Source organism: Quercus lobata, chromosome 11 (genome assembly GCF_001633185.2).
Source record: "Quercus lobata isolate SW786 chromosome 11, ValleyOak3.0 Primary Assembly, whole genome shotgun sequence".
Classification (NCBI taxonomy): Eukaryota; Viridiplantae; Streptophyta; class Magnoliopsida; order Fagales; family Fagaceae; genus Quercus; species Quercus lobata.
Genome location: NC_044914.1, coordinates 28335959 through 28408047, shown reverse-complemented (window position 1 = coordinate 28408047; position 72089 = coordinate 28335959). Strand labels below are relative to the sequence as shown.

Below are 72089 nucleotides of genomic sequence, written 5' to 3'. Positions count from 1 at the left end.
AAGGGTAAGAGTATCAAGTAGACATCTCATCGGTAGAGCTAGCATCTCCATCATCATCATCCGAAGCATCATCGTCATCACCATCATCATCATCATCCTTAGACTTAGAAGCCACTGGAGGAGGTGGTGGAGGACAAGCCTGTCGCCATGGTCGCCTGTCGCCATGCAATACGACCGACACGAACGTTCACATGAACAACTTCGTAGAGAGTGTATCAAGGCGAGCATCCATGTGCTGCAGTTATGCCATGATGTCTCCTAGAGTCACATCGTCCAAAAAAGAAGAGGGAGCAGATGTGGATGGAGCAGAATGAGACGGAGCAAAACGGGAGGGAGGAGCTGCTGAATCTGACTACTGAGATCGAAACTATGCCTCGCTATGTTTAACGGTAGCATAGTTTATGGCACACATGACAAGAAAATGGTCGGAAGAGGGAAAAGGAACAAAAAAATGGCATAGAATCCATGTGATAGCTGAAGGGAAAATGAGCTTATCACAGGTAGCCGTATCCCTATACACATCTAAGATAGAAAGAATGAAATGTGAAGGAAAATCTATAGTGAGGTGCTCTAATAAAGAAAGAAAAAAATCCAGCACGAGGTTCTGTGATAGAGTTATAGTGAGATAGTGGGTGCAAAACAAAAGTCATCACCATGTTCATGAATCTAGGACCTCTAGTAAAAGGCCAACATGGTGTGAACTGACGATCATCCCAATCTGCGGGACATTCACAGAAAGCGGAAATCATCTCGTCTTTAGACACAGTCCGCAGACGCTCACAACCGAGGTAGTTAGGATGCTCTACCCTCGGAACATGAAGTACATTCGCAACAAGCTGCGGTGTGACTACAATGTGCGTACCTCGAACGCGAGTAGAAAAGAGAGGTATTGAAAAATTGAAACCATGCATGTTAGAGTAAAACTCCTGGATCAACACGGTCGAACAAGTGACCGGGATGTCACACAGTGACTCCCATCCCCGTCTGTGAACTACAGCGGGAAGGTCAGTGTCGGCAAAGTTCGCCAAAATGACTTGACGTTCTGAATGAACACCTCGTCGAGAAAAATTCTTCGAGAAGTCCTTTCGAGCCTCTTTATCACGGAACTGAATATGAGAAGGAGTAGGATCAGAAGAAGACGATGTCCTAGAACGCAAAGGGTTCTAGGATGAAGCTGACTTACGCTTTGGTGCCATAGATACGACTAACGTAAACAGAAAGAGAGGGAGAGAAAAAGAGACAATAAAAAAAGTCTCAAAGCAATTCAAATATAACAAGTATATTGAAAAAAGAGTATGTATGCATGGGGAATGTATGAACATGTGATATGCAAAAGAAATTGCATCATGGGCTCAGCCCAATCCAATCTTACTAGCACACAATCAATTACACACATCTAAGATGCATGATAATACTGTTATTATGCTAATGTGATGCAATGCATGAGATTTTAAACTCATTTAAACAAAAACCCATCCCAAAATTTTAACAATAACTAATCAATTTTGAAAAACCCTAAAAAATTTCAAAAACCCCAAAACCTAGGTTTAAATGCATGAAATGCATGAAGAATGAGAGAAAAAGAACACATACCAAGTGATTTAAAGCAAAGAAAGGCCGAAAATCACGTGGGCTGAAGGTTTAGAGGGAGAAGAAAGTGTTTGGAAGGAGAATATGAGCGGATAGATCGAGAGAGATTGAGAAAATGAGAACCAAATCGCGACAACCCAATATATAAAGCTTCAGTAATTCTCGACAAATAGAGGTGTTGAGAGGTGTCGAACCAAGTGTCGAGGATTTTGCCATCGACAGATACAGGTGTCGAGCAAGTGTCGAGGTACAAAACATTAGACACAGGAGATGAGGCTCGATCGATCCACTAGGTGTCGAGAAGCTATTGAGGATCCAGGAACTTTCTCGTTCAATCCACCAGCTATCAAGGATCTGTCAAGATTACGATAAGAAAAGACCTTAAGAGCTTGATAGCTAGCCAGGTATCAAGGAGGTGTCGAGATTGCTTAAAAATCATTTTTCAAGAAGGGAAAAACACAGATATGAATGCAATTAAGCATGCAACTCAACCAAAGATCCAAGCAACATTTTAAGCTCTCAAAATCATCTCTCAACAAAAATTTTAAGCACAATGATCCCAAAAACATACACACTCACTAAACAAGTTTAACCAATTTTATATTTCAAAAACAAGTTAATACAGTTCAGAGAGCATACATTAACACATGTAAAACCTTGTGATGGCCAAATCACATTGTACTTGCACATGTATCAAAAGTAGCAAAGAATGTTGCGTGTTGTGTGTGAAAACCATCGCAAGATTGCATAAGTGTATACATGTGATGACGATTCGAGATATGAGAAAATCACTTTAACTCACACACAATCATAACTGTTTGATGGGGACTTCACCTTCGAGGTACATCCTATAACTCTCACATCTCCTAGAATACACCCTTGCAACCATATTTAAAGCATTTTGATCTTTTTACTTTTCATTTTCTTTGCATATTTTATTTAAGCAAATCATGCACGGGCATATAAGAGAGAGAAAAGAAAATACCCAATGATGGTAAGCATTTGACATTCCAATTTTGCTATGCCAAAGCATACAAATGTCATTTACACTGCACTTTTGCTATGCCGAAGCATACAGGTGTCATATTATGATTGGCGGGTAACAGTGGTGAAATGGTTATTTACGCCTTTCTCTTAGGATTTTCTAGTCATTCCCGTCAAAAAGAGTGATACAAGTATTAAGTACAAGAGATAACTTAATCTTAGTCATCACAAACAAGAGCCATAAAACTCACTTGCTTAATTGTGCATAGAGATGCTCATCTAAATTACAAGAGATAAAAATTTTAGAAAACTTTGTTTCAATAGCCATCCAAGGTACACACGTAGCAATGTACACATAACACACACTATTTTTGTATTTTTCTGATTTTTCAAAAATTTTTTATTTTATTTTTATATTAAAAACAAAACAATCAAAACTGAAAACAACCAAAAACATGTTAAACAATGCAAAGTATAAAAACTAGACTGACTCAAAACTTGAAAGCAAAACACACAAGTAATGCACACACAAAAACAAGAAAAGAGAGAGAGAAAAGTGATAGAATCACTTGGAGCTCTTTTCCTTCCACACCCTGGAAGAACCTTTCCTTTGATTAAACTCTTAAACCGGCGGTGAGGGGGAAAAATTAAAACCATTCAAGTTTGAAAGGAACATGAGGGCTTTGAGAAAATCTCCAAGGGGAGCAAGAGAGGATTGAAGCTGATTCTGGCTTCCAAATGCTATCATGCCATTACTTTGTTGAGTGGCAAGCTACTTATAGCAATTTGATCGAGTATGACCGGCAACTCCATAATGATGACAGAGATGCTGCTTCTTTTGTTTAGGCTTTTGAGAGTTAGCCTTCTTAGCCCTGGGATTCTTATCTTCCTTCTTATTTTGCTTAGGGGGTGCTCCTAAGATAGATTTTTTCTTGTCTAAGTTCTTACTAACTAAAACAGTTTTAACATTATTATTCTCAATTTCAACATTATTGCTAGGAGGAACAAAAATAGTAGTACTAGTAGAAGCAGTATCAGAAGAAGAGAAACCATACCCTAAACCTGTTCGATTAGAAGTAGATTTTTGAATACTAAGCATCTCATCAAGCCTTGCACTTGAAGTCCTCTCCAATTGTGCTTTGACTTAAAACAGCTCTGCTTCAAGCTTCTTGGCCTTTTCAGCCAAGAAATTGTTCTCGTATATCAATGCTCCAATAGTCTGATTAGCCTCATCAAATTTTGTGGAAAGCTCTTCACGATCAAGTTCCACATCACTGAGCTTCTTGGTGGTCAGCCTGTAAAGTTTCTCATGTTTCTTAGAAAGCTTGTATAATTTCTCATAGGTTGTATGGATATCATCTTGATCATCCATCTTTTCAAACTTGGATTCCACCAATTCCTCTTCTTCAACCACATCTTCAACAATCCCATCAATAGGATTAACAGTGGTAGTGAAGGCATTCAAGATTCCATCATCCTCATTGTTGGAATCATCCTTAAGCTCGGTGTCACTCAAGGTAGCAGCAAGTGCCTTGCACTTCCAAATGCTCTTGAGATATGTAGGACACTCTTGTTTCATGTGACTAAAGCGTTGACACCCAAAACACTTAGGTCCTGCGGGAATAGTGTACTAGCTGCCATCCCTTGCATCCTTCTTCCCTTTGTCTTGGATCTTGAACTGAGAAGAATTGGATTGCCTATGGTTCTTATCAAAGCCTTTTCCATTGGCATTCTTCATGAACTTCTTAAACTGCTTGGTAATGTAGGGCTTCATCTTGGAATCTTCATCATCTGAAGACTCATCTGTCTCATTGCTCTTAGCCTTCAGTGTCATGCTCTTGCCTTTACCTGTCTTGCCAATCCTAGTCAACCCTAGCTCGTAGGTCTGTAGATTTCCAACCAACTCTATCAAAAGAATCTTGTCAATGTCCTTTGATTCCTTGATTGCCGTAATCTTAGAATGGAATCTTTCAGGTAAAGATCTGAGCACCTTTATCACAGTCTTGGGTTCAGGAATGGTTTCCCCAAGGTTGAAAGCTGAGTTCATTATGTCCTTGAGCTTGGCATAGAACTCATCGAATGACTCATCCTCCTCCATCTTAATCTCTTCAAAGCTTGTAGTGAGCCTCTGAAACTTTGAATCCTTAACAGCCTTTGTTCCCTCATAGGTTGTCTAGAGGATGGTCCATGCTTCCTTAGCAGTTTCAGTGGAGGATATCTTTTTGAACTCCTCATTGGTGACCTCACTGAATAAGGCATTCAATGCTCTGCTGTTGAAGTTTGCCGCCTTGATCTTGGCATCATCCCAGTTGGCCAATACTTCCTTCAGCTTGGTCTAGCCTATCTTAACAGCTTGCCACACTTTCTCATCTAAAAACTACAAGAAAGCTCTCATGTGTACTTTCTAGTATGCATAGTTAGTGCCATCAAATAAAGGAGGTATGATTAATGACTGTTCTCTGTCCATGACAAACAGGGGTCAATAGATCAACACAGTAAAGATTAAAACCTAATCAGAGTGTGCCTGCTCTGATACCACTTGATAGGCCAAAAACGAATTGACCCCTTGTGATAAATTAATTGATTAATTAGTCAAGTTTATTAATAAATCAAATTATCATGAAAAGCACGTGGTAGCACAAACAAATCACCAATAAACTAATTATGCAGCGGAAAATAAATAACACGACGATTTGTTTACAAATGGGGAAAACCTAACGGCAAAAATCCTACCAAGTGATTTTCAAGTCACTACTCCCGAAATTCCACTATTATCAAAACAAGCGGTTACAAGTAAAGGAATCCCAGTACCTTATACTAACCTACAGTTGAACCCTTACCCCAATACCCAATTACACTTGTTCTATAGTAACAATTTCTCCTTTCGATGCACGGCTCCCAAGTACGTGACTCACCACTGCACGAATCCCAGTACATGACTTCAATCACCAACTAAAGAAGGTTGTTCAGTACCTTATACTAACCTACAGTTGAACCCTTACCCCAATACCCAATTACACTTGTTCTATAGTAACGATTTCTCCTTTCGATGCACGGCTCCCAAGTACGTGACTCACCACTGCACGAATCCCAGTACGTGACTTCAATCACCAACTAAAGAAGGTTGTTGGCTACAAAGTTCTTCAGTTCATCCCAACGATGAAGATCAAGAAGATACTTGGTCACAAAACCCTACGGTGCATATACACAGCAATTTCTTCACAAGAATGATAAACTAGGACAAAACTGTCTCCAGTTACAAATTGCTTAAACAAACTTTGCTAAACACTTGCACAACTTGTGTATACTTTGACGACCCTTAAAATAATCATTTTATATGTCTAGAGTTAGAAGAAAAGAAAGCTCAAACACATAATCACGGATTAGAGTCAAAATAGAACTGAAATTCTGTTTTTCATAAACCCTGACAGATAGCTGTCTGTCAAGGTGTTGTCAAGTAGCTGTCGAGCCTCGGGGCTGGAATAGCTTCTTAACCTTGATGGATAGCTAACTGTCGAGCTTCAATGAACAACACTTCTTCAACTTGAATCTTGGACAAACTTGCATGTCTTCAACACTTGATCTTGAAATACAGTTTTTTGAAGTATTAAACACATCCTGGATCTACCCAAATACAAGTAAAGTGCGTTTTGTCAAAGGATAAGCCAATTACATAAAATAGCGACATATGTTCCTAACAAGTGAATCACATATGTCCTAACATATATGAAATCAGTTTCTCATTTTTTCTCTGCTTTGTAATGTAGGAAAAACCTTAAGAAGTGAAATGTCCCTAGTTAGATATGTTATGTTTCCAATATTCTGTTAGTGTAATTTGAAATGTTACACACATAACACTTATCACCCAAATTAGATTTATTGCATATTACTTGTAGGAAAATTTAATAGATTCAATACATACAGACTCATCAAAACCACATAGACCAACCGCACATATGATTCAATAATACGAATCATTTATATGAGTTGTTTGAGTCCCTGTATCATATACCCATATCCGTGTATCTTAGTTCTGCTAGTGTACTACTTTATATAGATACATTACATACAGACTCATCTAAACCAGACTAACCACTTATTCACTGAAAATCCATATGGCTCACACAACACACTGTCACAACAATATTTGGTTTACTTAGAAATAGGATAAAAGCCTAAAAGCCTAATCAGCCTCTAAAATGTTTCATGTTTTGGTTATTGGTTTACTCTAGCATTGCTCCAAAGCTCCCTATGTTGCAATTGTGATGATCGGAAGCAATTGATGTAAACCTTGGATACATAGTTTTCTTCATGTAATTTTACATTGATGTTGAGAAAATGTAACTAAATTTTGTACCCGCAAAGACTCCTTAAAAATTTTGTAAGAGAATATGGGGATAAACTCTCCAGTGTTGCTACACTCACTACTTGTAATAGTAGCATTTGGCAAGTAAGGTTGGAGAACGCTAACACAACTCGACATTGTTTAGCTAAGTCATGTTCGCAGTTCTGCATGTGCTGCTTAATAGCTCGGCACTGTTGAACCCTGTCCAGTCATATCATCCACGCTCAAGTGAATACACAGATATGCAACCTTTTGCAATGCACTGTTTTCAAGGATGTAGAGGATCCCTTAAAATTTTAAGCGAAATTTTGAGAGTGAGCTATCCACTATTGCTATACTGATGTTCGCAGTTCTGCGTGTGCTGCTCAACAGCTTGGCACTGTTGAACCCTGACCATAAGTACCTCTCCACACTCACGTGAATACATAGATGTGCAACCCTTTGCAATGCACCTTTTTTGAGGAGGCAAAGCGTCCATGAAAAGTGTATGTATCAATTTTGAAGGTGAGGTATCCACCATTGCTACACTGATGTTCGTAGTGCTGGATGTGCTCCTCAACAACTTCGCACTGTTGAACCCTGTCCAGTTATATCACCTACATGCACGTCAATACACAAATATGTATCCTTTTGTAATGCATCATTTTTAAGGATGAAGAGCATCCTTGAAAAGTTTATGATGCAGGTTAAGTTAATAATGTTAGTAGCGTTAGTATTCGATATGCAATGCATGCATATTGGTGGCATCGTGTAAGAATATTTAAGTTTTCTGTGTTATGCCATAGGTGTAGTTGTTGCAGCCAATAGGCAACTCACTCCAGCGAAATGTAATAATGTCCTCAACTACGAGAAGAATAGTAGACTCTAGTTCATGTCTGTCTTCCCAGTGACAGGCAACCCATCCATCAGAATCCCCAACATCACATCTATATCTTGTAAGGTGATACCCATTTTTCCATGGGGTAAGTGGAAAGTGTGCATCTTCGGACACCACCGCTCGACCAAGGCCGTGATCAAGGCATGGTCGACCTCCATATCAGGAACCTTGAATAACCTAGTCAAACCTGTTGCATCTATGTATTGCATGATACGTGGGTCTAGCCCATCCCGCGGCAATACGCATTTACGGCGTCGAACCTTTATGACGCCAGGCACCTCCTGCACACAAACGAGCATTGTGTTAGGTAGTGCACACAAGGTAATTATAAAACGAACATGTATTAATAATACAACTACATACCTCGTCGGTAGCGCACCTCCAAAGCGGAGTTCACCGATGATTCGGCTGTCAGGTCAACTGGGTATGATTGTCAGGTCTAGGCTGCACTCTATCTAGTGCCTACATATTTGACATGGCAGCAAATAGATTGTTAGCAATTATCTGACACATAAACCACAATTAATATAAAATAAAAGCATGGATATAGTAAGACATATTATGATCCCAGCAGGATTGTCAACATCACTTCTTACCCCCACTTAACATGCAACCCAAAAGCAATCAAATTAAAGCTTAAATAAATAAGAACTTGCCTTAATTTTACATAAAAACACTTCTTCTTTATTTATTTATTTATTTTTATCTGTAATTAAAGTAAAAAAACAAACAAATGACTAATTAATGTGCTAGAAACTTGATTCATACATAGATGTTCAACATTTGAGCAATATTTAAATGTGATAGTTCTTTTTAGTTTATGATGTCTTTGAGAGTGATTTTAACATACCTATATCAATTACAATTATTAGGAGTTGCGTATTAGGTTTCCAATTAATTTAACCATGCAACACACAATATGTGATCTTCCCCCAAGGACATTTAAATTCAACTCTATGGCTTATGACCAATGCAGTCACATAGTAATTATAAATTGCAACAACCCAATGTTTAGGTATTCTATTCTCAGACATGTTCAATCAAACTTGGTCTTTTCAACAAAGTAACACTCTCTATAAAGTCATCCTTGACAGCTCCCCATTTTATGTCCTATACAATTGCCCATTTATGATGGACCACTAAGATCTCTACAGCTACAGGTCATTTGGTCTCAAGTTCTCAACTTAATATCTAGAAACCTATACTAATTATTCTACATTTCTACTCACTAGATATGTAAGCATACCATGACACAATCAGCCCATTTCCTTACTTGTTAGGTCTATTTTCAATATTTTAGGAGTTAATTCTACTCAATTTCCTGCTTGGTGAGTTGTTTTCAAATTTTAGGCTCATTTCCCTGCTCGCTGGGTCTATTTTACAATTTTAGGAGTTAGTTCTAGATCCATTTATATGAGTATGACTCTATCAAACTCCAAACTATACCCAGATCCAATATTAGCTATAAGCAATACTCAGGATTCTACATTAGTCCATAAGGCTTAAATTTCATCAAATAAAAACCAAGTACAACAAAAACCAATGAAGTATACAAGATGTATACCCTAAGTTTCTAGTACAAACTACAAATTACAAATACTATGAGAACAGAAAGCTTTGGAGGTCTAGGCGCATTCAATAACATCAAATAATACAACAACCCTATTAATTGAAATTTAACATGGACAACTCTTGGTCTTCAAAATATCCTTCTAGTCCTCTCTCTCTCTCTCTCCATAAAAGGAACATAAAACAAGATGGTACAGAATTCCAAAACACTAGTCCTTCCCAGGAACTTCGTTATACCACAAGCAGCACTTTCAAACTCTCACCAACATCTTAAATATACTACATGAGGGGTACGCACACCTACCTAACCCTGGAAGAAGAAAGCCCAACATAAAAGGCATATTGCCCTCTAGCCTCAAAGATATGCCACTGACATTACTAGTTGACTTTTATATAAATAAAACCACAGCCCATTTCCCCATAGTTCTCAAGCATTACCGATAATCTTTGCAACAATTTCCAATGATCTGGTAAAGTATTCAGCTTAATACGTTCCGAGATAATATTACTAATTTCATTTGCTCGAATGGTTACCATGAGTATTTCTTAGTTCTTTTTTGGAAAAAAAAAAAAAAAAAAAAATATATGCCTGTAGGAGTAATCGATTATATTGCTCAATACGATCCTGGAATCTCTATTATATAGCTCAATATGTTCCGGGATAAAAAATGCCTATTAGCATTGATGGTCCGTAAATGTAACTCGTTGTTTAAAGAACTAGTCAGAGTTCCTAGAGCTCCTTTTTAAGGCTTGTTGGAAATGAATCACTGCGGAAACTTGTTTGCTCTCTCAACAACCTTTTCCCAATTCTCAATCTTAATCAAATCTTTACACTTTCTCTTTCAGTCCCACAGCAAGGTCCTTATTGAAAGGGATTGGAAACTCAACCACTTGCTTCGATTTTGTCTCAATTGCTTTGAACCACTTTCTTTATGCTTCAGTTATGTTTACCATTTATCTTTTTATCATAGTTTTTAAGGCCAATACCAAGCCAAAGTATTGTTTAGCATTATCACCAGTTCATGAAATTACTCCCTTAAGCAAGAGAGGAACTACCCTTCAGCATATTGGCAGTTCTGCTAGCACATCAGGAAAACTTGCATTTTCATCTCTAGGAGCTGAACTATTTTTGTTTGTTTTATAATTTTTAGCAGTTTAAGAGTTTCTTCTATTGTAATTTTGTAACCTCGTTTTGAACACCATGTGGTATTGACTCTAGGAACTACTTAATCTTATAAAAATGATATATTGTTATTTCCTAAGGGACTGGGGGGAAATGGTTTGAGCTGTGGGTTAATAGCATATTGTAATTATTGCTAAAAAAAGAAAAAAAAAACCAATTTAGCTTGCAAAGTAAGCAAAGTACCAAGAAGTTAAGACGGTCACAAACGATTATAAATAGGCCAAAGAAAAATTAAACTAGATTCACAAGTGCAGGGCTTGACAAGGTGTGGTGCTTGATATAGAGGCTGAAGTACAAACTAGACCCGTATCTAAAGATATACAGGAAAATCCATAATAATATATAAACTTGGCAAAATTAGACCTAGACTCTATAACTTGATCCAAACCTAAAGAAAATACCCGACTCAACTTGCACTAAAAAATGAGTTGACCTAACCCATTTTTAATGTGATTTTTTTTCATCCCACATTATCAAATTAAGATGAGATGGTATAGTATATTCATCTTTAGCTGTTTCACATGCACATTTAATGTTTATGATGATGATATACCGTATCTAAAAATATTTTATGGTCGACTATGTTATTATTATTGTTCTTTTATGGTGATGGTGAACTACAGATTGTGTAACTTAGGAATTAATGTCTTTTTTTGTTTTGTTTTTTCTTTGTTTTGTTTTGTTTTTTTTTTTTTTAAAAAAAAGACAAAAAGACAAAACAATATGATCATGGTATTATTATTATTTTTTTCATGTAAAAAAATATGGGTTGATCCATTACTCGATCAACCTAGAATGCCTTGTTATCATCAAAATATTTTCAATGCTATTTTTTTTAAAAAAATTGTAGAATTTTTAAGTGTATAATATTATTTTGTTAATTCTAATTATATTTAGGGTTTTACTAATTATGACAAATTCCTATGTGGTATCGTAAATTTGTGATGATTAAGAAGGAATATTATAATATGAAAACAAAGTTTTTGGGAGTCTTTAAATCAATCCCTACGGACATAGTATGTTATAAAATGAAAATTCAATATTCATCTATATTTTTTTCTACAAATTTCATTATATTCTATGGATTAATTCCAGTTTTTTTATAAGTAGAATTTAGTTTTTCTCATGAAAGATTTTCTATGTCATGTAGCTTAAGATTGTTTTGTCATGTGCAGAGTAAAGTGGCTAATGCACCAGTAAAAAAAAGCGAGTTTATCCAAGTTAAGGGAACTAAAAAATGTACAAAAATACCAAAAATCACATTAGTAGAAGTAATAAAAATCAGCATGTCAATTAAAAGAGTAACAAAGAATATGACTTCAAATAAAGTAAAATGGAGACAAAGTATACATATAACAAACCTTAATTAATATGTTGAGGATTCATAGCTGATCCCAAAAATTTTAGGACTAAGAATCTGTTTATTCTTGTTGTATGTGCTGTAGTATCTTACATTTGGTGCATTAGTGCTTTCAATCAATAGGTTCTTGTCATTATTTCCCTAAAAAAATTAACTGTTCTAATTAATCTGAGCATGAGTTATCTAGGTTGGGATTCTTCTGTCTGTCACATAAAGATGAATCTCTTCCAAACAATCAGACAAAGAATGATTATCTTGCTAGAGAAAGTAGCTTCTGTTCTCAAGCATTTTCCCATTATCCAACTGAATTCTTGATTTGGATTCTGCTCTCTAGTGCCAATAATTTTCCACACAATAAAAGAGAAAGACAAGGACTGCAAGTAAAGTGAATTGGGGGGATTGGCTTGTATTGTAACCCCACTAATTTTGATCCAACTATAACCACACTTATTGCCAAGCTAGATTTCTAAAGCCTAAAAGCCTAAGACCCCACTTGAAACCAATGCCTTGTTCATTGTTTCAAGCTAGTCCCCTACCATACTAGCATTTAACTATTTGCTTTGTTTATGTCGGTTTCTTTCTTTGGTAGACCCCATATATTTATGTTGACAAATTGACATTCAAGCCTATCCCTTGCTCCAATAGTGGTAGGCCTTTCAGAGATGGTGGTCTAGGTGAGACTTGAGAATAGTTAGGGGTTCTTTACTTGAGCACAATCTCAAGTGCCTAGAGATTTGGAAGATAGTTATATACACACTTTTTGCTACATCAACATTCCATTAGTTTGCTCACACAAGAACCAGGACATTTCATTGAAAGAGAACATTAGCTGCATCACACTCGCCCATATAACATATTTAGTTAGTGTTTTTTGGCAATTCTTGTATAAACTATATGCTTAACAACCTATAATATGCTTTTTTTGGTCATGAATGCAATATCATGCTCTGCAGAGAAAAACTCCTTGCTGGGACACATCTTTGAAAACATCCAACACCTTGTTTGTGGGCTGCAATATGCGTCAATCAGCTGCATTAAAAGGGGTGGTAATATGGTTGCACACTCTTTAGCTAGACATGCTAGGACTATTAGGGATGAATTGTATTGGATGGAAGACTCTCCACCACCTGCTGTGCCTGTGGATGCTTTGTATCAAGATTTATTACATGTTAATGAATGAATGATGTGTTTGGTTTCAAAAAAAAAAAAAAAAAAAACCTATAATATGCTTTTTTGAGGGATTAATATGTAATCCTTTTTGTAGAAATAAGTGATATTGACAAAGAACTATTATTATGCTTTAATTTATAGTGAATCTAGCCCTAAGTTTGGTGTAATTCTCAACTCGGTGATTAACATATATTGTAAAATGGAAATTATCCTTTATTTTCTATTTAGTTCCTTGTAGAGTTTTTTTTTTTTTTTTTTCTTCAAACAATAAATTTTCATTAATATTGAAAAATGTATCACACAATCAACACTATCCTCCTCAAGAATTAAGTACAAGTCCAACCAGGCAACCACTCTAAATAATCTTTAACCCAAACTATAAAAAGTCATTACACTTCATGCCAAAAGATGATAAATTGTGGGCTACTTTGTAGGGATATGAAATAAAAAAGGCTAAAACAATCTTTTACTTATAGCATATCTTTTTCTCTTTGAAGTTTGTTTCTTTTCCCTGCCCATCTACACACACCTCACTGTTCAGAGTGAATGTAGCACCAACTTTTTTGGTTAGAAAAGGTTGAACATTACAGTGAAGTAGGACCAAATAATTTAATTTTTTACGTTAGAAAAGATTGAGCATTTTAGTGAAGTAGGACCAAATAATATAAGAAATTTGAGAGTCAATTCTTACCTATACTAAAAATCAATTAGTGCCCTAACTTAATGATAACTATTATGGAATGAACACAATAAATTTAAAATATTATTCTATCTAAAAAAAGTTTTTTTTTTTCTTTTTTCTTTTCTGGTTAGAAAATATTGATCATTTCATTTCAGTAGGACCAAATAATTTTAAGACTGAAAGGATAAGAGGGAAGAGAAGGAAAGTTGAGAGGATATTCGGGAATTGAACCATGCCCCCAACATCCACATATATGGAATAACACAATAAGAGAACCCTAAAAGCTTAATAGCAACAATCTCACATAATCCCAAAACCAAGAACCTCATAGCTCTAATTATTAATCTATACCTACTATACATTTGTTTGTGTGGCTACTTAAGACCTCATTGATTGATTCTAAAGCTCCACTTTAATGTCTTTACAAGAAACCGTCCATTTTGGACACCCTTTGCTTTATTTTTAATTTCTCTTTCATCCTTTGTGGATTCCATTGACATCACACACACGCATATTGAGCCTAAATAATGGTGGGTTTCTTATATGAGATATGGTGGTCTACTTGATGAGTTTGTTCTTTTACAAACCATACAAGTGAATCTATGATTTGGAGCATCAAATGACTTCTTTGTTGCCGATTCCATTAAAAGGGTCCCCCACCACCTTCTAATTCATCTTACAAACTTTGAACATTATAAAATTCATATTTGGTGTTTTATCTGACAAGGAATTTTTTAAAATTAACAATGGAAAAGATGTCTTCCTTTCATGGATTAGGAGCTTAAAAAACTAGTGCATGCTTCCTACGCCAGAGGCTAATGATCCAAAGTGATAATTTAAACTACAAATAAATTTGTCATTAGCTCGGCTACCTATATATGTGCCAACGATAAATTAGAACCTTAGTAATTGAAAAGTTACCAAGAACTTTGTAGCTGACTTAACATCTTTCTCTATACAAAGTGCTTGAGAGTCTAGAGGACAAAGTTCGAGCTGCGGGAATAGCAGAATGTTGTAAATATCTCTTTGGAAATTTTTTTAAAAAAAAGTGGATTTGGACTACTACTGTTTCTGCTTTTCATTAGAGAAGTATGTAACCTAACTGGATTTCGTAACAAGGGTATACAATATTTTACTTATAGTGATGATATAAAAGGGTAGTGATATTGCCTTAAACAATTGATACAGCCACAATGAAACTTAATTGTTGTAACTAGACCTATCTTTAAATATTGCCTTTCTTATTAAAGTAGGTTCCTCCTCAAGCCATACAAAATCCACAACCACATGTTGGGCATATTATTGTTATTATTATTCATTAGGCGAAAATGGGCAAATGCCCCTTCCACACAAAAAACCTAGCATTTTGCCCCTAGAGACATCACTGAAACACCACCAATTGATTTGCTAAAACCCCCCATCAAAACCCCAAGCACATTTAAACTCATTAATGAGAAAATAATCATTGCAGCATGTAAAAGAAAACAAAATTCTCATTAATGAGAAAATAACATAGACATAACCATATAGCAAGAAATACTTTAGATCATCATTATTGCAACATATAAAAGACAACAAAATTCTTATCTTGATTAGTAAATTTACTACTTTTAAGTAAGTTTCAACAAAATAATCAAAATCCCACACAAAACACAACCTGATATTAACCAAAATCACAAAAGATATCAAAGGAGGACAATGTACTTGTAAGCAACGACGATGGAAAGCAACGACGACTAATGGAGAGTGAGACTGATGGAGAGTGGGGGAGGGAGTGTATAGGGAGAGAGTGAGTGAATTGGCATTGTGAGACGTTAAGGTCTTAGGGATTCAAATCGCTAAAGAAAACTTGATTTTATACTTACCAAGTTATGAATACCTACACAACCATTTTTTTAATTGGGAAAAAGCCACGTCTGTTGCGCCAATGTGACATAATGGTTAGACTAACTCAATCATAGGGATATTGAGTTTTTCATAAAAACTTGACCCTCATATTGTTGAGTTACGAAAGAGAGACATTTCCTTAATTAGTTTAAGAAATGGGACAAAATGCTAGATTTTTTTTGTGTGAAATGGGCATTTTCCCATTTTGGCCATATATATTGACTTGTAGTTGAGTCAATTTTGAAGTTGGATGGTATCTCAGGTTGATGTCGTAGCCATCCAGTCCCTATCATATTTGATAACAATTGGCAAACCTCTAAACCCCAAACCCACTTTCTCTAGCATGGTTTTCCAGGCACCGAAGCTCCGTATCATCTGCTTGTTAATAAGCATTTTCCTCTTGCTCATAAACCCTTGTGCAACTCAGATATTCTTCAACTACACCGATTTCAGTCAAACAATCAACAACAAACCTATAATCCGAACAGGAAACGCTACGATATCAGGTTCAGTGATCCAACTCACGCCAGATGAAGTGGACAACTGGGGTCGAGCCACATATTCAGAGCAGATGCATCTTTGGGAGGAGAAATCAGAAAAAGTGGCCAACTTCACTTCCAACTTCTCCTTCATCATCAATTCTCAAGGTAAAGACAGATATTCAGATGGGATCGCGTTCTTCCTCTCAACCCCAGATTTCCCTGCTCCTAGACCAACAGATGGCGCCGGCCTCGGCCTTGTGAGCCGCAATCAAATGGAACAACCCATTTTCCTGGCTGCAAATAAATTTGTTGCAGTGGAGTTTGATACATTTCAAAATGAAGAATTTGATCCACTGAATTCAGTTCGTGAACACGTTGGTATCAATATCAACAACATGGAGTCTCAGATCTCTACCCCATGGTATTGTACCATTAAGGAGAATAGAACATATAGTGCAAGTATCAATTATTCTAGTACGCAAAATTTAAGCGTTACCTTCACTGGTTTCAATTATGATAACACCACCATTCAACAGCACCTTTCTTTTGTTATTAATTTGATAGATCATTTACCAGAATCGGTCGAATTTGGGTTCTCAGCTTCGACAGGATTGATTTCTGAGTTGCATATTCTTTCCACTTGGTCTTCCGAATCGACATCACCTTCTACGATTCAGCAATCGCCAGCACCTTCTGTGGAGAAGAATAAAGATGAGCCAAAGACAAAATTGGTGGTGGGCCTGAGTTTAGGTGCATGCATTTTAATTATTGGTTTGGTGTTGGTTTTCTTTGCGTATAGGAAAAAGTGTCGTCAAGGGAAGGAGAAAAAGAAGAGGGGCTTGGCTTTGATCTTTCAATGGATGATGAATTCGAACGAAGTACTAGACCTAAGAAGTTTTCTTACAAAGAATTAGTTTCTGCAACGAGCAACTTTGCAGAGGAAAATAAGCTTGGACAAGGAGGGTTTGATGGGGTTTATAAAGTATATTTAAGAGTCATAAATACCTATGTTGCTATTAAGAGAGTTTCAAGGGGATCTGCACAAGGGATAAAGGAGTATATATCTGAGGTGAGGATTACTGGTCAACTCAAGCATAGAAATTTGGTGCAATTAATTGGTTGGTGCCACGAGAAAAATGATCTTCTTCTAATTTATGAGTTTATGTCAAATGGCAGCTTAGATTTGCATCTTTTCAGAGGCAAGAGTTTGTTAACATGGGTGGTGAGATACAATATTGCTCGAGGCCTAGCATCAGCACTGCTATACTTGCATGAAGAATGGGAACAATGTGTATTACATAGGGACACAAAGTCAAGCAATGTCATGTTGGATTCAAATTTCAATGCAAAGATTGGAGATTTGGCCTAGCTAGACTTGTGGACCATGACAAAAGATTGCAAACCACGGCTTTGGTGGGGACCATGGGCTATATGGCCCCTGAATGTGTTATCTTAGGTGGGGCCAACAAAGAATCAGATATATATTAGGAATGGCAACGGGTTGGGTTTGGGCCGGGTTTTTGCATACCTGGAACCGACCCACAGGTCTGGACCCGCGATCCAGACCCTATCTGATTATTAATCGGATTTTTTTTCCGAGGCCGAAACCCACCCCACCAGGCCCCGCGGGCCCCGTTTAGTTTGGGCCCAAGCGGCGGCCCAAATAGTGGCCCGACCAAAAAAAAAGGAATTGAAGCCTAGAATGGTAAAACGTGGCCCAAATGCCAAAATTTGGCATTATTTTGGCATTTAGGCCCTGTTATATGGCAGCCCAATCAATCCAAAATTCCAAATCATAGGTTAATCATAAATCAATAAATCAACGTATATAAATGAATAAATCATAACAAGATTTTAAATCAATATATCACCTAGCTAAGATAACCATTTAATCATTTATCATCAAAATCATAGCTAAAATCACCACCTAAACATAAAAATAAAATAAATCCAATAAGTCCAAGAAATAAGTATCACAAGTCCAAGAAATTAAAAAGTTACAAAATAAATCCCACAAGTTTAGAAATTAGAATAATTACAAACCAACAAATTAATCCAACAAGTCCACAACTATGACACAACTCTCATCCTCTTTATTAGGCTCCTCATCATCAAGAATTGTTTGAAGTGCACAATCTCCAGACATAGTTGAAGAACCTACAACAACAATGAATTTAAAAATGGAATAAACTTCATCAAATTGTAACTAGCAAATATAAAAATACAATTTGATTTTATAAATAGAAATTAGACAATTGCTAACCGTTGATTTCACTCCATAACCAGTTCTGAGCACACATCATTGCCTTTATAGTCTTGGGATGTAGCCTATTACGGTGTGGACTTAAAAGTCTCCCACTAGTACTAAAGACAGATTCTAAAGCAGCAGTTGTGACAGGAATGGCTAAAATATCTCTTGCAATCCTTTGTGAAGTAGGATACTTGAGACCATTACTTTTCCACCATCCCAAAATATCAAAATCTTCACTCCTCTTCAACACTCCCTCATCAATGAAATGATCAAATTCCATTCTAGCATTCCCATGTTTCTTAGAACTACTTGAACTATTCTTCACAAACAAATCAAAAGATGACATTGCCCCACTCAACTTGAACTTCATTTGTGCCACAGGGCTTGAAGTACTTGCAGGAATATGAGAATTTATTTCATTATCTACAGGGGACTCATCTATATCTCCATACTCATCAAGCAAATTATAACAAAAATTCTTAATTTTTTCAATCTCCAAATTAGAATTATCACCATAAATGTTAGGATAATAAAACTCCAATAACTTCATCTTATATCTTGGATCTAAGATAGCAGCAACAACCATAACAACACTAACATTAGCCCAATAAAAATTAAATTTAGCAAGCATACTTTCTGCCATCGTACTTATCATCTCATTTGAAGACAAACTGCATTCATTCAATGCAATTTTCAACTCACACACCAAAGTAAAATACATATTAGTTGTGGGGTACTTACGACCAGAAAAAAACTCAGTCACACTATGAAACAACTCCAACCTCCCACAAATATCTTTGGCTAACTCTCAATCATAATCATATGGCAAACAAGTATAAGATGTTTCACGTTTAGCCAAACATAGGAAAACATCTTTATAAATCAATGCAGTAGAAAGCATTAAGTAAGTTGAATTCCAACGAGTTTTACAATCTAAGACTAACTCTATGGTGCATTGAACACGTAATTGATGTGCGTTTTCTTCAAATTTTTGCCTCCTTTTTTGGTGATCCAGTCCAATAAATCATACTATCACGAATCATTTCAATACCATCACCAATAAGAGACAATCCATCTTGTCGAACCATGTGCCTTATCGATCCATCCAACTCCAACGACCAATTGGTAAAGGATGAGGGGGCACAAATCTTTTATAGCATTTGATCACAGATCAAGCCTATTGGTATTGGAGCAAATTGTGAAATCCCTCACACATCTTGAATAATCAAATTCAAAATATGTGCAGCACACCTCATGTGCAACATAGACTCACCTAACATAAGAGAACTAGTATCAAGCTTATTCAAGAGAAGTCTTATCATGACATCATTAGTACTACAATTATCAACAGTCATTGTGGACAACTTCCTATCAATGTTCCACTCTAAAAAACAATCTAGAAGGACATCAACAAGGACATATTTCGTGTGTGGGGAAGGAACATAAACAAACCTAGAAAAATAATATGAATAATTATAATATAACTCAATAAAAATTCAATTTAACATAAAATCTAAAAATTCAATTTAACATAACTCAATAAACATTCTAAATATAAAGTCTTTAACATTCAATTTATAGATAAAAAAATTACCTTAAAACCTTGCTTTGCAACGTCCAAGTATGATCAATAAAATGAGCAGTAATGACCATAAATCCTCTCTTTTTGTTACTTGAAGTCCACATATCAGTTGTAATTGCCATCCTACTTCCATTCTTGTCTGTCATCTTCAAAGCTTTCTCCCTCTCATTATCATAGATTTTAAGAATATCACTCTTCAAAGTATTTCTTGAGACATGTTTAAACAAAGGTCGAAGAGAAGCCACAAATTCTCTAAACCCAATGTGGTCAACTATTGAAAGGGGGTATTCATATAGGATGGTCATACGAGTAAGATTATTCCTAACTTTGACTTGATCAAATTGGTAAGCATTTAAACTCATAGTTCCATCCACCTTATTTTGTTTTTTAATTAAGATTTTTTGTCACATATCCCTTATATCTTTAAATTTCAACCGTGGACATCTAGCTAAATGATTACGCAAATGGGTTGTACCCATGTTAGAATCACCCAAGTAAAGTTTGCTACAATGATGGCATTGGGTTTTAAATTTTCCATCAACTTTCTTCCTTGTAAAATGATCCCAAACATCTGAGGTAGTCTTTCTTTTTCTACATGTATCCAACTCCAAGTCCTCATTTGTAGGCTCTTACTCTCCCTCTCCCGCTTCCTCTATCCTTTGACTCCCTTCTTGTTCCTCCACCTTTAAGTCAGGGATTTCGAACTCCTAATTGGTTCAAAATTTTGGGAGTTAGAATCACAAAAAATATTCACAAATTTATTATTACACATACTCGTTGATTAATAGTCACAAATTCATAATTACACAGATTCACAAATTCTATCAACCCATTCATAATTAAACATGATTAACTACAAATTCCAAACACTTACTCGTTGTTTAATGGGCATAAATGTGATGGTGATCCTGAGGGTGAGCTGCTAGGCGACAATGGCGAGGGTGATCATGAAAATGGCAAAGGAGACCGTATAGCTGGCAAGGGACAACATCCGGTTCTCAAGGGAGAGCCGCTTGGTGAGGAAGAACCAGATTTGTTTGTGTCTTCCTTCTCCATTTTAGGCTCTGCATTCCCAACAAACACAAAAAACAATAAACAATTTCTTCCATTAAACAAACTATGCAAATATGAAGGGAAAGAATAGGGGAATAGAATGTACAAGCTCTCATTTATACTAGCCCAAATGCTTTGAGACTTGAATCAGGTAAAAGATATGTGTACAAAAATTCACTGCCATATTTCACACTTAGTTTCACTGATTTCAACATCCCCAGTGTATTACTTATCATCAAATCCAATCCTAATTACCAAAACAAACCCAATAACACCACAAACACCTTAACCCATAAACCAAACCCTCACCCACCCAAAACCCAAATAAACATTATTATCATCACAACAAATTCAATGAACCACCACACAATCAAAACCTCCAAAAAAATTTTAATGAAACACTGAAAAAAAAATCCAAAATTTGAAAACAAAAAATTGGATAGATCATACATTTTGCCTCTTTATCATCAAAGAGTGAGATAATATAAGATATATAATAAAAAATTCACATATATGCTTTGAGACTTGAATCAGGGGAACAAACTCAACAGAATGAGATCATTAGTCAACACTTTACAAATCAGACAGTGGTCACTATAGCCCACAGAATCCACAATTGTCACTAAAAAAATACCCAATTAAACAAAGCAATTAGAAACCATGTTTTAAGTATAATTTGACAAAACCTTTCTGGTATTTGAATCTTAATGTGAAACATCCCTTTAGTGTATACAATCCCTTCAGGACCTTCAATCTCTAGAAACACCAATCCACCACCACAAAATTAAACCCAAAATAGAGAAAGTAAGAAAAAAAATTAAAGATTTAAGAAATGGAAAATAGTATACGAGCGTCGATGGCAAACAAGGAGGGAGAAGAAGAGGGAACGATGTGCCGGAGGTGGGTTGGTGAGGAGGAGCTTGAGTTCCTTTTGCATTCGGAGGTCGAGCTTCGCTGCCTAAGCCATTTTACACTAATTTTGGTGTAAAACTTGATGATGGTTTTTTTTTTTTTTTCCCTCTCTCTCTCTGGGTTTTTCGTTGTTAATTAGTTATAGAAAAAGCTTAAGGTGTACCTGAGGTCCTGAGGAAGAGCATGGTTGCAGCAAATGGCTGTGTGCTTTTGTGAGGTCATGAAGGTGAGGAGGCGAGGCATGGTGTGACTGCGTGAGTGAGGGCGTGTGCATGAGGCAGTGACTGAGAGTGAGTGAGGCCATGTGCGTGAGGCAATGACTGAGAGTGAGTGAGGGATGTGAGGCTGTGTGCTTTTGCGAGGCAGTGAGGGTGAGGAGGCTGACTGTGTGAGCTGAAATGAGAGACTAAGCTAAGGGTGTGTCGGAGTGAGGGTGAGGACTAAGGGAGGCGTGAGTTGCTACTGAAGAAATGAGGGATTTAGGGTTAGATTATAGCTATATATATAAAAATATAGGGGGTATTTTTGTAATTTCAGGGTAACCGGGTTTTATCCGAGCCGGGTACTGAGTTGGGTTTTTTATTTTTTTGATAAAACCCGGACCCGACCCGGATCCGTTTTGAGTTTTTTTCTTAAAAAAAAAACCATACCCGACCCTATTCCTAATCGAACCGAGTAAAACCCGGCCCATTAGGGTCGAGCCGGACCAGGTACCCGTAGGTCAGGCCGAACTGAGTACCCATGGTTTGGGTAAAAATTGCCATCCCTATTGTAGAGTATTATAAATTATAGTTGGATTACAAAAAAAAAATGAATAATGAATTAAAAAATGACATGGTGATAGGACTTTCAAAGATAACGTTGAGGAAAATTCTCGTACTAATAAAATAGAGAGATTACAAGAATGATAAAATGATGAAACCTTGGAACGATCACACCATAATAATGGTGGTGGACATTCAAACATTTTATTCTTGCTAACAAATGTTGTTTATAAGCCTTTCTAGAATGGAAAGAATTTGTAGGACTCTTAGAATAAAATAGAGAATAGTACTAGCATTTATTCTAGTTTCGAAAACTTCAAGTGGTAAGTTCAAGCATGTCAACATTTTCAGTTGTTGCTATTCTTGTTGAGAAGCTCTCTGCTACTTTCATGCTGGGGGCTAGATTCCACTTTGTTTTGGCATCGTTAGTTAATTAGAAATAGGGGTGTGCTAAAAATCGAGAAACCAAAAAAGCTAGCCAAAACTGGCTGAACCATTGCCAAAATTTAAGTTTGGTTTTGGTGCAGTTTGATTTTGGTTTTCATTTTATAAAAACCAAAAATCTCGATTTCGGTTTCAGTGTCCCACACAATATACTGACTTAACCAAAACCAAAGCAAAATATATTAAATATTAATTTGTACAAATTATATCAAGAGAGTTCCCGGTATCTTAATGGCAGGGACCTGCGTATTCTCACCAGTAAACCCAAGTTTGACCTATAATAAAAGCTTTCTTTTTTATTTTTTTCTCTCCTTATTACCAAAACTACGTCTTTTGGGTTTGTTTTATAACCCTACTAACCCTATTTTTTAGCATTTCTCTCTCACTTCAGCAGCAGTCGTTCTTCACTTTCCCTCTCTAGTCGTTCTCTTTCTCCCCATTTCTATCTTTCTATCATGCCTTTCTCTCTCTCTCTCTCTCTCTCTCTCTCTCTCTCTCTCTCTCAGTACGCTTCTTTGTCATTCTCTTTTTTATTTTATTTTTTTGTGTTTGCTACTTTGCTTGGTGCTTGGTGTTTGGGTGGTGAGAAAACATGGGAAAGCAAAGGGAAATATATATATATATATATATATATATATATATATTCTTATTTTGGTATGTTCTTTGAATATATACATGATTTTGAGTTTTTTTTTTGCTTGGTGCTTGGTGTTTGGGTGCTGAGAAAATGTGGGAAAGAAAAGGGAAGTAGGTTTTTTTTTTCTTTGATCTATTTGGTTTCTAAGAAATTGGAAGCAACCGAAAGCTGGCCAAACCAAACCGATTGAAATCCAATCAATTTGGTGTTGGTGTTCCTCCCTTACAGTTCAATGTCAGTACCAAATTTGGTAAAACCGAAAATTTTGGTTCAGTGGAAAAATTGCACTTCAAACCAATTGAACCGCACCGATTACACCCCTAGTTAGGACACCATGGAATCTAGGGAGCTTCCCAACTTACCTATTAGAAAATAGACTTTTCAAAAGGCAAAAAGGGTCCCCAATTCATGGTTGATTGAGAGTCAAGCAAAGAGCTATTGAAATTTAGCACGTCTTAGATTCATCATTCTTGTATCAACTCTAACTAACTATAACTCACTCATTTCAAATCTATATTGGATCATATTGGTGTCTATTTTGAAGTATCTGAATTTTGATATCTACTTTTCAATAAAATAAGTTTCACTCAGAAAATCATTCCTATGCAAAACATATATTAAAAAGAGCATCAACTCTTCATCTTGAGTACATAAAAAGTTTGTTCTCTTTTGAGTAAATCCTGACTTGTACTTAACTCATGTTCGAAATGAATAAATTACACAACCAATAAATATGAAATATATATATATATATATATATATAAAGAGATGGAATGAACTAATCGACACTAAAAAACATAACATATTTGTTTATCTTGTTTAACTTCCTACCTTCCCCAAAGAAGCTTTGTATAACTTCAATGACTTAGTTTCCTATTATGTGATGGTAACGTTAGTAATTTGGGAATTTGGATGTTTGGATATGTTTTTATTATTATTTTATCTTTAATTTTGGCTTTGATGTTTTCAAAATTAATTGCTTTTATCTTATGCCTTTAAGTAAGTTAGATCGTAGGTTTCAGTTAACTTAACTGATAAAATTTATTAGAGTCAAATAAGAGGTTTGAGATTCAAACCCGGCCTATATGTACCATGTTAAGGTCATATTTTATATGTATTGGTATATCCTTTGATAAAATGCACTTTACTTGTAATTGAGTAGTTCTAAGATGAGTTTAATGTATCAAGAAATATGTTGCTCAAACAAAACAAGTGGTATCATTAAATACATGAAGATTGAACCAAGAAACAAGTGAAGAAAAGTTGATTCAGTGAAGCTCGACACTAGTCTCGACACAAGCTCAATACTAGCATCTATCAAGACTTAATGAAGAATTCTCCACACAAGCTTGAAACAAGCTCAGTCTAAAGCTCGGTCTATCGAGATCTACGATTTCAAAATTCTCAGATCTGAATTTTGGCTCATGATGACTTGAATTGCTAGGATTTCATTCACTAAACCTCTAAACCGTATAAAACTTTATTTCAAAGTCATTAAAAACACAGAGACTTAATTAAAGAACTCATACACTCTATGAGAAGCTACCATGTTTTGTGCACCGTAAGGTTTTGTATCCAAGTGCTTCTAGATCTTCAATGTGCTTTGAAGTGAAGAACTTTGCAACCAACTACAATCAATCAGTTTATGGGAGTTAATTGCGTACTAGGATCCATACGATGGAAGAAGTCTCTACAAGATCAAGTCTAATTGGAGATTGGAGTAAACGTTCAACTATAGATTGGTAGTTTGGGATTGTTCAATGTAGTGATAAGATTCATTATACTTGTAACCGCTTGATTTTTGATTAGTGGATTCTTAGGAGTGGTGACCTGAAGTTCACCCGGCGGGGTTTTTGCCTTGCAAGAATTTTTCTCCATTCATCAACAAATCATCGTGTCAATTTAATTTCCACTACACATAGTTTATTTGGTGATTTGTTCATGCCTCCACGATTTGCATATAATTTGACCTAATTAATTAACTTGGGTAATTGAATTAGTTAACCAGGGTTAATTCAATAATCCAACATAACAAATACTAATTGATATCTTAGTCTTGTAATCAAAGCAATCATCATGGAGTGGAAACTATAAGTTGAAAGATTGGGGATAGTTCATAGTTTTTTGGGGATAGAGAGATTATATACTTAATTCTTGCCTTTAGAAATTCTTTTGACAAATTAAAATCAAGTCTAGTTTTAATAAATCTCACACAATCGTACACATATTTGAACTTGAAATTATTTTAAATAACAATCTTTTATTGGTATTGTTATATATGACGTATGATGATGCTCTTACTTCCTAATGCAGTTATGCAGATTGACTTCTCTTCTAATTTGTAGATAGTTCAAACTTCAAACTACAAACATCGTGTCAGTTGGTTGACAAATTGCACCCCTAAAGTTTGGGGGTAATTAGACTTTACACCTTAAAATTTCAGAATTTGAATTTTATCGGCCCCCTAAAGTTTGGGCTATTTGGATTTCACACTCACGTTTCAGAATTTGGATTTTATCCCCTAAAGTTTATGAGTGTTTGGATTTTACACCCCAAAATTATAAACTTTAGGGTGTAAAATCTAAATATCTTCAAACTTTAGGAGGTAAAATCCAAACATCCCTAAAATATAGGAGCTAAAATTCAAATTCTGAAACGTGAGGGTGTAAAATCCAAACACCCTCAAACGTTAAGGGGCGAAATCTAAATTTTGAAACTTCAGGATATAAAATTTAATCACCCCAGACTTTAAGGGTGTAATTTGCAATTTACCTTAAAATTAATTTTAGAGAGAGTAAAAAATAGATAAATCAAAATACGTATTCCCTTTAGGAAAAACAAAATTGACTTTTTTTTTTTGGGGTGTTTGGAGAGAGAAAAAGTGAAACTTCCACATTCATTAATTTTTGCACAAAAAAAAAAAAAAAATTTGAGACCTAAATTCCTGATATGCATAAATTGTTCTTTTGCAATCCAAAATGCTTACTTTATTTGGCTATTACCATTAATTTGCCAATTGCCACAACATTAATTATGTTATCATCGATACGTGATAAATTCTTTTGAGTAAAATACTATTTTGGCTCCTAAGTTTTATCAAAAGTTTTTTTTTTCCTAAACTTTAAAAAGTTTTTATGTTTTCATCTTTAAACTTTGGAGGTTTTATTTTATTTTATTTTATTTTTATGTATATATATTGTGGGGGCCATTCGATCAATAGGCCTATTAAGGTCAGGATCGTTGGGCCTGTGGCCCATCCGAGGATGCATATCCGCCCAAGGAGGACAAGTCAGGTCATAAGGCAATTACCGAGGGGGACGGTAGTCAATATCACGAGGGTAGAGTTCTGTATTTGTCCGAGGACGCCATACTCCTCGGCAGTATGTGTCCGAGGACGATCAAGACGCGGTCTTATTGCAACCGGACCTCAGAATTATGTCACCACTAAAGATAGGATAACGGACCAAGGGTAAAAGGGAAAAGACGAACAAATATCTATAATTACAGCTGCCTCCGTATTAATGACCTCTCAACCAACTCTCTGACCGCATTAATGTGGATGTGATACCTGAACAGTAAGGAGGCAGCCTTACAGCTACCCATAGGAAGTTTCAGGAGGTGCTAGATGGGACAGAAAGAAATCTTCCAAACCCAACCTACACGTGTATGGTGAGGATAGAACACAAAGGGTGGTATATAAACTGAAAGAAGAACATGCAAGGGGAGAGGGGAACGAAAAAAAAAAAAAAAAAAAAAAAAAAAAAAAAAAAAAAGAAAACAGAAACAAAAGAAGAAGAGCGAAAAGAGAAAAAGAACTATATCGATTACCAAAGAAAACGATCGTTGTGCTAGCTCTGGGCCTTCAATATACGTGAGGACGAATCTTTTTATCATACAAAAGTTAACCTAGTTCTTTACACCCACGCTTTACAAATCATATTATTTGAACATATTTACGTGCAAACCCAATATCGTATTGGGTCGTTACAAATCGTATCCCTACATATATATATATATATATATATATATAATTGTTTAGGAACAAAAATAAGGATGAAAAATTAAAACATTTTTAATAATTTAGGGATGAAAAGCAAACTTTCAGTAAAGTTTAGAATAGAAAGTAAAACATTTTAAATAGTTCAGGAATAAAAAATGAAATTTTCAATAGTTTAGGGCCGAAACACAAACTTTTTAAATTTTATGAATAAAAAACAATTTTTTAGTAAAGTTTAAGGACCAATATAGTATTTTACCAAATTTGTTTTTCATAAATTATTTAGTTGATAAGTTGTTATGATTTCGATAAAGGCTAGCTTATCAATAGAACCACTTAAATTATTCATTATTTTTAATAGGTTGTTGCTTTTAATAATGGTAAAAAAAAAAAAATGGAAAAAATAATTATAACTTTCGGCATTTTCATTGTTACTAACAAGAAGTGGAAGTGGATGTTTGAACTTAGAATATTCTCATTGATAGAATCTAATAGTGTCATTTAAATTACAAGTTTATCATCATTTAAACTTATGTCTCTCTCCCATCATTTTCATTCTTATTTTTATTCCGTCTTTGTTAGAAATTGAGAGAAAAATAGGACACCCAAAGTGGGCACGTCCCTCTATATATCTCTTCATCGATTTCAATTTTTGTTGTATATATTAAGGTCAAGTCTATGTTTTAATAATTGATCACACTCAGTTGCCATCTTTTTCCATCAAAACATTATTGCGAAGGAAGTGGGACAACACTTGGAAAGATAACCTCTTAAAAAAAATCTGTGGAAACATTTTTTTTCCGGAGGACGTTAAGAGCCAGGATGTCCCACTCCCGGCTCCTCTTGTAAAAATGCCTGGTAAAAAAAAAAATGGGACAAAATATTTAAAATTGAAAACTAGGAACAATAGTAGATAGTAACTAGTCGGATTCAATATTTGAAAAGCAAACGTCTGAAAAGGATAGTAAATTAAAAAGAAAAATGTTCGAGTTCAAATAATATTATAATATGTGGATCTCAATCCTTTGAAGTCGGCAGTGGAGAATTGAAGACCTTGGACCACTTTGCATGTACTCTAGAGAAACTCTTGCCAATAACTGGTCCATTACGAAACTAGCACTAATCAGTGGTCCAGCACCAATGCATTAATAGTTGTAATGTGGGGATGTTTCCTGGGGTGCATGGTACTGTCTGTAACAGAGCGGCACGGCATACCGCATATGATATTATCTCTCTCTCGCCTCTATGAAAAGGGAGGAAGATTTGTAAATCAGACGTGGGAAAAAAAAAAAAAAAATTATATAAATAGAAATAGAAATAAAATAAGCAGTATAATATATATATTGACTTGTAGTTGAGTCAATAATTTTGAAGAAGGATGGTATATCAGGTTGATGTCGTAGCCGTCCAATCCCTATCATGTTTGATAACAATTGGCAAACCTCTAATAAGCCCCAAACCCACTTTCTCTAGCCATGGTTTTCCAGGCACCGAATCTCCATATCATCTACTTGTTAATAAGCATTTTCCTCTTGCTCATAAACCCTTGTTCAACTCAGATATTCTTCAACTACACCGATTTCAGTCAAACAATCAAAAACAAAACTATAATCCGAACAGGAAACGCTACGATATCAGGTTCAGGGATCCAACTCACGCCAGATGAAGTGGACAACTGGGGTCGAGCCACATATTCAAAGCAGATGCATCTTTGGGACGAGAAATCAGAAAAAGTGGCCAGCTTCACTTCCAACTTCTCCTTCATCATCAATTCTCAAGGTAAAGACAGATATTCAGATGGGATCACGTTCTTCCTCTCAACCCCAAATTTCCCTGCTCCTAGACCAACAGATGGCGCCGGCCTCGGCCTTGTGAGCCGCGATCAAATGGGACAACCCATTTTCCTGGCTGCAAATAAATTTGTTGCAGTGGAGTTTGATACATTTCAAAATGTAGAATTTGATCTGCCGAATTCAGTTAGTGAACACGTTGGTATCAATATCAACAACATGTCGTCTCAGGTCTCTACACCATGGTATTGTACTATTAAGGAGAATAAAACATATAGTGCAAGTATCAATTACGATTCTAGTACGCAAAATTTAAGCGTTACCTTCACTGGTTTCAGTCATGATAACACCACTATTCAACAGCACCTTTCTTTGGTAATTAATTTGACAGATCATTTACCAGAATCGGTTGAATTTGGGTTCTCAGCTTCGACAGGATTGATTTCAGAGTTGCATATTCTTTCCACTTGGTCTTTTGAATCGACAGCACCTTCTACGATTCAGCAATCGCTAGCAACTTCTGTGGAGAAGAATAAAGAGACAAAATTGGTGGTGGGCCTGAGTTTAGGTGCATGCATTTTAATTATTGGTTTGGTGTTGGTATAGGGAAAAGTGTCGTGAAGGGAAAGAAGAAAAGCCATTCATGTGCTTGATTTTGAAGTTCCATTACCCATTCTCGAACCAAAGTTGCCTGTGCCAACCTTTCTTACCCGTCCAATTATTGCATCAACATCTTCAACTAGTAAATCAGAAAACCACGACGCTTAGTCATCTAGCCCTATCAGAGGTCAAAGCATCAAGACTCAGGGCATGAAGAGGCAGGGCACGTGTAAGCTTTTAGTTTTTCTGTTAAGGAGCTGTTATAGTTGTTAAGTTAGTTACTTAGCCTCTGATTTTATATAAGGATCAATCCCCTGTATCATTAAGCAAGTTAATGAGAGTTTCATTCTTAGCAAATCTCTCATAAGCCCTGGTAGCAACACTGGTTCTTCATAGTTCACAGCATATTCTGAAGCTTATGCATCTACTTAATAAATTCTATACTCGCACTTTGTTGATGCTAGGTAGATTAATTCTTGGAACATAATGCATTTAAGCTGTCAAAGAGGAGGGAGAAGAGCCTGATCCTTTACTGCCTAGAGTTTTTGCGTAAACAACTACAGCTTTGGAACTAAGAAATAAAATGTGTCTCTTACTACATGTCGTTTAGTTCTTCACACTTTACCTTAAGGAAGTCACACTTATGTCACGTGACCAATTTGTTACAACCCTAAATATTTTCACTATCTAATTCTTTGTAATTTACTCTTCATTATTAACAAGTATTATTACGTTCTTTTTACCCAGACTTTGATTGGTGGAGCGAGTGTTGGGTGCAGTGCCTGGCACCATTGTTGTCCAGCTCATCACACTCAATTAGACACCTCATTAAGGCAAGACACAAAGTCTTCTTGCCAGATATCAAAAAAATAAAATAAAATAAAAAGTCTTTTTGCAGTAGTGATTCTAAGAATTTTTTTCAAGGTGTTCTCTTAAGAAGCATAATTTTTCCCAGTAGCAACTCTAAGAATATTTTTCAAATGTATTGTTGTTTAGTTGTTTCGTTAATTTGTTTGTTCTTAATAAACTATAATTTGTTATATTATTATTTTATTAATTATAAAATTATTAATTGTTGTATAACCTAACATAAGTTAATTTGTTTTTCTTATATAAAATATTGATTAATTAAATTATTAATTATTATTTATCAGTTGCTTTCTCCAATTATTAATTATTAGTTCCACCAACCTTCTTATTGAACTTTAGTCCTTAAGTGATGTATTATCTATGGCTAAATCACTCAATATTAATATCTCAAATTTAATTGTCAATGGGGATGCTACTAAAGTCATTGCTCTTGTACCTGCTACCTAACCCAGCTAATTGTGGATGGTTGCAGGATCATTTTTCAAGCTTTCTAGGAAGTAAAACCTCAACACTGTTACATACTTACAGGGAAACTAATAGGATTGCTAATGCTCTCGCCCTTGCTAGAATTAGCTTAGGTAGCCGAAATATTAACTCGATGTCGGGCTATTTCTAATCTTTTATTACCAAAAAAAAAACAAAAAATTGCCCCCGAAAGGGCTGAAACAAAAGGTACAATAAAACTTTGTTAGAGATTGGGCTGGGTTTAGGTAATTGGGCCTTTGTATATGACCAAGATGCGGATTCTCTACTGGGCCGAGTCATTTTACAAACTAATCTCCAGATTCTCCACAAAATCCTCTAGTTTTTATTAATCCAATCCAATTCTAATCCAGCGGTTCTCATAAAGCAAATCAACGTCACTCACACTTACTCCACCCACCCACTAACTTTGTTTCTTTCTTCCCTACCTATCCTATTCATTCCCATAAACCAAAACAGTTACTCTCACTCATGCTACCGCAATCGCAATCACAATCACAATCACAATCGCAATTGCAGTTCTATGTCATGGCCTCTACCTCCGTCATTGACAATCACGACAACCACCGCCACAACCTCCGCCTCGAAACCCTGACTCTAATCGATCTGGCGGGTGATCTCCTTCGTTCGTTCTGTCGGTTGTTGTCATCCGTGGTTGTTGCGTGACTTGCGTTTGTGAAGTGTTTGAGGCCCGATCTGATTTTAGTATAATAGGTTAGGTTTTTTTTTTTTTTTTTTTTGAGAATTTGCAGGTTACTAGGTTTGCTACCATCTGTTGGGCTTGCCGTCCGTTGTTTTTTTTTGGAGAATCCATGGGCTTCGCTTGCTCTGGTACAATTTTTTTTTCTTGAAAGTAGAAAAAATAAAATATATATATACATATTTATATATATATATATATATATATTTTTTTTTTAGGGTGTTCCTAATTTTAATTTGTGGGTGTTCCTAAATTTTTTTTTAAGAATAAACAAATAAAAAAATTTAATTATTATATATAAATTTTTTTTTCAGTTCAGGGTGTTCCTGGGACCAACGTGGCGTTGCCACTATCTTCTTGCCATTTTCTTAGGCAAAGACTTTGAGTGTGTCTCACACACAGAAGAGGTCAAAAGGTTAAAGGTACTAATTGTGGTCATTCGGCCATTTGGTAATATGAGAACAGCATAAGAGAGAGAGAGAGAGAGAGAGTTGTCTCATTAAGGCAAGACACAAAGTCTTCTTGCCATTTATTGGGCAAAGACTTTTGAGTGTCTCTCACACGCAGAAGAGGTAAAAAGGTTGAAGGTATTAATTGTGGCCATTCGGCCATTTGGTAATATGGGAACAACATGAGAGAGAGAGAGAGAGAGAGAGAGAGAGAGAGTTGTGCGTTTAGAAGAAAAGAGAGAGAGAGTTGTGCGTTTAGAAGAAAATAGGGGGAAAAGTGCAAACTACAAAGGGTTGCAGTTTGTGAAAGAAAAATAGTAGGTGTAAGAGAGAGAGAAAAAAATATTTTTCTTTTGCCAAAAACATTTACAAAAAGTTTATTTCAATTGATTTGATAATAATGAAATTATTAGGAGTTTGTCTCATGATTTTGAAAAGATTTTTCTTGTAAATTTTTGTGATTTGTTTCTACTATGTTGCTAACATTTATTTTCATTTATATAGAATTTTCCCAATAGTGTGATGGGCACGTGTTTATAAGTTCAAATATTAAATAATGTTCCTCAATAATAATAATAATAATAATAACAGTAGCATATATACTCATATATACACGATCTATAAAATTATGGTTAATGTGATGATCTTAAATCCTCTATGTTTGTGATGTTACTAAAATATAAAGACTAAATTAAAAAGAAAATTATAAATGTATGAAACAATGTTATATGAGGTTCAAAGATTAAGAACCAAATCTACATTTCAAGAGGAAAAAAATTGTGGTACCACAGTCTATCAATTTATCATTATATATCATCCCCATTAATTAAAAAACAAAAAAAAGGACAATTTATCATTATCATATTGGACATACATTACAAATAGAATCTTTACGAAAACTCTTCCTGCCCGAAAAGTTCAACAGTCTAGAAATAATTGGAAAAAAATTGGGTGATATTCTTAACTAGAGTTAGGAATCTTTATTCAATTTGCAAGTAGAAATTTTGGAAAATATTTTTCATGAAAAATATAAAAAATATTGAACTATTTTAGAAATTTTTTGATACTATATTTCAAAAAAAAATATAGAAATCTGTCAAAAAATTCAACTACTTTTTTTCCTATATATATTTCTAAAATATTTTTAAACTAATTTCTTTAAAGCATCTATTGATTTTACAATGTAATAAAATATAACAATATTATTCTTGTTTGTTAGGACAAAGCTAAACATTAACTAAAAATTTTATTGTATATCTTTCTTACCTTTTTTTTTTTTTTTTTATTATTATTATTATTATTGTGGGTGCTCGAGGACCGAGGATGAAGTTGAAGGGTCACAGCATTAACCCGAGGACCGAGGATGAAATTGAAAGGTTGCAGCATTGACGTAGAAAGGCTGCAAGCCACGGGCCCAAGGAAGGAAGCCGCCCGACGAGAAGAAGAAATGAATCATGGTTCTCTGCGGTATTCTAAGTAGGAGATGGGATCTGAAGAGAGTGGAAGTCAATGGGTAGTAGGGATGCTTCTGGCCTGATGTAGCTTGTTGCATCCATATTAAATGGTAAACAACAGCTTTATCAGTCGCATTGATGGAAAGTGACCTGAACAGTGTAAGCCACAACTAGGCAGACTTCTTCCATCATCTTCTTCAGATGTGAAAGGTAACAAGTGTCAAAAAAGGAGGGAGGTTAAGTAGAAATGGATAGTGGAGATATGATGGAGGTAGAGGTATATATGAAAAGGAGAGAACATTGGAAAAAAGGGAGCTAGAGGATAAAAGAAGGAAAGGAAAGAGAAGAAAGAACATTGAGAGAGGAGAGTAAATAGTATTTACTTTTTATACAAACATAGTCTCCTCGGGAGAACTTGTGGAGAGCTGGATAGCCATATGTTCCTCAATATAAACCTTATTTTTCCTAATTGCTGTCCTCAGGCAATGCCCTTTGTTGTTGTTCGTTCCCTTTTCTTACAAATTCTATTGATTTGGGCCAGGGTTGAAAGGCACAACCCACTACTCTAAGTGGGCTTGGGCTACATATTTTTCTAGTCCTTACAATTGGCACCATTTGTGGGAACAACAAGTTGTGGAGGATCCATCCTGAGTACTTATGGCTAATGTAGGCCAAGATAGGGAGGAGTCAGTTGGCTCCTAGAGGGAGAACTAGTTTGTTAACTTGGAACGTATGAGAGACAGGCAACATACCTCAAGTGTTGTGGTGGGATCTTATCACAATGAATGTACTGAGCAGAGTTATTCCAAGTCTAGGAGCCATGTTTCACATGACCAGGAGACATTGAAGTTGCAACGGGAAGTTGATCATCTACGCAGGAAGTTAAGGCGTAGGAAGCATGATAGAAGAAGCCCATCTTCCCCATCAAATGAGGGCTCAGGGGGAAGCCATGATCGCTCGTACCAGCGTAGGTCTAGAACTCCACCTAGCGAGTCTTACTCAGCTTCTTCATAGTACGACAAGTTGGAGAAGGGCTACAACAAATGTGGGAAGGGGCCTTCTCATTACACCATGGAAAATGATGCTATGAGTAAAGCCCTACGACAGATTTCTATATCCCCTTTTGTGAGGAGGATTAATAAGGCCAGACTCCCTTATCGGTTTTCCTAGCCAACATTCACCATTTATAATGGAAGGACTGATCCCGTTGAGCATGTCAGTCACTTTAATCAGAAGATGACCATCCATGCCAACAATGAGGCCCTTATGTGCAAGGTGTTCCCCTTTAGCTTTGGGCCCGTCACCATGCGTTGGTTTGATGCTTTGTAGGAGGGATCAATTGGGTCCTTTGACGAGCTAATAAAGGCATTTGGTGCTAGATTCATAACTTGTAGTAGAGTCCCCAGGCTAGTGGATTCTTTGTTGTCTATGGCCATGAGGGAGGGAGAAACCCTCAAGACTTACTCTGACCAGTATTGGGAAATGTACAATGAAGTAGATGAAGATTTTGAGGATGTGGTAGTGAGGACCTTCAAGGTTGGCCTCCTAACAGAGCATGAGTTGAGGAAGTCATTAACAATAAAGTCTACCTTGAACATGCGCTAGCTTATGGATCACATAGACAAGTACAAGGGGTTAGAAGAGAACCACACAAAAGGAAAAGGTAAAGCTAAAATGTTCTCCTAGAAGAGGGATCCATGGGGAGGAGGGTATCATAATGATCTACCTCGAAGAGATTTCCCTAGTCATATGACATCCGCGGGGGTTTAATTGGTCAATTCACTGTTTAAGGAACCGATGTACCAGATACTAGAGAAGATAAAAAATGAGCCATTTTCAAGTGGCCCAATAGGATGGGTGGAGATCCGTCCAAGAGAAACTAAAGCCTTTACTGCCATTATCATTGAGATAGAGGACATACCACGGAGGATTGCAGGACCTTGTGTGATCACCTCAGTCTGCTGGCGAAGGAAGGGAAACTCAATTATTTCTTACATCAACCTACGGAACAGGTTGGACACTCAGGAAGTGGGATGTATGGAGGCGGCGCTCCTCGGCCAACGTGGGGCACTATTAATGTGATCTTGACTAGGCTAGGGAGTGATATTGGGGTGAGTTCCAAAGTCATGTCTGTGGTGGGGGGCTCTAACCTGGAAGCCAGAAATTAGACTCCGAAAAGAGCAAGGGTGGTCACCCCTACCTTGAGTTTTTTAGAGGAGGATAAACAAGGAACCCTTCAACCACAAGATGACGCCCTAGTGGTTACTATTGGGATCAAGGGCTATGATGTAAAGAGAGTACTGGTTGACCAAGGAAATGGAGTAGAAATCATGTACCCTGACTTATACCAAGGGCTAAACTTGAGGCTTGAGGACTTGGACAAGTATGATTCTCCGCTGATGGGTTTTGATGGCAAAATGGTGATCCCCCGAGGAATGATAAAACTGCCCGTACAGGTCAGTGATGTGGAGGTCCAGGTTAATTTCATAGTACTAGAAGCATTCTCCCCATACATAGCTATCTTGGCTAGACCCCCCTTGCTTCACGTCGTGGGCGCAGTATCCTCAACATTACATTTGAAGGTTAAGTACCCTACTCAGGGGAGAGTGGGAGAGTTGGTAGATGATCAGGCCATGGCTAGGCAATGCCTGGTATTAGCAATAATGCAGCGATCTTCAGGTCCGACCACGGTGACTAAGGATCCAATCCCATAGTAACTAAAGGGGTCTACAGGGGGGCAACAGTCTAAGACATCGAAAGAATCATCTGAGGAGTTAGAAAAAGTGATGATAGAGATGGACCTGGAGCAGTATTTCCAAGTAGGCTCACGATTACCGCCCATGGAAAAGGCAAAGTTGGTGAAGTTCTTAAAGGCAAACATTGATGTTTTTGCATGGAATGCTTATGATGTTCCAGGAATTGATCTTGGGTTGGCATGTCACCAATTGAATGTAAATCTCGATGCTGTGTTGCATAAGCAGCCCCTTCGGCGATCATCCAAAGACCATGCCGAGCCAATCAGGACAGAGGTGAACAAGTTAAAGCAGGCTAGAGCCATTAAGGAAATATTTTACCCCGAGTGGCTGGCCAACACAGTAGTGGTTAAAAAGAAAAATGGGAAATGGTGAGTGTGTGTGGATTTTACGAACTTGAACAAAGTATGCCCAAAGGACCCCTTCCCCATTCCTAGAATTGACCAACTGGTGGACGCCATGGTGAGACATCCTCGGATGTGTTTCTTGGATGCCTTTTAGGGTTACCATTAGATACCCCTATCATTGCCCGACGAAGAGAAAACGGCCTTTCGTGCCCCAAATGGGAACTATCATTATTGTGTGATTCCCTTCGGCCTCATAAATGCAAGATCCACTTATCAGAGAATGGTGACACGAATGTTTAAAACATAGATTGGGAGGAACATGGAGGCATACATCGATGATATGGTAGTTAAGAGTAAGAGGGTAGAAGAGCATCCGGCCGATTTGGGAGAGACTCTCAGTATTGAAAGAACATAAACTACGCCTCAATGCATCTAAATGTTCTTTTAAGGTTAGCTTAAGAAAATTCTTGGGGTACATGATTACTCACCACAGAATCGAAGTCAATCCAGAATAGATCAGGGCTATTAACAGTTTGCACCCTTTTCGGAATCCCAAGGAAGTGCCGAGGCTGCTGTGATCTGCGGATAAATGTAGTCCTTTCTTCTAGCTGCTTCACAAGTGGAAGGATTTTCAATAGATCGAGGAGTGTGTAACGACTTTTGAGGACCTCAAAGAGTACTTGTCCAAGCCATTAATACTTTCCCGACCTAATAAGGAGAAAATGTTGTATGCATACTTAGCAATCACCAAACATGTTGTTAGCTTCGTCCTAGTCAAGAACGAGGACGAAATTTAGAGGCCCTTCTACTATGTTAGCAAATCCCTACAGGAGGTTGAGATGCATGATCTACCCTTGAAAAGGCAGTGTTGGCCATTATGCATGCCACTAGGAAACTTCCTCATTACTTCCAAGCCCATATCGTTGTGGTGCTTACCCAGCTCCCTTTGCAAGCCCTACTAAGGAAATCTAATTACACTAGCAAGATTGCTAAGTGGGGAACCAAGTTGGGAGCCTATGATGTCAAGTACATGCCTCAGACCGCCATAAAAGGCAAGTTTTAGCAGACTTTGTAGTAGAGTTCCTCAAGGGTGTCCTTAAGAAGGAAAATGCAATTATGAGTGTATTAGTCTTGTCAACCACGGTTGCCCCCTCGTGGAAAGTTTATATGGATGGAGCCTTCAACCGAAAGAGGGTAGGAGTGGGGATTGTGTTAATCACCCCCGAGAAGCTGATAATGGAGAAATCATTACAACTAGGATTCTCAGCCACCAACAATGAAGCTGAGTACGAGACCTTGATAGCAGGGATAGCTATGGTCAAGTTGCTAGGAAGAGAAATGGTGGAGTTGTACTCGGATTCTAGGCTGATCGTGGGCCAAGTCAATGGTGACTTTTGAAGCTCAGGATGAAAGAATGCAGTGGTACCTTGCTAAAGTGCGAAACGCCCGAGCTTAGTTTAAGAGTTTTATTTTGAAGCAAATCCCGAGGGGGCAGAACTCTCATGCAGATTCTCTTGCAATGTTGGCCACTTCACTATAATCAAGTCTTCCTCGAGTTGTTGTCATTGAAGAGATTGACACCTCAAGTCTTACAGGGGCATCTTTGATAGGGGTGTGTAGCCTCCATGTGGGGTCGAGCTGGATGGACCCCATAGTAACCTTTTTGAAGCAGGAATAGTTGCCTAAAGACAAGTGCGAGGTAGAGAAGGTACGTAGAGTTGCCCCTCGCTATTGGCTGTCTAAGGAGTAGAAGTTGAACAAGTGCTTTTACCCAAGGCCATATTTGTTGTGCATACACCCAGAAGCCGTGAAGCCCTTATTAGAAGAGCTGCATGAGGGCATTTGAGGGAGTTATACTAAAGGAAGGTCTCTAGCATATAGGGCACTCACCTAGGGTTACTGGTGGCCTAACATGAGAAAAACCTCTTAGGACTATGTAAAAAAGTGTGACCAATGTCAAAGGTATGCCCCAAATATCTACTAGCCAGGGGGAATTATGAATCCTTTGTCTAGCCCCTAGCCATTTGCTCAGTGGGGCTTGGATATAGTGGGACCCTTTCCCTGAGCCATAGGAAACCGAAGATGGCTCCTCATCAGCCCAGACTACTTTACCAAGTAGGTGGAAGTCGAGCCCTTCTCCAACATTAGAGATGTGGATGCTAAGAGATTCATTTGGAGGAACATTGTCACCAGGTTTGGAGTTCCTCACACACTGATCTCAGATAACGATCTTCAATTTGACAGTAAAAGCCTTCTGGAGATATTACAGGGAGTTAGGGATCAAGAATGGGTATTCTACACTTGCTTATCCTTAAAGGAATGGGCAAGCTAAGGCCACCAATAATGTTATAGTGCCTGGGCCAAAGAAAAGGCTGGATGATGCAAAAGGAAAATGCGAGGCTGAGCTACCCCACATGTTATGGACCTATCGTACTACACCTCGAAGATCAACAAGGGAGACCCCTTTCTCAATAACCTATGGGTCAGAAGCAGTAATCCCCCTTGAATCTGGATTCCCAACTTTGAGAACGGACCAATTCAATGATGAAGAGAACCACCAGTTACTCCTAGATAGCTCGGATCTGGCTGAGGAAAGACGAGAGGTAGCAACGTAAAGATGGCTTATTACCAACAAAAACTTAAGCAACGGTATGATAAGGGAGTCAAATCCAAATCCTTGGTCCCAAGAGATCTGGTCTTGAGGAAAGTAGTGGGGACGGCCAAGAAACCTGCTTAGGGCAAGCTAGGCCTCAACTGGAAAGGGTCATATAGAATCACTTTCATTGCTGGTATTGGGGCCTACCACTTAGTAAATTTGGATAAAAATGTAATCCCTCATCCATGGAATGTAAACAATCTACGGCGTTATTATTATTAATAAATTTTGTTGCCATTCATATCTTGCTTGGTAATATCTTGTTATGGATGTGTTTGTAGAGACAATTGGTCTACAAAATTTTCTAAGTTAAACAGATTCTAGGCCATATCTGGCTCCTTAGGCCACAAGCCTATGGCAAATTAACATTACAAAATTTTTGAAAGTGTTAAACAAAACTTAGGTCTTGTTTGGCTTCTCGGGCTACAAGCCTAGGGTAAATTAATATTAGAAAATTTTTCTAAAGTGTTAAACGAAACCTAGGCCTTGTCTAGATCCTCAGGCCATAAGCCTAGAGTAATTTAACATTGCAAAATTTTTCTAAGTGTTAAACAAAACCTAGGCCTTATCCGGCTCCTCAAGCCACAAGCATAGGGTAAATTAACATTGCAAAATTTTTCTAAGTGTTAAACAGAACCTAGGTCTTGTCTGGCTCCTCAGGCTAAGCGCCTAAGGTAAATTAACACTGCAAAATTTTTCTAAGTGTTAAACAGAACCTAGGTCTTGTCTGGCTCCTCGGGCCACAAGCCTGGGATAAATTAACATTGCAAAAGTTTTCTAAGTGTTAAATAGAACCTAGGTCTTGTCTGGCTCCTCGGGCCATAAACCTAGGGTAAATTAACACTGCAAAAATATTCTAAGTGTTAAATAGAATTTAGGCCTTGTTTGGCTCCTCAGGTCACAAGCCTAGGGTAAATTAACATGGGCAATTTTGTTTAAAGGAATTGAGCAGTAAAGGTCAAAGGCATTTCTTCAGGTTTCTGAAATAATGCTAGGAAGTTTGTCTGAGTCTGAGTCCAATTTCAAGTAAGTACTAATTAATAATTTGTTTAAATTTCATAAGTTAGCCCACTACTTATGTTGTGATGAAGTTACAAGTTGCCATGGCATGATTATTATAAAGATAGAAAGGAAACTAGAGCAAAAGATGATAGGCACATAGTGAATGAAAAAAAATGTACAAGTATTAAAAAAAAAAATGAACAACAAACAACAAACAAATAAGAGTAACTTCAAACTTTCTTTCATTAAAGATATAAAGACTGTGGTATAAAAAACAAGAAGAAGGGGCACTATATGTACAATGGCCCACTACAGAATTGCCTAAGCATCTCTTAGATAAGGACTAAGCTAGGCTTTTGACTCCTTCTCCTTGGCTCCCTTCTTCTCCTGTTCTTTGTCCGTCTTCTTCCTCTTCAACAGTACCCCCTCGGCTATTTCCTCCTCAGCCTCCACATCCACCACAACGTCTAGAGGTGGAAGTTCTTTTGTTGTCTCTTTTCCCTTGGACGAGATAGGAGAGGGATCGGGGTCTTTCTGCTCTGAGGAAGTAGGGGGAGCAGGACTGGGGTCCGTTGGAGGCTAAAGGAGAGTGGGTGCTAAATGCAAGGTCGGGGGGTAGTACACCTTGTCGGGAGCACAAAGTTTTGACTCGTGTCAACCCCATGGCGTTCCGTGCCTAGCCCCAAAACTCAAGGCAAAAGGCACAAGCAACATCACAAAGTTGGGCAATAAGACTCTCAACTGCCTTAGTCATGCCCGCATCGTAAGCTGCTTGCTCGGCCTAAGCCTTTTCAGCCTCCTTGGCCTCCAGCTGCTTATTCAGTTGCTTAAGCTCCACCACTGTGAGAGATATCTTATTCTTGGCCTTCCTTTGGGCCTCTAAGGCAATAGATGCTTGCCTCTCGTAGCCCTTTAGGGCAGACTCAGCGTTCTGCTGAGCCTTCTCCACCTCAGATAGTTGCGCGAGGGTTTCCTTCAGCTTTTTCTCCACCTTAGCTCAAACTTTTTCTACAGCCTTCTAGCCTTTCTCAGCCTTCCTTGCCATGTCCAACGAATGGTCTACCCATTCTTCACCCATAAATGCAGTTTGGATGGCCTAGGAAAAAAAAAAAAAAACACAAAATAGTGTAAGTATCACATAATTCAGGATCAAACTAACTGTACAAATGGGTAGGTTTGATAGTGTACCTTGGTGAGATCCTGCTTCAGAGCCAAGAAGACCTTTCTTTTTCTAAAGGACCTCAGCTTTGCCATGTCCTCAAGCAGGCATAGGGCCTTCTCTAGGTATTCTACCACCAAGCCTGAGCTACCCTTTTTGGGGTCCCTCAAGTTGAAGTCATCAAGCATTGGATTACTGGAGCTCAAGGTAAAGATTGGCCATCAGATAGAGGCCTTCCTGGGTTGGTTTCCACCAACCTCCTTGAAGCTCCCTATGTGCTTGAGCTTCTTCTTCTATTGCCCCTTTCCTGTGCAAGCTTCTTTGGTTGGGGGTTCAACAATCTCCCCCTCCTCGACTCCCTTAGAGCCTTTGCCTCCTCGACCACGCTTTCTCTTTTTGTCTATGGCCTCGGCAGGGGATGTGTGCACTGCTACAGGAGTAGGGGGGTAAGGTGTTACTAGCACAGCCAAGGACATGCCCTCAACATGGGATGTTAGCAGGGCAAAAAGGTCTGGTGTCTTCTCTTCGAAACCCACTTCCACCGAGGAACGTGTTGTTGATGCAATAGGAGTGTCCTCGTAGTAAAAGACTTCGAAGTCTTTCTTTGTGACCTCCTGTGGATGGGTTCAGGGGTGGGCTCCCTTTCCTCACTGTCAGAAGGAATGGAGGACTCTTAGGAATAGAGAAGTATGACAGTTAAAGGGGTGGGCAACTAGGTGTCTTGAGTCCCTACTAGAGGAGGATCGGTTAGCAGAAACCCAGGGACTGCTACATCAATTAAAGCCAAGTGAGGGTCCCTGGCTTTAATAATGTTCTTGGGACTTTGGAAGCACTTGGTGGACGGTGTGTACCCAAGGATGACGTGAGCTGCCTTGAGCTGTCCGTCTTTGTGCAAAAATATCTCTAACCTAAGGATCCTATTCAAGTCTTTGAAGTTCACCAAGTGCTTAACGGGGGCAGTATGGTATTCGTCTACAAAAAGAAATAAGAAGAGTTGTTAGTGAAGTGAATAAACGAAGATCTATCATGTAAACAAAGGTAAGTAAAAATCCTAAGTATCACTCCGGTCCTCGGGAACCTTACTTGGTTCCCCTTCCTAGGTAGGGCAGTGTATTCCATCATGCCAACCTCCCGAGACAAGAAGAACATCTTCGTCCATGCCTTTGCTTGAGTCAGGCAAGCAGAAGATTAGTCTAACTACGAGGACCCTACACTTCATATAATATTTGGTTTTTTCCCCTTTCTGATAGTTGTACACCCAGTTTACATCATGCTAGGTAAGGTTAGTCCCCATTCTACGGTTTATAGCATCCACGCACCTGAGGATCCTAAAGATGTTAAGGGGAACATTAGGTCGAGGATAACCTATAGTTTATGAGGTAGTCATGAGTTACCCTTCCCATGGGAAGTTCCATCCCGCCTTCAATGAAGGTGATCATAGGAATGACCACAGACTCAGGAGGTCTATTCAAGACCAACCATTCACCCTCCTTACAGTGCCTGATTTCAACACTGTTGGGGATCCTATACTGAGCCCTAAAAGCTGCCCTAGCCTTAGTAGTGTCCACTGACCTAGAATATCTACCCATGGAGTTTTGTGGTTTGAAGTGTTAAGCTTATTGAAAAGAAGAAACAAAGGACATCAACACACCTATGAATGAATGTGAAAAGTGCACCTTAGGAGTTTTGTTCTTCAACTCAGATCACTAGAATGTTCAAAATGAGCCTCAGCCAACTCTAAGTTCTCCTTTTATAGGAGTGAAAAAGCGAGTGGCAAAATTCCTGCCCATCAACGAAGGGAAATAAGGACCATATGATCTTGCTCAAACCGTAGAATGTGGGTAGACAAGCAGCTGCCTGATGCCATAAATGTGAAATCGTGGATTCTGAAGTGCTAGAAGCGTGCAAAAGACAGATGAAAGGACATTGATACGTGGGAACGCATGTGGCACATGTGTATTTTACTTAAGAGACTAAAACTTCACTTTTGTCTCATAAACAAATAGTGAAAGTTTTAAGGGGCTATTATAGGTGCCCAATGACCGAGGATGAAGTTGAAGGATCGCAACATTAACCTGAGGACCGAGGATGAAGTTGAAGGGTTGCAACATTGACCTAAGGACCGAGGATGAAGTGGAAAGGTCACACCATAGACGTAGAAAGGCTACAAGCCACAGGCTCAAGGAACGAAGTCGTCCCAGGAAGAGGAGAAATGAATCATAGTACTCTGCGGTATTCTAAGTAGGAGCTGGGATCTGAAGAGAGTGGAAGTTAGTGGGCAATAGGGAATCTTCTGGCCTGATGTAGCCTGTTGCATCCGCATTAAATGGTAGACAACAATTTTATCAGCCGCATTGATGAGGAGGTGACCTAAACAGTGTAAGCCACAGCTAAGCAGACTCCTCCTATCATCTTCTTCAGATGTAAAATGTAACAAGTGTCAAAAAAGGAGGAAGGTTAGGTAGAAATGGATGGTGGAGATATGATGGAGTTAGAGGTATATAAGAAAAGGAGAGAGCATTGGGAAAAAGGGAGCTGGAGGAGAAAAGAAGGAAAGGAAAGAGAAGAAAGAACATTAAGAAAGGAGAGTAAACAGTATTTACCTTTTATACAGACATAGTCTCCTCGGGAGAACTTGTGGAGAGATGGATAGTCATTTGTTCCTCAATATAAACCTTATTTTTCCTAGTTGCTGTTCTTGGGCAAAGCCCTTTGTTGTTGTTCGTTCCCTTCTCTTACAAATTTTATTGATTTAGGACAGGGTTGAAAGGCACAACGCACTACTCTAAGTGGGCTTGGGCTACATATTTTTCTGGTCCTTACAATTATTATTATTATTATTTACCCCCTTGTTGTTTCGTCAAAAACAAATTTAAAGATGATAATAATGATAAGGAAAGCGTCTGCGCATTGGGCGTATTATGGTAGTGTCATAAAATTACAAAAGCTTTTTTTTTTTTTGGCTAGACCACAAAGTTAAAAAGTTATTGACAATCTTTAAATCTATTGCTACGTCTCACATTCAATTTTTTTTGTCCGCATTAAGGTCAGGTCAAGTCCAATGTTTTAAAAATTGAAATTTACACCCAGTGGCCATTATTTTCCATAACAACACCATAGCGAAAGAAGTGGGGAAGTTCTTGGAAAAATAACGTCTTTAAAGAAAGTCGGCGGAAACACATTTTTACTCCTGAACGAGGACTTTGAATGAATCACACGAATAGTAAGGCCTAGGTTATCTAGGGGCGCACCTTCAAGAAAAAAATTTTAGAGTAATCATTGTGAAATTTAAATTATAAAAAATTTAATAAAAACAGTACTTGAATATATGGATATCATTAAAAAAAAAAACACTAAAATGTGTGAAGTTTTATAATTTCCTTTTACTAACAAAGTTAAATGACTAAAAATATGTTGGTTTTAGACCTCTGTCAAATCAGTTATTAACTAGGTTTAAGGCCAAGTTATTAATTAGATTTATTATAAACAACCTTAGGTTAATGTAACAATCATCAATATCATGAACATAAAAAAATATAAAGGAACACAAAATATGATGACTTTGAAAAATTAGTGAAACAAACTAGTTCCACAATAAAAATCTAGAGAAACTTAACCTTATCAATCCCAAGATGAATAGATCCACTATCAAATAGAATTTTACAGATTAAATAACCTTATTTCTTCTTAAACTTAAATAAATTTACCAAATTCAACTCCGAAATCCACAAACTTCTTTGATATGGATGTGCTCCTAACATGAACCTCTAGTCCACAACTCGAATATCACACTTGAAGATTCAGATTTCTAGCAACTATGTTTTGTGGATGAGGCAACAACTACTACAACACCAAACTTTGAGTTTCTTCAAGGAATATCACCATTAGAAGGCATGCGAGAGTCTTGGGTACAGAAACCCTAAATACAAAATAGGAGGCCCTTCTCTCTCTATTAAATTTCACCCCTTAGAGTCTATTTTTATAGAGTGGCAAAAGTAGCACGAAATCCTTGCAGTTTGGATGATGGGCTGAGTTTTAAAATCTGCAATCCGATTCGATTTGCAATATTCGATCGATCGAATGAAGTGCTCCTATGAACACATTTATACAACCTAATACAATCAAATCCACACAATTTAGAGTATCACATACTTAAGGCTCCCCATATTAAATACTAAAAAAATACCATTCAATATACTAAATTTTAGCACACAAAGGAACTTCGGTTTAAATTATCAAGAAAAAGAAAAGAAAAAAGAGGTGAACTTGGGCCCAAATCCCTCATTCCAATTATATATATACACACACACATATATTCTTTTCTCTTTTTGGGGATTGATTTCCTAGTTAAGCTTGTCATTTTGAAATCTAGTCCATAGTACGTCTTCACCTAGATGCGACTTGCAAGTAGTGCATAATTGTTCTAGTAAAAGGAATATTTTCATTTTACTAAAAGTTGTAGTTGTCAATGGTTGGTTAAGTGATTCCTAAGGCCTCCTGATACCCATAAGATTCTAAATTCAAAACCTCTTAAACCATCTTTGAGCCACCATCAAGGGATTTATATTTGTAATAGTGTGTAGTCTATGGAACAGAGGGAATGAGGGCTACATACATACACCTAACGTAATAGTCAAGTACTTAAAGATATTTGGATATATATCATATTGTATCATATTGTTCCATTAAATGTCCTAAAAATGATATCATTTTTTAAATTTGAAAACATCAAAACTATATCCATTTGGGACACATAATGGCAAAACCTCTCATGAGAGTAGATGGAAGGACCACATTGAAAATGAACCGAAGTTGTAGGAATATATTGAATAAATTAAAAATTACATGATTAAATTGAATTTTTGGTAAAATTTGAGATTACAATCTATATAATTTCTATCAATATATATGTGGCATGCAATATATGCATAAGTTTTTCTTGTTTATTTTCCAAGATTTAACCCCATCTGGACAATATTTTCTGCCAAACGTTCCATGTTTGAGGAAAACCAAAAACAAATACAAAAGAAGTTAATGTGGACAACTAAGGAGAGAAGCATATTCGAAATATATCCCATTTATTTACTAAATCATGACTACCACATTCCTTATATATTCAAATTCAGCTAGATCGAACTAGATGAAGCTACATATTCATGATAGTCATGGGGTGTGGTAGAATGTGTTGAGAAATTTAGACCCCGGTTGATAGAATTAACAAGTTTTAAATCCAAGTTTTTAATTAGATTTATTATGAATAAAACTTGTTAAAACAAATAAACATCAATATCATGCAGCAGAAAAATAAATAAGACAAGATATGATGGCTCAGGAAAACCAATGAAACAAACTAGTTTCACAGTAAAAAAACCTAGGGGGAAACCTTCCCGAAAAATAATCGACTATAGTAAAGAGAAATTTCAGATCTAGTACAAAACCTTTGTCCCTAGACTCTACAATTCCTGTAGATGAACTCATAGCATAAACCTTCTACCGCTTCAGAACCTTTGAACTCTTCAATATATGAACGCCACCCTTTTGATGCACAGATCCCAGTACGTGACTAACTCCTTTACACGAATCCCAATACATGACTCACTCACCAACTTGAGGAAGAAGAATGTTGGCTGCAAAGTTCTTCACTTCATCAACAATGAAGATCAAGAAGCACTTGGTTACAAAACCCTAAGGCGCAAAAGACACAATAGCTTCTTTCAGAGAGAATAAGGCATCGGTCACCTTTTGCATATGTTCTCCTTGTATTCTATTATGTTACGACCTCTAAAATAAGCCTTATATAGGTCTAAGGTTGTGAGAAAAGAAACCCTACACAAATACAAAAGCTTGGGTAGAAAATCAGATTTGGAAATCTGAATTCCCATAACCTTGATAGATACCTTGATCGATCGAGAATCTGTCGAGCTTTATTCATTAGATCTCGATAGATAGCTATCCGTCGAGCTATCTGTCCGCAGCTGTCGAGCTATCTGTCCAGTTTTAATGAATAGCTTTTCTTCACTTGTTTCTTGGTCCAATCTTCATGGCTTTAATACTAGACTTGAAACATAGTTTCTTGAAGTATTAAACACATCCTAGATCTACCCAATTACAAGTAAAGTGCGTTTTGTCAAAGGATAAGCCAATTACATAAAATAGTGACATATGTTCCTAATAAGTGAATCACATATGTCCTAACAAAATGCAACTCAAGGAAAGAAAAAAAAAAAAAGCCTTCTCAATAAATCCAATTATTATTCGTAGTAATTCCCATCAGTATAACACCACAAATAAGCCTGCTACAACAAAAGTTTCATTGATCAAGCAGTAATAAGTTTGTCTCATTTTTATAATATCATAATGCATGACATGGTTTTTTAAAATAATTTAGCTATTCTTTAAACGCACCCAAGAGTCATTACCTAGTTCTCAACATGGGAAAAAATATAAATTTAACAAAAACAAAAAAAAAAAAAAAAAAAACAAAAAAAAAAAAAAAAAAAAATTACCCTAAACATTATAGATGCCTAGAGGTTCTTGAATAACTCTTAGATAGGGACGCTGATTGACATAGTTGCCTAGGGGGTCATAGTTGTTGAAATCAAGAATCCAAGCTCGAAGAAGGATCAACAATGGAGGAAAGAATGCAAAGACGTGAAGGAAAGCATGCAGAGATGTGAAGGAAAGCATGTAGAGAGAAAGTGAATCTTCTAGAGCTTCTGTGTGAATGATTTCGTGTATTAAAATAACTGACTCTATTCCTTTTATATAGCAGAAATAGAGGACCAAGTCAAGCTATACAATCAGCCAATACAAAATGACAAGTGGCCTAACTAACTAAGTATAAAACTACTAAACTAATATCTACAAGATATTCTATGTGACAAATATCTACAAGACTAGATATTTACAATATATTGAACAATGTCATGCTAGTCTAAACTATCTAGTTGTACGTTGTAGCATGGGCAGTAGACATTTTAATACTCCCCCTCAAGATGAACCGTATATATTCATCAAGTTCATCTTGGAAAGAAGATAAAAGAACTGCCTCTGTCCAAGAGCTTTAGTGAAGCAATCTGCTATCTGGTGCTTTGTTGGAATGTGGAAAGTCTTGATAACACTAGCTTGGATTTTCTCTCTAATGAAATGACAATCTACTTCCACATGCTTTGTTCTTTCATGATATACCGGATTGGCAGAAATGTACAGAGCAGCTTTGCTATCACAATACAGGTAAGCAGCTTGTGTATGATGCACCCCAAAGGTTTTGAACAAAGCAACTAACCATACAATTTCACTAGTTACTGTGGCCATAGCTCTGTACTCAGACTCGGCTGAGGATCTTGAGACAACTTCTTGTTTCTTGCATTTCCAGGAAATTAGAGAATCACTTAGAAAAACACAAAAACTTGAAACAGATCTTCTTGTATCAATGCAAGCTATCCAGTCAGCATCACAGTAAGCCTTCAGTTGTATACTTGAATCTGCAGAGAGAAACAAACCCTGCCCTAGTGTTTTCTTCAAGTATTTGATGATTATATATGCTGCTTGTAAATGAGGGACTTTTGGAGAGCTAAGAAATTGGCTTAATTTATGCACTGAATAGCATATATCAGGTCTGGTCAAAGTTAAGTAAAGAAGTTTTCCAATTAGTCTTCTATACTGTGACACATCTGAAACGGATTGACCAACAGAGTTGCTAAATTTTGCAGATGGCTCCATAGGTGTGCTTGCAAGTTTACTAGCCAACAAACCTGTATCAGCAAAAAGATCCAAGGTATATTTTCTCTAACATAAAAAGATACCTTTAGTAGTCCTAGCCACCTCAAGTCCAAGGGAATACTTCAATGTACCAAGATCCTTAAGCTTGAACTTACTATCCAAAAACTGTTTGAAAGAATTCACTGCATCCACATCATTGCTAGCAATCAAGATGTCATCAACATATACCAAAATGATAATGATAGAGCATCCCTAAACTTTAGTGAAGACTGAATAGTCAGATCGATTGTACAAACCCATGATCAACAATTGTGGTAGACAATTTAGCAAACCATTGTCTGCTAGCTTGTTTAAGTCCATACAATGACTTAAGCAATTTACAAACCTCCCCCTTGTTGCCAAAACCAGGTGGTGGATGCATGTAAACCTCCTCATGAAGATCACCATGGAGGAAAGCATTATTGACATCAAGCTATGTCAAATACGAACCAGAAATTGCAGCAAGAGCAAGTAAGGTCTTAACTGTGACAAACTTAACCACAGGAGAAAAGGTCTCAAAAAAATCAATACCCCTTAGCCACCAAACGAGCCTTATACCTCTCCATAGAACCATCAGCTTTCAACTTCACTTTGTAAACCCATTTACACCCAATGGGAACCTTACTAGGAGGAAAGGGACACATAACCCAAGTGTTGTTAGCCTAAGAGCATCAAACTCAGCTTGCATTGCCTCTTGCCATCTAGGATCTAAGATGGCTTCAGCATAAGAATCAGGCTCCTTAGAAATAGAAAGGGAAATGGCAAAAGCTCTATGATAGGTAGAAAGTTTATCATAAGTTAAAGTGGATGAAATGGGGTGGAGAATACCTGAATGAGCAGAAGCACTGGAATCAAGAGGTTGAGTAAGTGAAGCTGAAGCCAACACATGTGAAGAAGCTAGATTGCAATGATAATCAAGGAGATAAAAGGGTGCTTTGTGAGGTCTAGAAGACTTTCTTTGAGGCTGAGGTAAATGAGGATCGGAATGAGGTTGCTCTAAGGTAGAAGGAGGAGACACAAGATCTAGAAACTCATCAGGAGGGTTTGTAATGTTTGCGGTAAAAGAAAGAGTGAATTCTATAGAAACAGGAAGAGTGAAAGATTCTGCAGAAACAGTTGATGAACGAGATTCAGGTAGAACAAATTGGGATGGAAAGACTGAATCAGAGGGTGTTAAAGAAGGAGTGGGGTTGGATTTAGAAGTCCAATGTTTAAAAGGAAAATAGGACTCTTTGAAGACAACATCCCTGGAGACAAAACAAGTCCTAGAAGCCAAATCATAAAGCTTGTATCCTTTGGTACCAAAAGGATAACCAAGAAAAATACAAGCCTTGGCCCTAGGATCAAATTTAGACCTGTCTCTAGCCAAGGTAGAAGCATAACAAAGGCATCCAAAAGATTTAAGATGAATATATGAAGGAGGCTTACCTAGCAATATTTGAAATGGAGTGAGATCATGCAAAACAGGAATAGGAATTCTATTAATTAGGTAAGTTGAAGTGAGAACATAATCACCCCAACACTTCAAAGGAAGATTAGCTTGAAATCTCAAAGCTCTAGCAACAGCACACTGAGTTTTACTGTGGTGTTTCCACACAACTAAGCTGATGTATGATGCCTTTAGAAGCATAGAAAGAGTTTAAAGCAAACTTAGGTCCATTATCAGATCTAAGCATCTTAATAGGAACCTTAAATTGTGTAAAAATCATATTATAAAAGGTTTGAATTAAGCATGAAGTCTCAGACTTGTGTTTTATTAAGTAGACCCAAGTACACCTACTATGATCATCTACCAAAGTAAGGAAATACTTGGAGCCATTTAAAGAAGAAGTAGAATAGGGGCCCCAAATGTCAGCATGAATAGATCAAAACAAGAAGAAGAAGAAGAAGAAATAGATACAGGAAAAGGCAACATTTTTTCCTTGGCTAGAGGACAAACAGAATAGTCAAAAGTTTTATTGATATTGCAATTAATGACATCTAGTACAAGAGAATGTAACAAGACTAATCTCTATGGGGAAGGGTGACCTAACCTACAATGCCATAGGCTAGTGTTGTCAACATCAGATGTACAAGAATTGAAACAAAAGGAAGAAATTTTAGAAAGTTTAGCAAGTACAGTAGACACGGATTCAGGTAATGAAGCAGTAGACTGACTTCTTTGTAATGTGTAGAGCCCACCTTGCTTTTTACCCAACCCAATCATCTTCCAATGCTATAAGTCCTAAATAAGACAAAATTGTGAGAGGAAGATGCAACAACAAGAAGAGGATTGAGTCAGTTTACTAATGGAGATTAAATTGAAAGAGAATGTGGGAATGCAAAGAACATTTTCTAACAGCAAAGTGGGAGAAACTTGAATAGTTCCAATATGTGAAACCTTAGCCATGTCACCATTGGGCAATCTAACAGAGATGTGAACTATGGAGGTAATGGAAGTAAAGAATTGGATGGAATGAATCATGTGGTCTGTAGCACCACTATCTAAAATCCAGTCACTGGAACTAATGCGAGTTGTGACTGTACTGGAAGAAAAAACTGAATATTCTAAAAAAGGAGTTGACCAAATACCTGAAACCTTATGTCCCTGAAGAGCAAAGGAAGACTGAATAGGCTAAGTGATGATGTTGGCAACTTGGTGTGTGTCAGAACCTCCTCCTGGTGTTGCTTGTGTACCAAAGTGACTGTGAGAATTCAGCAAGCCAAGTAACTGTTGATACTCAGATCGGGTTAAGTTGACACTTTCATCAAGAGAAGCATCAGCTATTACAACATTATTAGCAAAGGAAGCTGCTTGGGGAGCCTTGTTTTTGAACTTGTAACCAGGGGGGTATCCATGAAGCTTGTAGCACTTGTCAACAACATGGCCTAAAACACCACAATGAGTGCATTGTGGTCTGCTAGACTTAGCTTTGTTGAATAACCTGCCAGAACCACTAGTCTTGACTACTAGAGCAGAAGACTCAATAGTATTCTTCTTGCCAACCTTTCTTTGTTTCTCATCTTGAATCAAGAGAGAAAATACCTTGCCCATGGGAGGAATGGGATCCATTAGTAGAATCTGCCCTCTAACTGTGGTATAAGTTTCATTAAGCCCCATCAAAAAGACATAACACAATCTTCAGCTTGATGACCACATGAGCAAGTCCTATAATTTGAAAGTTCTTGCCACAGTGACTTAAACTTGGTGTAATAGCTACTGATGCTCAAATCTTCTTCTGCTAAGGAGCAAATTTCTTGTCTTAACTCGAAGATGCGTGGTCCATTGCCTTGAGAGAATCTGTTTTGCAAGTCCAACCAAACTTCCCTAGCTATTTTGAAATAAACCACACTTGGTTGAAGATCCTTAGACACAGAATTGAATAGCCAGGCTAGAATAGTGCTATTGCAGTGTAAAGAGGATGAACCACAGATTGAGGCTTCAACAGAGAACCATCAATGAAACCTATTTTGGATTTGGCATCCAAAGCTATGAGAACAGCCCTACTCCAGGTGCTATAGTTCTCCTCAGTGAAATGTTGCACAACCAATGATACTCTAGGATTGTCACTGTTTGACAAGAAATGTGGGCTGGAAGAGTTCTCCCATGGCTGAATGGTTGGAACTGTGGCTATGGTTCTTGGAGTGCTATCACTCATTTCTTCAGATCAAAGATCAAGAATTGATGAACTACAAACAAGGCCAAGAACAAATACTCCACAACTAATTATGGTGAATTCTAAATCAGAATTCAACAAGAACAATAACGAAGGCCTCAAAAATCCCAGAATTCAATAAGAATAGTAACGAAAGATTCATGATTCTCAGAATGAGAATTGAACCAAGAATTGTATGTAAATCTTTGAAGAATTGAAGATTTAGACAATGAATTCAATCATAGAAACCCTAAGTCTCTATTATAAGAATCGAGAATTGAATTTTCAATGATCAAATCAAGATCCAAGTGAAATTCAATTATTGAAACCCTAATTTCTAATTTTAATTTGCTAAGAATTGTAAAGAAAATCAAAACATAGGGGAAAGAAAATTATGCGCAAATCAAGAGAAAATACAAAGAAATTTCTACTCAATCTGAAAAAATGCACAAAGAAGAGAAAGAATTGAACGAGGAATTGAACTAGCAAATACAGAGTGTACCAAGAATGAAGTCTCTGGTCTAGTTCGGCTCTGATACCATGTTGAAATCAAGAATCCAAACTCGAAGAAGGATCAACAATGGAGGAAAGCATGCAGAGACATGAAGGAAAGCATGCAGAGAGAAAGTGAATCTTCTAGAGCTTCTGTGTGAATGATTTCGTATATTAAAATAACTAACTCTATTCCTTTTATATAGCAGAAACAGAGGACCAAGTCAAGCTATACAATCAGCCAATACAAAATGACAAGTGGCCTAAGTAAGTAAGTATAAAACTATAAACTAATATCTACAAGATAATATCTACAAGATATTCTATGTGACAAATATCTACAAGACTAGATATTTACAATATATTCAACAATGCCATGCTAGTCTAAACTATCTAGTTGTATGTTGTAGCATGGGCAGTAGACATTTTAATAATAGTTGCAACTGATGATAGTGGCACCATTGTTGCATCGAACTTTGGCACACCCCAAATGCACTGAATTGCTCCAAACCACCTGTGTATAGTGGCGGCACTCACCGCCAACACATGAATTAGAGTTGTAGTCATACTTGGGCTTCTCTGCTATCCACATGTTCACAGCGGCTGTGCCCGAAAGGTCACGGCTACCACATGCTAGGTTCTCACCATAAGGACCTACTGAATGCACAAGTTTGCAGCCACCTTTAAGTTTCTCAACGTAGTTTCGGGCATAAGAAGCTACTGTTACATCCCATCTCATGGGTCCAACACCAACCTGTGCACGAGCTGCGTTGTGAGCATTGAGGTAGTCTTGTGGTGAGTTTTGGGCAAGGGAGACATGGACCGTGGCTAAGCCAATGACACAAACAATTGCTAGTGAAATCTTAAACATCATCATGTCTGGTTTCTTTTGATAATAAATAACATTTATGAGGGGCTGTATATAGTGATATAAAGGTACAAGATGATATAAAGCTAGTCTAATGGTTGATTGTTGAAGTGTGTTAATAAAATGGTAAACAGAAACACTCCCCTTATTTACAAATCTGATTGCCGCCACCATTGGATAACATTGTTTTATGATAATTCCATTGGATAGCTTTAAGATAAGATTAATTAGTATCAATTTGACTTTCTATTATTATTTTTATATCAACTTGGAATTTTTCCCCTCAAAAATAAAAAACTTGGAACTTGTCTTACAGAAATAAGGTACATACGACAAATTGCGTAAAGGATGCCACGACATTAGTTTTTTTTTTTTTTTTTTTTTTTTTATAATTTTTAACAGTTTAACAGTTGTTCACCTTGCATATTTCTAATTCCCTTAAAATTTGGGCAAATGGAGATGCATTCACGTGAGCAAAAATTGAAAACAACCAAAAAAAGACAATAATAACATGATTCAATTATTACATGCATAAAGTAAAGCTATCCAAATTTCTCTCTCAATAAAATGGACTATAATCTTAGGGAGTCAATATCATACCAAAGGTCGTTTCAATTTTATCAGAGAAATAAAATATTTCGATACTAGTCAATATTAGTATACCGTTTCAATATTATCACTATTTTTATAAATATATATGTATATATTTATTTATTTTCTACGTATAATATTTTATTTAAGCAAAATTTTCTTGGACTAAAGAAAAATCAACTAATTTATTTTTCTTTATTTATAAAAAAATGATAATAAATATTAAAAACAATTTAATGGCCTTATGTATACATTAGTAAAGAATGAATATATTAATGCTTTAAAATAACGAAAAACAAATAAATTCAGACTTATTCATTACAAATAACAATTTACAAAGTTGAAAACTTGGTACTAAAAAAAAAAAAAAAAAAAGTTGAAAACTTGAAATTAGCAATTTTGCGTAATTCTATAATTGTGACTGTGTGCTAGCTGATGCCGGCTATATTGTCTTTAAAAAAAATTATATAAAAAAAAAAATGTTTGACCTTATCTCTTTTCTCTGGTAAAAGAACCACAGCTGAACTGACTATGCAAAAGCTTCGGTAAAAGAACCACAACTCAAGGCCATTCTAGAAAAAATTCCAAGTACAAATTGAAGGTAGCGATGGACTCGATCCTCAACTGCATTTTTAGGGAGATGAGCTTTTTTTCAACCTGTCGAAAAGTGAGCAAAGCAAAAAAAAAAAAAAAAATACAAGATTTATTTAATTTTTTTCGCCATTATTCTCAAACTAAAGCAAAGAACAAAAAAGAGTAGAAAAGGAAAGTGACGGATAGCAACGAAGAAGAAGAAGAAGAAGTGTAGACCTGGTGAATTCTTTTTTTTTTTTTTTTTTTTTTTTTTGCTTTAAATCTTATACCGGTCCGAAACCAATATATCGGCCGAAATCCACCAAAACAGTCAAAACAACCCGGTACAGTCTGGTATCTAGAACGGTACAGATCAAGTCTGTTTCTGTACCAATCCAAGCACCGACATGAAAAATTCCAGCAATACCGGACAGTAGGTACGGAACGGAATTGTCTACCTTGCTACAATCACATGCCTAACTACCACAAATATAATTGATGGACTCTCAAAAAAACACTCACAGCCTTCACAATATAGATGCATATGCAACCTTTCATGAATATACATTAACTCGGATCACAATATACACAAAACAAACTCTCATTTTAATTCATACTCGACCCCACATGTTGAACATGTGTGTAGGTTAAAATCAGGCTAAATTATGAGTTCCAGTTAGCTCAACTAGTAAAATTTCTAATGGTTGAGAAAAAGATCTGAGGTTCAATCCCTGCCTACACCAAAAATCAATTGATGTCTTAGTCTAATAATAAAGAGCATTATTATAAGCGGATGTCATAAGTTGAAACTCTCTTAAAAAATCAAGTTGAACTAAATCCAAATACAACTGTGCATTGGTTCTCTTCTTGTCGATCTTAATTGCTCAGAATTCTTCGATTCCTCTTTTGAACATGAATAATCTGAATTAGGTTTCTTCGCTAATATCTTGCTTATTAGCTTATTAACCCTTTATTACTAGATAGTTTGCACACACAAAATTGTGAATACCCATAGAATATTACAAGTCATCATTATTTTTAAAACCCATTATTGTAAACAAGTTGATACACTCAAATATATAACTTACTTCACTATCAAAATTATTATCGAGATTCCCAAATAACAAAATACTGTATTAAAGCCAATTATAGGATCCAAAATCCAAAATTCATTATATAAGATCCAAAACCCATAAACAAAGAGCTAATTACCTTCTACGGTTCAGCAATCGCCGGCACCTTCTATGGAGAAGAATAAAGATGAGCCAAAGACAAAATTGGTGATGGGCCTGAGTTTAGGTGCATGCATTTTAATTATTGGTTTGGTGTTGGTTTGCTTTGTGTATAGGAAAAAGTGTCATGAAGGGAAAGGAGAAAAAGAAGAGGAGCTTCGCTTCAGTCTTTCGATGGATGATGAATTCGAACGAGGTATTGGACCAAAGAAGTTTTCTTACAATGAATTAGTTTCTGCAACGAGCAACTTTGCAGAGGAAAATAAGCTTGGACAACAAGGGTTTGGTGGGGTTTATAAAGGATATTTAAGGGTCATAAATTCCTATGTTGCTATTAAGAGAGTTTCAAGGGGATCTGCCCAAGGGATAAAGGAGTATATATCTGAGGTGAGGATTATTGGTCGACTCAGGCATAGAAATTTGGTGCAATTAATTGGTTGGTGCCACGAGAAATATGATCTTCTAATTTATGAGTTCATGTCAAATGGCAGCTTAGATTTACATTTTTCAACGGCAAGAGTTTGTTAACATGGGTGATGAGATACAATATTGCTTGAGGCCTAGCATCAGCACTGCAATACTTGCATGAAGAATGGGAACAATGTATTACACAGGGACATAAAGTCAAGCAATGTCATGTTGGATTCAAATTTCAATGCAAAGCTTGGAGATTTTGGCCTAGCTAGACTTGTGGACCACGAAAAAGGATCGCAAACCACAACTTTGGCAGGGACCATGGGCTATATGGCCCCTGAATATGTTATCTTAGTTAGGGCTAGCAAAGAATTAGATATATATAGTTTTGGGGTTGTGGCTTTGGAGATAGCTTGTGGAAGAAAGCCCATTAATCCCAATGCAAAAGAAGATGAAAAAATTATGTCAGAGTAGGTTTGGGAGCTTTATGGAACAGGAAATCTTCTTAAGGCTACTGACCCTAGATTGTGTGGAAATTTTGATGAGTAGCAAATGGAACGATTGTGTGCACTCATTCGGATTCCATTGCTGGGCCTTCAATAAGGAAAGCCATTCATGTGCTCGATTTTGAAACTGCATTGCCATTCCTGAGCCAAAAATGCCTGTACCAACCTATCTTCCCCTGCAATTCGTGCATCTACATCTTCAACAACTTCATTAGATAATCACCATGCTCAGTCATCAAGCCATAGTAGCTACACTGATTCTTCACAATTTAGCACATATTCTACAACTTCTACATTCACTTCACTTTTATACTCGCAATTTGTTCATACTATGTAGTTTATCAAGGAAACATTGCCTAAGTGTGTACCATAAAGAATGTAATTATGTTGCAGAGTCTTATAAATTATAGTTGGATTACAAAAAAAAATTGAATAATAAATTAAAAAATGACATGGCAATGGGACATCCAAAGATAACATTGAGGAAAATTCTCTTACTAATAAAATAGAGAGATTACAAGAATGATAAAATGATGAAATTTTGGAATGATCACACCATAATAATGGTGGTGGACATTCAAAAAATTTATTCTTGCTAACAAATGTTGTTTATAAGCCTTTCTAGAATGGAAAAAATTTGTAGGACTCTTCGAATAAAACAAAGAATTGTACTAATGTTTATTCTAGTTTCTAAAACTTCAAGTGGTAAGTTCGAGCATGTCAACATCTTCAGTTATTGCTATTCTTGTTGAGAAGCTCTCAACTACTTTCATGCTGGGGGGCTAGATTCCACTTTGTTTTGGCATCATTAGTTACTTAGAAATAGGGGTGTGCAAAAAAACCGAGAATCCAAAAAAAGGGGCCAAAACTAGCTGAACCGTTGCCAAAATTTAAGTTCGGTTTCGGTACGGTTCGATTTTTGTCTTCATTTTATAAAAACTGAAAATCTTGATTTCGGTTTCAGTGTCCCACACAAATATACTAACCTAATCGAAACCGAACCAAAATATATTAAATATTAATTTGTACAAATATATCAAGAAAGTTCCCGGTATCTTAGTGGCAAGGACATGCATATTCTCACCAATAAACCCAAGTTTGACCCATACTAAAAGCCTTTTTTGTTTCTTTCTCTCCTTATTACCAAAACTACATCTTTTGGGTTTGTTTTATAACCCTACTAACCCTATTTTTCAGCATTTCTCTCTCACTTCAGCAACAGTCGTTCTCCCCTTTCCCTATCTAGTCGTTCTCTTTCTCCCAATCTCTATCTTTCTATCATGCCTTCGTTTCTCTCTCTCTCTCTCTCCATCACGCTGTCGTTTCCCTTTCTCTCTCTCTCTCTCTCTATCACACTGTTTCAGTACACTTCTTCACCGTTCTCTTATTTATTTATTTATTTTTTTTGTGTTTGCTACTTTGCTCGGTGCTTGGTGTTTGGGTGGTGAGAAAACGTGGGAAAGCAAAGGCAAATATATATATATATATATATATATATATTCTTATTTTGGTATGTTCTCTGATTATATACATGATTTTGAGTTTTTTTTTTTTTTTTTTTTGGTGCTTGGTCTTTGGGGTGCTGAGAAAATGTGGGAAAGTAAAGGCATGTAGGCTTTTTTTTTTCTTTGATCTATTTGGTTTTTGTGAGGGTTATTTTTCGGACAGTGTCTAGGCCCAAGTTGAAGCAAGAACCCTCAGCCTTTTAGTTGTTTTAAAGGGACTAGTCTTGGTTCACTGCAGCTAAATGGGTTGTTTACAAACCAAGTGGTGCACAGAGCAAGAATTGTACAATACGTACATAGTAGCAAGCAAGAATATATATGTATTGAAAAGCAAAAAATAGTAAAGGAACAATGTAATAAAAAGAGATACAAAATAATTGTTAAGGATCCTTAAAACACTGTGAAATATTTCATTACTTTTCTTAGTTGTAAATTACAATGTACTCACTAAGACGTGTCATAATGTCCAAATAAGCTCAAAAATTACAGACTTAAATGGCTATCTAAGCCTCTAAAACTTGCAAAGTTTGAATCCCTTAAATCCGAGTATGTTCTATAGTGGCAGTTTTGGGATACCAGACGATATTTCTCTTTCTTTTACTACTTTCTCTAAGTTTTTGACAGAGTTTTCTCAATGATTCTGTTATGATTCACTATTACTGAATGCCCATTCAATGTTGGCTGCTTCCCCCTTTTATAGTGTCATTCTAGGGTTCTGGGTTACCACTAATTCCCCTCCTTTTCTCCCCTAGGTACTGGAGCCCATATTCTACCAGCCACTCTGATGACTGGTCATTTCCTTGTTTCTCATAGTTTTCTTCTTTTGGTGTTGTTTCCATGAAAGCCTTTTGCTGACTTTCCATTCTAGGGTGTCCTTAGAGAGCAAACATCCAATCTCTCTTCCTTCAAGGCTTCTAAACCTTACCTTTTCAAACTCAGCTTTCGGCTGTCCTTCTTTTTGTCATTTTTCCCAAGTGAGCCGAATCCATTCCTGCTAGGTTAAAGGTTTTTCCAGCTACTTCCCTTTATGGTTCTTCTCTCTGGGTTCCCCGAGGTACCAACCCCTTATTCATGAATTGTTACTCTCTAAGCCTTCTAGTTCCTTTCTACATCACTAGGTGATTGAGAAAGACGTATCTGTTCTTCGTTCCTTGTGTTTCTTGGTGCTCTTTTTGAGCTGTCTCAATCTCATCCTACCTATGTTGTACATCCCGAGGATCCCGAACCCCTGGCAGCCTTTAGGGATCTTGGCCCAGTTCTTCCCACTGGACTCCCTTTGATTTTCTGATCTTGACAGGCTGGGCTTTTTCCTTTCTTCCCTTCATTTCATAGGCTCTAAGGCCTATCCTTTCGTGGGTTCTGGGCTTTAAATCCTTTTTTAATGGACTTGGGCTTACCATCCTTTTCTCTTGTGGTGAGCTCAACCCTTTTATATGAGGTTCACCCACTGTGCTATTTTGGGCCTTGATGTTATAACTTTTTAGACCACAACATTTAGCCCCCTGAGCTCGTGGGTTGCCTGCAGCCTACACGTGAGTAAATTAGAGCTTTAATTTCTGTAGGACTTCCTTCTTCACTATTTTAATTAACATTAGGGTTTCCCTTCTCCTTCCTTCAGGATCCTGACTTTCCGCTACTTTTGGGTATTCTGGTCTTCTTTGCATGTTGCACTTCCTTCTTTTGTAACTCCCTCCCTTTGCACAGGATATGGCAATTGAATTTTAGAGTGAAAACTTCCTCCACCCACTTTTCACGTTCCCCGTAACTTCCATTAATTACTACCAATAACTCTCTTCTTTAAAATCAAATTTTTTGGCAACTTATGCTCCTTTCCATACATCGTCTTCTCCAACTACTCTTTGTGCCATTATTGTAGTCACTTCATATTTTATTTTCACTTCCTAGAGTCTTTCATTCCCAAGCTTATCTTCTTCCTTCTAGTTAGTCTGTTTCTCTGTTTTCCTTTTCTGTGTTCTTCATTCCCTTGACTTCCCTATTTCCTAGTACATTTGTTGTTCTATGGCTTCCTCTTCCTTATGAAAAAGGAGGGAGCGTACTCCCAATCCCTCTAAAGGCAAGAGTTCTTTTGGTTCTGTGCAGGGCAAGTCACAAGGGGTCACGGAGTGCCCAGCTTTCCCTTTACAGGACCCCTGGTACACCCCTAGCCTGTTCTTTCCTTTAGTGTCTCACAGTGAGGCCTCTCCATCCCCTCATGCCTGGGTATTCTCCAGTCAGGCGGGTTTTGCCAGTTCTGCCCAAGTCCCAAATCCAAGAAAGATTTTAGATCTCCAGATTAGGTTGGGATCTCGAGAGGCGGTTCCTATTTTCTTCGACTTCATTCCTAGGAAGATCACCGGTTGGCCCATTTGGGTGGATAGGGAACTTTCTGATGGGAAATTTGTTGGTTCTCTAAAAGCAGTGGTGATTTCCAGGAACTTTAAAAGTTTCAAAGATGCCAAGGGCCTCAAACACTTGGTACGTCGTTGTTGCCCTTCTCTTCATACCTTCTTCTTTTCTGTTGGAGAGATTACAATCACCTTGGAGGATGTGGTCAATAACTTCCTCCTCTCGTTGTTTGGAGATGAGAATCCTTTTGATATCAGTATTACTAATGAGGATCTTGAAGTGGAAGACAAATTATTCAGTCATTTTGGCTGACATATTGTTTCTCCTGTTGGGAAACTTGCTAGAATGGGCAAATGGGTTATGAATCTTTCGAGAGAAAAGGACAAGGCAGTCAGGTGAGTTGGGTTCCTGGCACTCTAGCTTAGTAATTTTATGTTCAGTAACTTCCCCGGGTATGGGGTTAAGTTTGTTTTCTTCCCATTGGCAATTAAATTGGCCCGAGGTGCTCAGTATCCCCTAGCCCCCATGTTCTTGGGCCATGTTTATTCTCAATTGGATCTATTACATAGAGATGAAGTTAAAAGCGATTCTTGTTATGCTATTACCTCGTCCCTCCACTGTGCCATTCTCTAGGTATTTATGTGGGACCGCTCTTTTGTTAGTTTAGCAAAATGTAGAAATTTGAAATTTGTAAAAGATAAATTCCAGGGATCTCCTGATGTAATCAAGGGTCTGTGTGGTAGTTCTACTGACAGCCACCCTATCATTTTTCATTGGGCTAGTTTGAAAGGTGGTAATCTTAATTTGGTTGAGTTATTTAATCAGGTAGGGCACTTAAGTTGGCGTTCTCCTCAGGAGTTCAGCCCTGGGTTCGCCTGTGAGTCTATATTAGCTTCTTTTCTCAATTCTCCAAGGAATACCTTTGATTTATGCCATGGTGATAAAGGCAGTTTGGCCTACTTGGCTTGTGTTAGTCTCTCATGGCTTCTAGTGCCCTCCTCAAGTGGCCCCAAGTATACCTATTACTCAGCACACCGGGTACTCCAACAGTTTGGTTTTGATCAAGACATCCCACTAGTGTTTAAAGATATAGTACCTTCTCTCCCTTCTCTGGACCCATTCCTGAGGCTTTAGGACTTCTCTTATTGGTCTTGGAGGAGTTCTCAATTTGTTGTGCCCAACTTCCAAAAGGGAGTCTTTGCTTCCAATGGTTTTACTGGCTATTGGAGAAGAGTTCAGAAATCATTCTCTGATTATGTTGGTCCTACCAAGATTGGGAGAGTTCCCAATCCTAATATTCTCTCTGCTTCTACCTCCAACAAGCGCCTATCCCTCCCTACTGCTGACATTGTATCTGCTACCATAAGTAGCAAAATAGGATTTATGGAGTGGCATGCTTCTAAGGGTGGTTGGGTGTGTTACGCGCAAGATTTTCCAAAGACTTGGTTAGGGTGTGACCTTATTGTTGTTACTTCTTCTAGTGTACCAATTAAAGAAGGGCAATAGAGGAAATTGGTGCTGCCACTCCCATAGACAAAAGTAAAAAAAAGGAAGATTAAGCAGGAAAAGGTTAAAACAGCTGAGCTTGAAGAGAGTGCTATGGATACTAAAGTTGGCCCTGAGACTAGGAAGAGGAAGACTGCAAGATCTCAGAAGCAGTTGGTAATGTCTAAGGAACCTGAGAGAGTGAGCTCCCCTACAGTTGGAAAGGAAGTTGGGCATCCCTTAATTCCAAGGACTCGAGTGAAGACTAAGATAAAGTCTTCTCTCTCTCAGGTTCTTGAGAGTTCCTCAGCCTAGGGTTTTTTGGGGTCCTTTGATTTTGTACTCCAGTCTCCCTTAGGACCCTCTAGGCATACCTGTAGTAGACAAAAGATCATTGGAGACTTTGTAGTGAAAGAGAGAGAGAGAGAAGGGCAAGGCCTCTTTCCTTCTTCTCTTTTATTTTTGCAGTAGCTTATTATTGTTGTTACAATGTCTTTCCCTTTCTCTTTTAACTGATGAATGATTATTTTTTCCTTGCAGTCCAAACGAAAGTCAGACCTTAAGAAAGGCAGGAGTCAGTCGTCTAGTGATGATGTGGTATGACCCTCTTCTATTCTTGCCTTTTTCTGTTTGCTTCCAACCTCTCCTGGTGTTGTGTACTTATGCATTTTATGATGTTTTGTCACTTATTTTTCTTTTCCTTTTGTAGGTGGAGGTACCTCCTCCCACGACTGGTGGGACTTTGGTGGAAGAAGTGATTGCAACTCCTTCTACTGTTTCCCTAGTCGTGAAGGAAGAGCCCCCTAATGGTTGTGTGATTGAGGAGGTTAGGCAGCTAATGTAGGATGTCCAACCCATTCTGCCTTCTGTTCCCCTGGCTACTCAGGACCCTGAAGCTTCCCAACCTCCTATTTCCCAAGATCCCTAGCCCATGCAGACTTTCAATCCTACCAAAACTGTGTCACTTGAACCTGTGACTGAACCTGTGTTAAGTAAAGAACCCTTAGGGGCGCATCTCCATCCATACAAGCAGGTGAACCTCATTCACCCCTTATAAATATGCTTAACCTCATCTCTCTTTTATTTATTTTTTTCTTTCTGAGAGTTCCCATTTTCTCTTCCCCTTTTAGGTCAAATTAGTGTTCAATCCTACCCCTAAGGTTGTCTCTTCCTTGAAATCAAAGGGTTCTGAAGGTGTGTGTTGTTCACCTTTATTGTGCTTCCTCTCCTTCCCTTTTTTTTTTCTCATGCTTCTCCCTTGCCTTTTCCTTCTATGGCAAAGCCCTTAGTATCCTTACCTTCCTTAAGCCATTTTGCCAAGGTTTCCTCACCCTTTCTTCAATGTGTTGTATGTTCTTTCATAGAGTCCTCTAGGAAATCAGAGGAGCAAGAGAAGAAAGCTTTGCCACAGGAAGCTAATACTGGTTTTTTTCTTTTTTCTTTCTTTTCACTTTCCCACTTTACATTTCTTCCTTGGTTCTTTCCCCATTTTTGAATTTTGTTTGCTTTTGCAGGTGTTAACACAAGTGTTAGGGGTCTTGAGCTCGTAGTTCTTGAGGTAGTTGTGGAATCTGCTCCTGACGTCTAGGTTGCTGAATCTCAGGCAAGGACCCCCCAAACCATCTAAAGGGTTGAAAGCTCCCTAATCCCCATGAGTGGAGGTACAACAATGGGGGAGCCTCAAAAGGTGACTATTTCAGATCCTGGCTCAGGGCTCCCTACTTTCCTGGCCCGCTTTGATCTTCTGAAGTTTAACAGCCTCCCTGCAAGCCATTTTTATCGCTTTGGGCCTCCCTACGGTAACTTCCTGCGCTTCTCATTGCCTGTGGAGAGTCTACCATTGCTAGAAGGGTTGTTCAAAATCCATGGAGACTTCACCAGTGGGTTCAGGGGAGGTGTATTTCTAGGCAATATTCTGATAGAGCTGCTATGTGCTGTGCTGATCTCTTTGAGGGATTCCTCTCTTGACTCCTTATTTGAAGAAAAACTTTAGGAATGGAGGGGAGTGCTGTAGGATCTCATAGAAGCAAAGTTGAATCTGTCTATCTTGCTAGAGCATTTACATTCACTGGCCCATATGTTATTTCAGAGGCAGGCTTCCAGGAGTTTAGATGCTGAAATTGTTGCTGCTGAGAAGGCTTTAGCTCGTGCTCACAAAGTTTTGCAGGACTTGAAGGTTAAAAGGCAACGAGTTCTCTCTTCCCCAGCTGTTCCTGCTATTTCTCCAGATAACTCTTTGTTGGCCGGCCTTATTCCTTAGCTTTTTTTTTTTTAGCTAGTTTAGATGTATTTTTTTTTTTTTAGACAATTTGGGTTGTATAAGTTTTATCTCTTTCTGTTGAACACTATTTCTGGCTATCCTCCCCCCATTTATTGTGACATAGATCTGTATTTTTTTTAAGACTGCTTCTAATTTTTTTTTTTTTTTTTTTTTTTGCATTGAGTCTTGGGCCATAATCCCTAAAAGTTTTGCTGTAGGTCCTAGATCAAGTACCCTAGTGGTTGTTTTGTTGCGTAGGTACTAAACTGGGTACATTGGATGCTTTCTTTCTCTTTTTTTTTTTTTTTTTTTTTTTTTTTTCAAGCCCCAGGTCATGAACTAGCAGATCCCCTTTTTGTCAAGTACTGGGCTAGGTATCCCGGGAACATACTTCTGCTCGTGGTCCCAGGTCATGTACTTTGAACTAATTGTGGTGTGAGTCCTAGGTCATGTGTCAAAGTTTTTTTTTTTTTTTGCATTGGCCTAGGTACCCCCCCCCCACCCAAATATACCCATATTTGGACTTTGTAATTGTTAGGACATATGTGTTTCACATGTTAGGATCATATGTCACCATTTTATGTTATTGGCTAATCCTTTGACAAAACGTACTTTACTTGTAATTGGGTAGTTCTAGGATGTATTCAAATACTTTAAGAAACAAGGTTTCAAGATCAAGTGTTGAAGTTATCAAGTTTGTCCAAGAAACAAGCTGAGAAGTTCAAATTCATTAAGTCTTGACAGCTGCATCTATCGAGGTTTAAGAAAGCTACTCAAGCCTGTATGCTCGACAACTGGCTTGACAGTTGCTCAACAGCTTATCTGTCGAGATTTAAGAAATTCAGAATTCTGATATGATTTCTTGGAATTCGTGATTATGTATTTAGGTCTTATTTTCTAATCCTAAACATATAAAATGATTATTTTAAGGGCCATCAAGTAGTTCACAAGTTGCACAAGCATTGAGCAAACTCTATTCAAGCAAATTGTGACCGGAGACGAAGTTCTTGCCCTAGTTCATCTCTTTCTCTTGAAGAAGTTGTTGTATATGTGCACCATAGGGTTTTGTAACCAAGCATCTTCTTGATCTTCATCGTGTGGATGAACTGAAAAACTTTGTAGCCAACAACCTTCTTAGTTGGTGATTGAAGTCGCGTACTAGGATCCGCGCAATTTGTTAGTCACATACTTGGGAGCCGTGCATCAAAAGGGAGAACTATCACTACAGAACAAGTCCAATTGGGTATTGGGGTAAGGGTTCAACTGTAGGTTGGTAAGGTACTTGGGATTCCTTTACTTGTAACTGCTTGATGTGATAATAGTGGAGTTTCGGGAATGCTGACCTAAAAATCATCTGGTGGGGTTTTTGCCGTTAGGTTTTCCCCATTCGTAAACAAATCGCCGTGTTATTTATTTTCCGCTGCATAATTAGTTCAACTGTTTGGTGGTAAGGTACTACCCTTTACTTGTAACTGCTTGATGTGATAATAGTGGAGTTTCGGGAATGCTGACCTAAAAATCATCTGGTGGGGTTTTTGCCGTTAGGTTTTCCCCATTCGTAAACAAATCGCCGTGTTATTTATTTTCCGCTGCATAATTAGTTTATTGGTGATTTGTTTGTGCTACCATGCGTTTGCATGTTAATTTGATTAATTAATAACTAAGCTAATTAATCAATTATTTTAATCACAAAGGGTCTATTCAGTTTTTGGCCTATCAGTAATATTTAATTTAGCTGTAGCTTAAAGGAAAATAAAAAGAGATTTCATTGAATTAAAGCAAAGTTACCATCTAAGGAACACAAAAGGGTTGTTAAAGATAGTAAGGATCACAGAATGTCCTTCTGCCATAGGTTCCTAAAGAAAAAGGTATTTAAACAAAATTCATAACAAAGTAAAGAACGATGAAACACTTAGTAGGTTAAAGAGTTGGCAAAAAGGTCTCGGTGTGCTGAGGTCTCTCCCTTTTCATGCATAGTACTGTTTCAGCCACTTCCCATTTATGGGATTTGTCAGGACTGTCCTATCTTTTTTTGTGAGGTAGTAATTCCCACTATCATGGGCTTCTCTGATGATATAGGGTCCCTCCCATTTTGTGGCGAATTTGGAGGGTCCTAGGAGGGTTTTCCTTACATGCTCTGCTATTCTCAGCACTAGCTACCCCTCAGTGAATGCCCTTGGAGGTACAGTCTGTGCATATGCTTTAGCCATCCTCTACTGGTACCTTTGGCTTCTCCTTCTAGCCACTTCTCCTTCTTCCTCTAAGTCCTCCAGATTTGCCAACCTTCTTTCATTATTTGTGTCCTCGGTGTCCTCTTGGTTTTCTGCAAGCACTACTCTTGGCATAGGGACAACTAACTCCACGGGGCTGATGGCTTCTGTCCTATAAATTAGGGAGAATGGTGAGAATCTTGTAGTTGTCTTTACAGAGCTCCTGCATACCCAGAGTGCATCTGCCAAGTGGTCACTCCATTTTCCCCTATACTCATGTTTCATTTTTTTAAGAATTTTTAGCATTACCTTGTTAATGGCTTCAACCTGACCATTTCCTTGTGGTTAGTATGGTGTAGACCTTCCATGCTTAATGTAATACGCTTTAGTCAGGTTCTTCATTTCTTTGTTTATGAATGAGATCCCATTGTCACTGATCAGTCTCCTAGGGATCCCGAACCTTGTAATGATGTGTTCTCGAATGAAGTTTGCCATAGTTGCTCTAGTGGCCTTTTTCAGAGGGATAGTTTCTACCCATTTTTTAAAGTACTCAGTGGCTACTAGGATCCATATGTAACCATTAGAAGGAGGGTTTATAGGCCCTATAAGATCAAGCCCTCAAGTGTGGAAAGGCCACGATGTCGCTATATCTTGCAACACATTTGAATGAGTATGGATTGCATCTCCAAGTACTTACACGTTTTAACCAACTCCTTAAAGTCCTTTTTCATTGTTGGCCAATAGTACCCCAACAGTAGTAACTGCTTGTAGAGTCTTCTTTTCCCCGAATGACTTCTATAGTCACCAGAATGGACTTGCCTAACTACTTCTCTGGCTTCCCTTGGCCCCAGGCATCTTAGGGGATCCCCACTGTATCCTTTTTCGAATAGGATCCTGTTCTGTAAGAAGTACCTAACTACAAGTTTCTTGAGTTGGTGAGCTAATGTCTTGTCAGGTGGTAGGATCTCTTAAGCCAAGTATTTCATGAATGGAGTCCTCCAATCTTTCGTAACAAATACAGCATAGCTTTCTTGCTTGTCTATTGAGAGTTCACATCTATGACATTTCTCCTATACAGTTGTAGTCTCTTTGTTCATATTTGGCCAATAGTACCCCATTCGCTGTATCCTTTTGTATAAGCTAATTTTTTCTGCAACCCCATAGACCTGACTATGTAGTTCTTCCAATCTCAGCTTTCCTTCTTTCTCATTGATACATCTGGATAGGATCCCCCCAGGTAGACTCCTGTACAGCTCTTCTTCTATCAAAGTGCAATCCCTCAACTCCTTGATACTTTCTTCATGTCCTGCCTCTTTCATTTTTTCTTTGACCCCACTCCTCCAATCTTGCTGCTCTAGTTCTTCAGGGAACATCTTTTTAAGGATCCCTATGATGGAATGTTCCTGCTTACTTACTCTTACCAGAGTGTCTCTCCCTTTGAATGACACTTGGGATCTCAGGGTGGCTAGTGCATTAGTGAACTTGTTCTCCCTTCTTTGGGTGTACTCCACGCTAAAGGTTTGGAATTCCTACTTCAATCTTTGCGCCCAAGCTCTATAGGCTACCAAACTCTACTCTTTTAATGCAAAATCACCTTTCACTTGGGAGACCACAAGATTGGAGTCTCCTAAAACTCTCATATGTTTTACTCCTATGCTAAGTGCTATGGTTAACCCAATCAAGTATGCCTCGTACTTAGTTGCATTATAAAACAGGAAAACCCAAGCTTGAAAAATAAGGGCATGGTGTCCCCATCTTCGCAACTTAGTACAACTCTCAATCCATTTGAAGTTGTCGTTGCTGACACATCAAATCTCATTGTCCACTTCTTTCTTGGGAACTCTACCACTGCCACCTCCCCGGGGATCTCTTCGCTCAGTGAGCCCCAAGGAACTAGGCTAGCAGATCTGCTATGGCTTGACTTTTGACAGCCTTGGGGGTCTTGAGGCCTATTTCGTATTGAGAGAGTAGGACTAGCCACTATACTATCCTTCTCGTTAGGAGAGGCTGATGTAGGAGTGCTTTTATGGGATGTGACTTGGTCACCAAAAGAATTTGGTAGGCTGAGAAGTACCGTTTCAACCTTTGGGATTAGATGACCACTAGACATGCTCTTTCTATCCTGAGATACCTGGTCTCAGTATCCTTAAGTGTCTAGTTCACGTAATAAATGGGTTGCTTATTCCCATCATCATCTTCCTATGCTAGCAAGGCTCCTATAGCCTGGGAGTTTGATGCTAAATATAGCAACAGGGGTCGCCCACGTACTAGTGCTTAAAGGATGGGAAGATGATTCATGATCTGTTGGATCCTCTGAAAGGCTTATTGTTGCTCAGTTACCCAAGTGAACTCAGCCCCCTTTTTCAACAGTTTGGATAAACCACATGTGACTTAAGCCAATCCTGGCACAAACCTCCTAATGTAGGAGACCCTCTCTAGGAAGCTTTTGAGCTCTCTTACAGTTGTAGGCCTTTTCATTGTTGCAATGGCTATGGCTTTGGCTAGATCCACACTTATACCTCTGTGATATATTAGGAACCCAAGAAACTTTCTAGTAGATATCCCAAAGGCACACTTCATGGGGTTCATACGTAGTTTGTACTTCCTGCACCTTTTAAAAACTTGTTCAAGTATCTGAAAGTGCCCTGCCCTAGTTTTTGAATTTACCACAATATCATCCACATAGTCTTCCATTTCTTTATGCATCATGTCATGGAAGATAGCTGTCATGGTTTGCTAGTACGTGGCCTCTGCATTTTTGAGGCCAAAGGGCATTATAGTGTAATAAAAATTACCAATTGGAGTCCTGAATGCTGTCTTCTCTGCATCTTTGGTAGCCATAAGAATTTGGTTGTACCCACTATACCCATCCATAAATGAAAACATAGAACTTTCTCCAGTTGAATCCACAAAGAGGTCAACATTAGGCAGGGGAAACTTATCTTTTGGATACGCCTTGTTTAGATTGTGAAAGTCCATATAGCACCGGATTTGGTCATTCTCTTTCTTCACGAGTACTATGTTGGAAAGTCACTTGGGGTGTTGGATGGGCTTGATAAAACCAGCTGTTGGTAGCTTCTTGACTTCTTGAGTTATTTGAGCTTTTACATCAGTGTGAAAAACCCTGGTTGGCTGGACTACTAGCTTGACTCCTGGGTCTATGTTGAGAGAATGGACCACCAATCCTGGATCCAGACCAGGCATCTCGGTCCATGCGAACACATCCACATATTTCTTGAGTAAGGCCACTAATTGCTCCTTCTCTTGTGCTGTCAACTGATTACAAATGAAAACAGGCTTCTGGGATCCTAGCTCAGCTCCCATGTTTATCTCCCTTAATTCTTCCTTAGGCTGAATTTGTGCTTCCTTAACTGTGTCCTCTAGCATTTTTTCTTGAGCCACAATACAATCTGGTGGTCCGGGACCCTCCTGCATGATGCATTCAGGCCCCACGCACCTTCATAAATTATAAATTAACCTTCCTCCAGGTTCTTATACTAGTACAAATTCCTAGGATCCTGAGGAGCTAGGCTCCCTCATTTGTCTTTTTCTTTCCAAGAGTTTTCTCAAGACACGGGTACCCCCTCCTTCTTCTTCTTCCAAGATAGGTGCTCTTGGGGTCCCTGGCATGGGGCTCTCATCATCTGGTTACAACTCATTGTAAAACATTGTTTCCACAGAGTTTACTTCTCCTTTGCTGAAAGGTTTATGGTTGGCAGGGATCCTTACAAGCCTTCCATTCAATCTCCCTTTAACACATTGATGGTATGTGGACGGAATAATGCGGTGCTTATAGAGCCATAGCCGTCCCAACAACACATGGTAGAAAACTTCTAAATTGATCACATGAAATCTGGTTAGGGCTACTATTGGGCCTACCCTTAAGGCCAGCTGCACATATCCCTCAGTTGATTCTGCTGATCCTCCAAATCTTGTTATCTCCATGGGAGCCCCTAGGATCCTCTTGCCAGTCAAGCCCACAACTTCTAGGGTTCTCAGGGCTATAAGATTAAGTGATGCCTCTATATCTACTAATGCTCTTCTGACTTGGACACCATTTATGGTGGCCATCAGATCTCCATTTTGGGGTGTCTTTAGAGAGTTGACCTCCAATCTCTCTTCCTTTAAGGCTTCTAAACCTTACCTTTCCAAACTCAGCTTTTGGCTGTCCTTCTTTTT

At 37.7% G+C, this 72089-nt stretch overlaps 1 protein-coding gene and 2 pseudogenes across 2 annotated transcripts; 2 read left to right on the top strand and 1 right to left on the bottom strand.

Moving 5' to 3' along the window:
• The first annotated feature begins 15901 nt into the window (after window positions 1-15901).
• LOC115966226 lies at window positions 15902-17617 on the top strand (annotated as a pseudogene). The gene has a single exon (XR_004086366.1). The product of XR_004086366.1 is annotated as an L-type lectin-domain containing receptor kinase IX.1-like (transcript).
• Window positions 17618-29155: 11538 nt separating this feature from the next.
• On the top strand, window positions 29156-63461 carry LOC115966665 (annotated as a pseudogene).
• LOC115969377 (pathogenesis-related protein 1-like) lies at window positions 48540-54803 on the bottom strand. Its single transcript, XM_031089007.1, has 2 exons — window positions 54361-54803; window positions 48540-48624 (listed from the first exon to the last, which is right to left on the bottom strand). Exons 1-2 carry the CDS (start codon window positions 54795-54797, stop codon window positions 48540-48542), a joined length of 522 nt encoding a protein of 173 aa, XP_030944867.1. The 5' UTR covers window positions 54798-54803.
• Window positions 63462-72089: the final 8628 nt, after the last annotated feature.

Coding starts and splice junctions, on each gene's coding strand:
- LOC115969377 (XM_031089007.1), bottom strand. CDS start 54,797: ATGATGATGTTTAAGATTTCACTAGCAATTGTTTGTGTCATTGGCTTA. Junction 48,625..54,360: donor GGTGCCACTATCATCAGTTG/CAACTATTATTA, acceptor TCTTGATTTCAA/CAACTATGACCCCCTAGGCA.